The 72,089-nt window shown below is 38.6% G+C and overlaps 1 protein-coding gene across 4 annotated transcripts; it reads left to right on the plus strand.

Annotated features, from left to right (window-relative positions):
* Positions 1 to 7,268: 7,268 nt before the first annotated feature.
* On the plus strand, positions 7,269 to 36,317 carry LOC104236067 (CBL-interacting serine/threonine-protein kinase 24-like). Of its 4 annotated transcripts, XM_009789926.2 has the most exons (18): positions 7,269 to 7,549; positions 7,654 to 7,749; positions 7,897 to 7,967; positions 10,069 to 10,304; positions 10,972 to 11,034; positions 11,181 to 11,252; positions 12,325 to 12,432; positions 12,523 to 12,597; positions 12,715 to 12,768; positions 27,529 to 27,654; positions 29,244 to 29,333; positions 30,740 to 30,862; positions 31,335 to 31,382; positions 31,486 to 31,605; positions 34,602 to 34,718; positions 35,218 to 35,274; positions 35,375 to 35,449; positions 35,563 to 36,317. In XM_009789926.2, the coding sequence occupies exons 4-18, from the start codon at positions 10,140 to 10,142 to the stop codon at positions 35,656 to 35,658; spliced, it is 1,389 nt and encodes a 462-aa protein (XP_009788228.1). In that variant the 5' UTR covers positions 7,269 to 7,549; positions 7,654 to 7,749; positions 7,897 to 7,967; positions 10,069 to 10,139; the 3' UTR covers positions 35,659 to 36,317. The 4 variants fall into 4 exon arrangements, with proteins under 4 accessions (XP_009788228.1, XP_009788237.1, XP_009788220.1 ...); XM_009789935.2 differs by lacking the exon at positions 7,654 to 7,749 and having other exon boundaries at positions 7,884 to 7,967; XM_009789918.2 differs by lacking the exon at positions 7,654 to 7,749.
* Positions 36,318 to 72,089: the final 35,772 nt, after the last annotated feature.

A 72,089-nucleotide genomic window follows, 5' to 3' on the forward strand; every position in this document is an offset into this window, starting at 1 on the left:
CAATCTAGACATGCCCCTAAGTCCAAAATCACCCAACGGAGCTAATGGAATCGACGAAACTCCATTCCGGAGTCATCTTTACACAATTCCGACTGCGGTCAAAATCCTAAGGCTTAAACTTCCGTTTAGGGACTAAGTGTCCCAAACACTCCAAAAACCAAAACGAAACCTTCTGGCAAGTTACATAAGCAGAAAAAGATGCGGAGGAAACAGTAAATAAGGGATCAGAGCTATAACTCTCAAAATGACCGGCTGGGTCATTAGAGTTACGCAGACACTTCGATGAATGAAAAGAATTCTAGGATTAAATTGAGCATATCAGTAAACCCCTTGTGACATTGACATCGATGTTGAATATTCTTAAATGGGAAAAATGTGAAGTTTCCCATCTTTTGAACCTTCATTAGTGCTTAAACGAGTGCCTAAGTTAACCCGAGGCATAGCCGGAACCACACGAAGTAGCAAAGTCGTCAGGCAAAATGAGAAAATCAAGTTGAAATTTTTTAAAGCATGTAGCAGCATCGGCCTTAAAGTGCTGAATAATCCATTTCCTTTTTAGTTTGTGACCTTTTCTAAATTTAAGAAATAATTTTAACTTAAATTTCCTATTTTATTCATAATAAGAAATTTTATAGCCATACAAATTTTATGGCATATTACCATAGGTTTTAAAAGTTATATAGACACAAAAATGCTATAACACTAAAATCTTTAATAGTGTTTCTTAAACTTCGTATCTAGTTAAATAATTTCATATAAATTTAAAAAGAGGAAATACTTTTTTCACTTTATATAAAAAGTTTTTATATCCATACAAATATTATGATATATTACTATAAATTTCAAAAGTTTTATAGACACACAAATACTGTCAGTATTTAATTCATCATATTTATGTTAATACGCTTGTGGTTTTCGATAAAAAAAATTAATAAATCGCTACTGTGCTAGTCTTTCGACTGCGACGATCTCGATCGGATCTACCAAATAACACAAAATTCAGCTTCTTTTGCACTCTGGACGTCTCTCTAAGCTGATGCTGAGCTGTAAACCATCAGCTTATTTCGGATCGACTGAATTTTATCCAATCGCCGAAAAGCAACCGCAAATTCTTCGACAGAAGAAAGCCGTGGAAAGAGATTTTCTCTGTTTTCTACCGGAAAACGCCATTTTGTTTTTCATTTGAAGCTCTTTTTTGTTTATGTACTTTGTATGATTTTTCTTCAGTTAATTTCGGCTGCTAGTTACTTTCGGTGCTAGACCAGTGGTAGCGGTGATAGCCCTTTTTGGTCTTTGGGTCGTGGTATTTTCTGTGTTTTAGGGAATTTCTCAAAGTGGTTGGAGAGAAGTTGGGCGCACGAGCACTAGCAAAGGAGAGCAACCTGGACGAGCGTCAGCAAAGGGCGGTGGGAAGCGGTGCGAGAGCTTGCAAGTATATCGAGGGCTGCAAATCATCACAGGTTTGGTTCTCGAGAATTGGTACCTCCCGTTCTACTGTTTTCCTTTTGGTGTTAGCTAAATTGATGTTACTTTTGTTCACAATAGTTAAATCATTCAATAGGTGTACAGGTAGTCACGTGTTTCCTTATAGTTTGATTCGTTGTCCGTTGTGCACTAGCGAGTCTTTGGTATATCTGTCGTAGGTGTAGTGGCGACAGTCTGGGATGATAGATTAAGGGTATGTCCTCAGGTGGGGCAGAGTGTGGTCCCGGGGTCAGGGGGTGGGTCGGGAGGCAGGGGAGGTAGAGGGGGCAAGGGAGCCTATAGATTGAGAATCAGGTCATGGAACATAGGATCGCTAACGAGTAAGTCTATAGAGTTGGCGAAGATCCTTCAGAAGAGGAAGATTAATATAGCGTGTGTCCAGGAGACTAGGTGGGTCGGATCGAGGGCGAGAAACGCGGATGGGTATAAGTTGTGGTACTCTGGAGTCGTGAGGGGTAAGAATGGAGTGGGTATCCTAGTAGATAGCCATCTTAGGGAGTCGGTAGTAGAGGTCAGGCGTGTGAATGATAGACTAATGACTATTAAATTGGTGATGGATGAGTGTACTTTAAACGTCGTTAGCGCGTACGCACCGCAAGTAGGTTGTGATGAGGAGATTAAAAGGCATTTTTGGGAAGGGTTGGATGACATTGTTCGTAGTATTCCACCTTCCGAGAGGTTATTCATAGGAGGGGATTTTAATGGCCATATTGGGTCGTCTGCAAGTGGTTATACTGAGGTGCATAGCGGCTTTGGTTTCGGGGAACAGAATGGAGGGGGCATCTCTCTGCTGGATTTTGCCAAGGCATTCGATCTAGTGATTGCAAACTCGAGTTTTCCGAAGCGAGAGGAGCATTTGGTTACTTACCAAAGTTCGGTGGCGAAGACTCAAATTGACTATCTCCTCCTCAGGAGATGCGACAGAAGGTTGTGCGAGGATTGCAAAGTTATCCCAGGTGAGACCCTTGCAACGCAACATAGGCTCTTGGTGATGGACGTTAGTATCATGATAAGAAGGAAACAGAGGTCAGTACGAGCCCGCCCGAGGATTAGATGGGGCGCCTTGACTAAGGTTAAAACCCAGGAGTTGGAAGGAAGGTTGTCGGCAATGGGAGCTTGGAGAAGTAGTGGGGACGCAAACACTATGTGGTCGACAATGGCGGACTATATAAGGAAGGCGGCGAGAGAGGTGTTAGGGGTATCTTCAGGCCGCACCGGTGGCCACAAAGGAGACTGGTGGTGGAATGCAGTTGTACAAGGTAAAGTGGAAGCGAAGAAGGTGGCTTACCTGCGGTTAGTGGGGAGCACTGGAGAGGAGGAGAAGAGAGCAAACATTGCAAGATATAAGGTAGCTAGGAAGGAGGCAAAGATGGCAGTGACGGAGGCAAAGACGGCAGCTTTTGCTCGTTTGTATGAGGAACTAGGGAACAAAGGCGGGGAGAAGAAGTTACTCCGACTCGCTAAGGTGAGAGAGAGGACGGCTCGGGATTTGGACCAAGTGAGGTGCATAAAAGATGAGGACGGCAAAGTTTTGTTGGGGGATGACCAGATAAAGAGGAGATGGCAGACCTACTTTCATAAACTTCTAAGTGAGGAAGAGGATCATGATATTGTACTAGATGAATTGAGGAACGCCGAAAGCCCCCATGTACTAAGTGATTGTCGGGACATTAAGGTCGATGAGGTCATGGAGGCAATGCGTAAGATGAGAAGGGGCAGAGCTACCGGACCAGATGAAATTCCGGTTGAGCTTTGGAGGTGTGTGGGTAGAGCAGGCTTGGAATGGCTTACTAAGTTGCTTAATGTTATATCCAAGACTAATAGGATGCCCGAAGAGTGGAGGTGGAGTACAATGGTCCCGTTGTATAAGAACAAAGGCGATATCCAGATCTGTAACAACTATAGGGGTATTAAATTACTAAGTCATACCATGAAAGTCTGGGAGAGAGTGGTAGAAATGAGAGTGCGAAGGACGGTGTCTATTTCAGACAACCAGTTCGGGTTCATGCCGGGGCGATCTACCACAGAAGCTATCCACCTTATTAGGAGGATGGTGGAACAATACAGGGATAAGAAGAAGGATCTCCACATGGTGTTTATCGATCTAGAGAAAGCGTACGACAGGGTTCCTAGGGAGGTCTTATGGAGATGCTTAGAGGCTAAAGGGGTCCCGGTTGCCTACATTAGGGCGATTAAGGACATGTATGATGGAGCTAAGACTCGGGTTAGGACAGCAGGAGGCGATTCAGATTATTTTCCGGTTATTACGGGGTTGCACCAAGGGTCTGCATTCAGCCCTTTCCTATTTGCCCTGGTGATGGATGCTATAATGCATCATATTCAGGGGGAGGTGCCATGGTGCATGCTATTTGCTGATGACATAGTCCTAATCGACGAGACACGACGCGGCGTCAGCGAGAGGTTAGAGGTTTGGAGACATACCCTTGAGTCCAAAGGTTTCAGGTTGAGCAGGACGAAGACGGAATACCTTGAGTGCAAATTTGGGGCAGAGCCGACGGAAGCGGGAGTGGAAGTGAGGCTTGATTCTCAAGTCATCCCTAAGAGGGGTAGTTTCAAGTACCTGGGGTCGTTTATTCAGGGGTCCGGGGAGATCGACGAGGATGTCACACACCGTATAGGGGTGGGGTGGATGAAATGGAGGTTAGCGACGGGAGTCCTGTGTGACAAGAAAGTGCCACTGTTACTGAAAGGTAAATTTTATAGGGCAGTGGTTAGGCCTGCTATGTTGTATGGGACCGAGTGTTGGCCGGTGAAGATCTCACACATCCAGAGGATGAAAGTTGCAGAGATGAGGATGTTGAGGTGGATGTGCGGGCATACAAGGAAGGATAAGATTAGAAATGAAGATATTCGAGAGAAGGTGGGTGTGGCCCCCATGGAGGACAAGATGCGGGAAGCAAGACTCAGATGGTTCGGGCACATTCAGAGGAGGAACACTGATGCACCGGTGAGAAGGTGTGAACGACTTGCGGTGGTGGGTACGAGGAGAGGTAGGGGGAGACCTAAGAAATATTGGGGAGAGGTGATCAGGCAGGATATGGCGCGACTTAGGGTTACTGAGGACATGGCCCTAAACAGGGAATTGTGGAGATCGAGCATTAAGATTGTAGGTTAGGGGAAATTGTGATGTCTTTTTTACAGCGCACTAGAGTGAGACTAGCCAGTTAGAAATTAGTCTTAGAATGCTATTGATCAACTACTGATGATGTGCTTTATCTTCTGTGTATTAATACCTTACATCTTTCTCGTATTTCCTATATCTCTTATATTGCTATTACTTTGTTTTTATGGTATTTATGTTATGTTATGGTTTTTATGGTATTTTATGTTGTTTTATTATGAGTATATTGATAGTACTAATATAGTGTCTCTTGTTGCCTCTTCGAGCCGAGGGTCTCCTGGAAACAGCCTCTCTGCCCCTTGGGGTAGAGGTAAGGTCTGCGTACATATTACCCTCCCCAGACCCCACTTGTGGGATTACACTGGGTTGTTGTTGTTGTTGTTGAGCCGAGGGTCTTCGTTGTTGTTGTTATAGACACACAAATGACATAACATATTTAATGCAACAAGTTTTAGTAATCTTTTTAAAAGTTGTTTCATAATTCATCTATACTATATTAAAAGCACGAAGGCCCTTAGCGAAATGTCGTTAGCCTTTTTTACCATTTAAGAATTAATTTTGCACTAGACAAAATAGTCATTTAACTCATTTTCCTAATATTTAGGACTTGAAAATTAATTACTATATTTTAAGTATTAAATCATTCCTTATTTAAATTGGGTAGAAAATCCTAAAATTTGGGACTTTAAAATTAATTTAATTTTTACCTTATATTAATCACTTAAAAACAAAAACACCAACATTTCCTTTCATTAACAAGAGATATATTACCTATTATATATTTTCTTAATTCTAAAATATCAGTAAAATACTACTACCAATGAATTAATATTTTCCTAGAATAGATTATTGAAACTTAAAACTAACGGGTTTTTTTTGTCTTAATTATAAATAAACAAAAACTGTAGTCCTTGGAGTATGTATCAAGTAGTATAAGAAATTATTTATTGAATAGACAATTAATTATTTCTTAATATTTAACAGTTAAATGAATTAAAATTTTATGCATTAAAATCTTTCTTATTTGAATTATGCAGAAAGTTCTACCATTTACAACTTTAAAACTGTTTAGAGTTTACTTTATACAAATCTATGTTTAGGAGTTTAAAATTAATTAAAATTTTACTTATTAATTTTTTTCTTATTTAAATTATGTAAAAAGTCCAAAACCTTTAAAAATATTAAGAGTTTATTTTATGTAAATCTTACACTTAAAAACTTATACTATATTAAAAGTACAAAGGCCCTTGCGAAATGTGTTCGTCTTTTTTATCCTTTTAAAATTAGAGTTCACCTAGACAAAAAAGTTATTTAATTATCTCCCTAAGATTTAGGACCTTTAAATTAACTAATTTTTTGAAGAATTTAAAATAAACTATATAACCATATTCTATTTACCAACGCCATATCTTTTAGACAAGATAATTACTTTTGCTGTCTTTGAATTTTGATACAAAGTTAGAAAGATTCTAAGTCTATATGAACGAACACTATGTATCTTGATTACAAAAAATAAATATTACCACCATGTAAGAAATAGACATATAGATTTCAAGGGAGAAAAAAGACTCAACCCGAGAAAAAAATCAGAACATATTTTAAATCTTTAAATCTCTTTATTATATAAAAATAATTTATTTTCTACATAAAATATTTATTTTAGAATGTTGACAAATTAAATTAGGTTTTATTTATTATTCTTCATGGAAATGAAAAACTAATTATACTTACTTATAATCTATAGTCGTAATAAATATTGTTTACTAAACCTTCCTCTACATTAGAAAAATCAATTATTTAAATATATAATTCTCTACTATATACCACGTAATTTTTTATATTTAGCAAGTATTTTAAATTTGTAATATCTTTTGTTATAAAAAGTAGCTTACCTTCAATTTTCTACATAAAATATTTGTGTTAGAATCTTGAAGATAAATTAATTGTGAAAAAGTTACCATTTATTTTAAAGCTTCATTATTTTTTGTATTCATTATTTGATAATTAATAAAAAAATATTATTATTTCCTTTTAGGGTGATTTTAGGAATGCACTATATCTCCTTTTAAAAAATTTAAGTTATTATTCAATTTTTCAAGCTTTTAATATTTTTAAGAAAAATAGTAACTATTTAATTAATATTATTGGATGAAGATCTAAGAAAATTTGTTTAAAGAACAACTTCCTGAAGACTGGCCTAATTAGGTGACTGAAATTTTATGAAAAATTACATTATTTAGTAGATATATTTGGGAATGTAGTGACACATCTACTGAATAAACAATAAGGTTAAATATTTATATCCAGTAGTTAACGTTTATAATATTTTGATGAAATAAAAATTTTGACAAATTGTGACGTAATATAATACTATCATTGGTCTAATTGATAGTCGAAATTTGTATTACTTGTATTCCAAAGAGATGTTAGACGAGATACAACAGCATGACATATTTATTTCTTATTTCACAAGATATTATATTATATAACTAATTCAACTATATTCATCATCTTTGTATGTTAAGAAGATATTGTTTCAATGTATACAATAATTTGGCTAGAGCTAGTATAAATTAAAATGGCTAGAGTACTTTTTATTTCACCTTGTTATATTGAGTAACATAGTTATTAAGGTGTCACCTTTAAAAATATCATTTTCTCCCTTCTTTCTTTTCCGTTCTTCTGTTCTTTTTAAACGAAGAAATCCACTTTTCAATTTACTGGTATATCTTCATACAAAGTAGGGAAAACGAACAAGAAGCAAAATATTATTTGACCTGTTAAAATTAACCACTTTTTGATTCATTTCTAGTTGACGAGATTCGCCAGTTCAAACTTCTCCAAAAAGCTCAGAGTTCGGATTTCTCGCTTTCCCGGCGACTGCTCCGTCGCCTGTTCTCCTTTTCTGGCTATTCTCCCGCCGTAAAACTCTTCTCTCATTTACTGCTAAATTCATTATTATGTTTACTCTTTCACCATTCAGTCCAGATATCAGTTCAATATAATGTCTGTGTACGATTTTTTAGATCATCAACAGTTCAGTAAACACTGAAGAAGCTTACGATCAGTTTAATTTCTTTAACCTTTTTCTCAGTAGAAGTTGGAACTGCGACATTTTCTAGGTTGTTGTTTAATTTTAATCCTATTTTTGTTTATTTATGGTTTATAATGAGCTAATGTACCAGTTGGTTCAGTTAATATTGTTGATCAATTAATTTTTCTTTTTTTTTTTTGTATTTTGCTGTTGAAATTACAGTTTTTTTTTACAGACGGTGGTGTCGGACTAGCTTGCGCGGATTTGGACTATTCCACCGGATATCTTCTCCTCCCACCACCACAGGTACCGGATAACCCTATCCACCAAAGCTGGGAAGAAATTACATAGTATTTTTCGTTTCCAGTTGGATTTGAACCTGATACCTCGTGGTTCTTCTGTCTCTTCATTGATCACTAGGCAACTGCAGCTTTTTTGTAACAATTTATGAGTAGCTACACAACTCATTCCATCTGTCCATCATGTAACATTAAGCAAACTCAACAAAACTCAAATAGAAATACCTGCCATAACCGCCACAATCACATAGTCAGCTGCTACTCTACAAACCCGATGGTAGAAAGTATCCCATATAACTATAACTCTTCCAGGTGACACACCCGTATGATGCCTTGTTTTGTATAAGCAAATCTGACCCGCCGTAGAATACACATCATTTACGGTTCTACCAGTAGACACCTAAACTGATTCCACATTCTTCTGAAGTAGTAATAAGCCTTCCACAAGCCAACAAAGACCTATTCTAACTCTCACTTATAAACACACAACTGCGGACATATATATGCAAATCCGTTTCAACCCAGTCACCAACTACACCACTTGTGATCAGCTAGATAAGCTAAAACCCCGGGTAACCTAATGCATTGAATATACGAATCCTTAAATCTCTATAGTCTTTAGTTAACTTGTCCATTATCCCGATACACAAAAATAATGCCAACAACCTCTTAAACCATACTGCTCAAATCAAGATCCCCGAGAAGGATATATTACTACACCTAAGCAGATCACAACATACCAAATACTATAATCCACAAGCTTGAATAAGCACAAATCTTCTCGAGTCGCCCACCGAAGATGCCTACAACCAACTTTCTGACTATTGACCATTACCAAAGTGATAGTGTCACCTCTAGAAATCCAATCTCTAAACTCCAAAAGTTCAAGATTCCTCATCCTAATGAACATGCCTTCTCAAACACAACTCTGAAGTAACACCTGCCAGCATCTCCAAAACCCCCATATCCACAGATCCTTCTATGTCAGGCAGCTAAAATCTGAACCTCAATGACTGACCATCACATAATTGCCGTAACGCTTAGTCGAATTATCCATAGATCCCATGTGTAAGCATCCTCTACAACACATTCCCTTTCTTGGTGATACTTGATGGTGTGCCACATGGGTACTTTCCAGCTTCTCGAGGGCTGCGACAAGGGTTCCAAATCAAGCCTGTTGATTTTAGCTGGTCACTACGAGCTGGACTCGTCGTGAAACTCACTTGTTCTTAGAGAAATGATGTGTGCTAGCCTTCCCTACCATCTGCCTATCCGCTTCCAGAGCTTATTCTTTATCAACTACATATAGTACAAAGGAAAAGACAAGGCTGCTCCCAGATCGACAGGGGGTTCATTGCTTTGATTCATTTTCTTTTCTTTTTCCGCTCCCCTGGAAAAGACTTATCGAAAATCGCCGGTGTTGGCCCGGAAAGAAATGGGACTTTTTGGGCGTAAAAGTGCTTCTCTTACGATATTTCGATTTAGATGAAAAGAGTAAAGTTACAATATCATATATGTTGTTCGAAACTCTGTACTACTATGCCCCTTAAGCAACTCAAATTATCTGCGCTAACTCAAAGCTGTTTAATTTTAATCCCTTTTTTTTTGGTATCATGTTTATGGTTTTTAATGAGCTAATGCAGCAGCTGGTTCAGTTAATTTTAATTTTTTTTTTTTTTTGCGGTTGGAACTACATTTTTTTTCTTGCGCGGACCACGACTATTCCACCAGATATCTGCTCCTCCCACCACCATAGGTATGGATACCGTTGCCCATTAAGACTTAGGATGAGAAGAAATCACCTAGTATTTTTTGTTTGCGCTTGGATTTGAACATGAGACCTCGTGATTCTTCTCTCTCTTCATTGATCACTAAGCCACACCCTTGGGTGCGAAACTGCAGCTTTTTTTGTCAGCGATTGTGTCGTAAGCTACAATTTCATATTCTTCCATTTTATATGTACGCATAAAAGCTGATAAGGTAGTCCTTATGTGTGAGTTCGAGCCTGTTTTGAAGACTCTCTAGATAATTTAATTTAAATACAGTAAAATGTTCTACAATTTTTTTAATTGTTTATTTATTCATTTTGCCTATGACTACATTGATAGGTCTTCACAAGCTAGTGGTATAGTTGGTTCAGTTACAGAAGTGACTCCGTCTGTCGGGTGAGAAGTGAGAGATGAAGAAAGTCAAGAGAAAGCTTGGGAAGTATGAGCTTGGCAGAACTATCGGCGAAGGTGCTTTTTCCAAAGTTAAGTTCGCGCAGAACACTGAGACTGGCGAGAATGTTGCCATCAAAGTCTTGGCGAAAAGCACCATTCTCAAGAACAAAATGGTTGAGCAGGTATTACAATATACTTTCTTTCCTTATATTAGGTCTAAGTTTGAGTTTATTGCCTTTAAAGATCAGAATTTGAGAAAGCAAAGTTTTTTCAGAATTGACAAATCAATCTTTTCAAAGCCAAGTTTAGATTCATGAATCTACTTTGTCAATCTTGAGTTAACTGCTTGATGATGTGATATATATATATATATATATATATATATATATATATATATATATATGCTCCCTACTTGTGTGATAATGTGGAGCAGTAGTGATGATTTAGTCCACAGCTGTACTACTAAGTTGACACTTAACATCATAGAAGTAGTACAAGCTTCATTGCCGTGATGTGGGAATGTGCTTACCATCCTTACTAACTCCACTTGCTGAGCTTTATTTATGTTTGTGGGTAGTATCCATCTATCTTGAATAATAGTGGTCAAACGGCAGTAACCCGTCTCCCAGGAAGCGGATGGATCCTAAGTCTGTGCGTTAGTTGTTTGACTAACTTGAGGTACTTAAGAAGTAAAGCATTTGCTGTATCATTTTCTTTTTGACTATCTATGTTTCGTTAAAGATGATTATCTGGCTATGATGACTTAAGATCTTGGAGTTTTCTCCTCGTTCTTCATATTTTGCCTCTTTTTCAGGTCAATCTCTTGACTTCTTTGGTCTGGTTTTGCAGATCAAAAGAGAGATATCTATAATGAAAATTGTCAGACATCCTTGCATAGTTCGGCTTCACGAGGTAAAATAATCCGAGAAGCTTAGTATGAGTACAACTCTTTCTCTATCTCTCCCTTTCCCCATCTGTCTGTAGTATGTTAAATTAGTAGTTTCATTTTCTTAATTTTTCTATTGAGATGTTTATTGCTTTTGCATATTCATTTATAGGTTTTAGCTAGTCGGACAAAAATATATATCATTATGGAGTTTGTCACTGGAGGAGAGCTTTTTGACAAAATTGTAAGATATTTCCAGCATTTTTAATATATATCGACTGAATATCTACTCCTGGCTTGGTATTAGTTATTCTTACTGTTTAACAATATTATAACTTGGTACATTTTTGTTGGATAATGCTTCATGATCTATGAGTAAATGCTATTTTCGAATCTAGATTGATGTAGATTTTGGGAGTTAATCAATCAACAGAGTGAATCCTAATCTGTAGTTACAAAGTAAAGATTCCGGGATTCATCTTCCTAAGAGAAAATAATAGAGGCACGAATCCATTATCATGATCTTCATAAAAGCTATTTGACAAGCTACCCATAGATAGATCTTTCTTCTGTGTTAGCATGCACACATGCGCTTCTGTTGTTTCAATAAAAAGGTTCCGGGATCCCTACTCTAACAACTAAAAGTTTTTGAGATTGTGATACGTTTTCTATAGTTAAGGCAAAGGTCCATCTTCAAGAGTTTATACTAGCTTCATCTTACCACTCTAGTTTTTGCCTTGGGTTAATGAGTGGAAATGATCAATTTGTTATCAATAGTTTAGCTTTATTTCCATCTTTCAGAGAGTTCAAGGATGTCGTCTAGCTAGTCAAAGTCCAACAATTGACTTTTTTTTCATCAGATCCGGATACAACAACAACAACAACAAACCCAGTATAATCCCACAGGTAGGGTTTGGGGAGGGTAGTGTATACACAAACCTTACCCCTTCCTGGATAGGTAGAGAGGCTGTTTCCGATAGACCCTCGGCTCAGGAAAAGGTGGCAAGGAAGAATGATGGATGGCAAGATCCGGATAGTTGATATGTAATACCTCAGACATGCTAGTTCTAAACATTAGTATACAAAGATGGATGCAAGGAGTACCAAATAGATCTATACTGTTGGGTACATGCTGATTCTTAGAGTAGCTAGTCGGTCTTCCTTTAGGTGTTTCCATTTTCACTAACTCTGGTACTGCTCATGGACCTTTGAACCTTTTCTTTCTTATCAGCCTTCTTCCAATGTTGATTATTAAGAAGTGATTTTTCATCTTTATCATGCCTCTGCCTTTCATGATAGTTTTGCTGGATTTGTAGGTTCATCAAGTTAGGCTCCCTGAAAAAGAGGCTAGACGATACTTCCAGCAACTCATAGATGCAGTTGCTCACTGTCATAGTAAGGGTGTATATCATCGGGATCTGAAGGTCGGCAATTGCTATGTGGGGAATTTGTTGTGGGGATATCCAGTTTTAGCATTAACCATTAACATTTGTTGTTTTTTCCTTGTTCTGTAGCCCGAAAATCTTCTTCTTGATTGCCAAGATAACCTGAAAGTTTCCGATTTTGGACTTAGTGCATTCCCTCAACAAGTAAGTAGAATCTCATTTTTTAGTTGCATTATATTGGCAAAGCATATTATTGTTTTCTTTATTTTCTTTTCGAAAATGAAAGCTTCTAAAAGGGAACTTTATCAAAATTTCAATCAGGGAGTTGACCTCCTTCATACCACTTGTGGGACTCCAAACTACATTGCACCCGAGGTTCGATGTTTATCTATTTTGAATTCTTTAAATCCTTTGTGACAATATGATGATTGTTGCTTCCTATTTGGGATACCCAAAAGATGATTCCTCGTTTAATTGGCCTGCTAGCCTCAATAATACTCTTCTCATCTCAAATTATTTAAATTTTAAATTGATTGGTTTATCTCATGCTAAATTTACTACTGCGTAGAGATATGATGTCATTCCAGCTTTAATGATGCCATGCGATAATGCTGTCATTATGTATTGCTTTAACCTTAAGTTTGAGAATAGTATGCTTGCTGAACAAACATTTTCAGCTTCCTTATGAGAAACTGACGGGATTTGTTAGCATAATTTCCTATGTACTTGTTGCTTTTCACATTCTTTTAGTCCTTTACTGAAACCTAGTCAGTCTGTCAATGCTTACTGTTGAATGATAGAGAATTTCCAAGAAGATATTCTCCATATCAAGATTTGATCCTCTAAGATTTGTCCATATCAAGTTTTGATTCTCTAAGATCTTTCCATATCAAATTTTGATTCTTTGTTTTATTTTATTTTGTATAATCCCAGATTTTATGGGATTTTGTTTCTAACCTCTTCTTGTATATAAAGCCATGTATATGACATTCAAAAATATGAATGAAATTATTCAAGTTTCTTACTCTTTCCACATGGTATCAGAGCCTTAGGCTTATTACTGACATATTTTTTTCATTCATCCATCTTTTCATCACATTTGTCCTCTTTATTCCGCCCAAGAGTTGAAACCATTTGAAAACCATGTCCGAAGAGAGTACTATTGCGAATACTACTGGAGATTTACAAAATATTCAAGCCTCTTATCGGTTGAATGAGAAAAATTATCTAAAATGGTCTCAGCTTGTTCGTACCTTTCTAAAAGGTAAAGGGAAATTAGGACATCTCCTCGGTACAGGACCATCCAAAGAAGACCCCAAGTTTGATGCATGGGATGAACATGATTCAATGGTGATGTCATGGTTATGGAACTCCATGCTTCCAGAAATTAGTGATACTGTTATGTTTCTGAATACTGCTAAGGAAATTTGGGATGCAGTAAAGGAGACATACTCTAAAGTTCATGATGCTGCCAGGATCTATGAAATAAAAACAAAATTATCTGCAACAAAACAGGTTAACAGGGAGCTCGATCTGTCACTGAATATTCTAACCTTTTACAGGGGTTATGGCAAGAGATGGATCACTATCAATGCATTCAAATGCGTTGCACAGACGATGCTGTAATTTTAAAAAGATTTATTGAAAAAGAAAGGATTTATGATTTTCTTGCAGGGCTAAATGCAGAGTTTGATGCTGTACGAGTACAAATTTTAGGGAAAGAAGATCTGCCATCATTGAATAAGACAATGGTCATTATACGGACAGAGGAAGGACGGAGGAGTGTTATGCTTGAAACTCAAATAAATGAAGGATCAACTCTTATGACAAAAGGGACAAATAAAAAGGAATCTGGAGTTTCACAATTGGAGAGCACCATCAAGCCCGCAAGTTCATTCAAACCGATTGTCAACAGGGACAATCTTTACTGCACTTACTGCAAAAAGTACCGGCACACGAGAGAGAGATGTTGGAAACTCAATGGTAAACCTCCAACCAAAAATAATTTTGATGGAACACAGGCACACATTGCTAGCAGCCCTCAGGTTGATAAAAAAAGTCTATTAGTTCCAGAATTCAACAAAGAAGATATGTGAGAAATTGAAAACATTGCTGGAATCTCTGGAGATATCATCTTCGGCAGGTAGTTGTTCAATGGCCTTTGCAGGTATTTCTTCCACTTTTGTTGCTAATGTTAGAGACAAATTTTCTCCAATGTGGGTGGTTGATTCCGGGGCAACTGATCATATGACTTGTTCCTCCCATCCCTTTATATCATATTCACCTTGCCCTAGCTATAAAAAAATAACTATAGCCGATGGTTCAGTTATTACTGTAGCTGGCCAAAGAGACATACAACTGGGAAAATCTTTGATACTTAAGAATGTTCTTCATGTCCCAAAGTTATTTGCAAATCTCATTTCTGTCCACAAAGTCACCAAAGATTCCAAATGCAAAGTAACCTTTTTCTCTTCATATTGTGCATTTCAGAAACAGGACACGAAGGAGATGATTGGGCGTGCTAGTGAGAAATGTGGTCTTTATTTTCTGGATTTTCACAATGGTGGTGATACAATTAAGAATTCCTTATCTAGTTCATTCTTGTCTGAATCTGTTATGTCCAATAAAGAGAGAGTTTGGCTCTATCATCGTCGCTTAGGTCATCCTTCTTTTTATGTAATCAAGCTAATGTTTCCATCGTTATTCAAAAATTTGGTTGTTGAGTTTTTTCATTGTGAAGATTGTGAAATTGCAAAACATAAACGTGTTTCCTTTCCAATAAGCAACAAAAGATGTCAAGACTCCATTTTCTCTTATTCATAGTGATGTATGGGGACCCTCTTCCATTCCTAATATTTCCGGTGCTAGATGGTTTGTGTCATTCATTGATGATTGTACAAGAGTAACATGGATCTATTTGTTAAAGCAAAAATCAGATGTCAGCCACGTTCTTCCTACCTTTTTTAATCTGGTTAAAGCCCAATTTGATGTGACAATTAAAAGATTCCTTTCTGATAATGCCAAGGACTACTTCAATCAAAACCTCTCTGTTTTCTTCAAAAATGAGGGAATTATTCACGAATCTTCATGTGTCAATACTCCTCAACAAAATGGGATAGCGGAGAGAAGAAACGGTTTGTTACTTGACATTACTAGATCACTATTGTTTCACAAAAGGGTTCCGAATCAGTATTGGGGGGAAGCTGTCCTAATTGCTGCATATCTTAGTAACAAAATACCATCAAGAATTCTGAATTTTAAGAGCCCACTTGATACTCTTAGGAGTTTCTTCCCGAATTTCGAAAATTCCAGTAAATTGATTCCTAGAATCTTTGGGAGTATTGCCTATGTTCGCATTCATTCTCAGAATAGAGGCAAATTAGATCCACATGCTCTTAAGTGTGTTTTCATTGGATATTCTCCTATTCAAAAAGGATATAAGTGTTACCAACCATCAACCAAGAAGTTTTTTGTTTCAGCTGATGTCACATTTGATGAAAGTGAGTCATTTTTTAAAAATTCTTACATTCAGGGGAGTCATTGGATGGAAAAGGATCTCTAGACTTATCACTACTTGATTTGTCTATTCCTAGCCATGACAAATCCTTATCTATGTCCTTGCCTGAGTCACCATCTCTTAACTCATCTGAGTCTCTAAATCCTAATGAACCTATTGAGTCTTCTAATCTTGATATAGATAAAGGAATTCAAGAAAGTAATCCACCATTGCAGGTTTATTCCAGAAGAAAGAGGCTAATTGATCAAACTACTCAACCACAATTATCTCCTCATGTTCTTGCTCCTAATACCTATCCTGAACCTGTTGAACCATCAGAAACACCAAACCAAACTGATCATGAAGATCATAACCAACCAAATGATCTTGATCTTCCCATTGCACTTAGAAAAGGAACCAGAACCTGCACACAACACCCTTTGTGCCTTTCCTTGACATATCAAAACCTATCCCCAAGCCATAAAGCTTTTCTCAGTAACCTCCACACAATTCCTGTTCCAAAATATTTGTCTGAAGCATTAGGCAACAAAGAGTGGGAAGAAGCTATGAAGGTGGAAATGGAAGCATTGCAGAAGAATAAAACTTGGGAAATGATGGAATTACCAAAAGGGAAAAAGCCGGTAGGGTGTAGATGGGTGTTTACCGTGAAATACAAGTCTGATGGGTCTATAGAAAGATTTAAAGCACGTTTGGTAGCAAAGGGTTACACACAGACCTATGGAATTGATTATTTGGAGACTTTTGCCCGGCAAAAATGAATACAGTGAGGATCTTATTGTCATTGGCTGCGATTTTTAATTGGAACCTACAACAATTGATGTTAAAAATGCTTTTCTACATGGAGATTTAGATGAGGAGATCTATATGGAGGTACCACCTGGTTTTGAAAGCAAGAAGGGAATGGTATGTGAACTGAAGAAGACACTCTATGGACTAAAGCAATCACCCCGTGCATGGTTTGGAAGATTTACAAAGTTTATGATCAAGCTAGGCTATCGGCAGAGTCAAGGAGACCACACCTTGTTCATAAGGCACTCAAAAACAGGAATGGTAACTGCTCTACTAGTCTATGTAGATGATATCATAGTAGCAGGTGATGATTCAGAGGAGATACACAATTTGAAGAATTGTTTACTCAAGGTATTTGATATCAAAGATCTTGGAAAATTAAAGTATTTTTTGGGAATTGAAGTAACACATTCTAAACAAGGAATCTTTAGTTCCCAACAAAATATGTGCTTGATTTGTTGAAAGAAACAGGAAAATTAGGGTGTAAACCAGTGGCCACACCAATTGAATATAATCATAGGTTGTGTAATTCTCCGGAAGATTCTGTGGTAGATAAAGGCTCGTATCAAAAGCTTGTAGGGAAATTGATCTACTTGTCCCATACGAGGCCAGACATTGCTTTTGCTATAAGTGTCGTTAGCTAATTTATGCATGACCCTAGAGAAATGCATCTCCAAGCGGCGAACAGGATTCTACAATATCTTAAAGGAAGCCCCGGAAAAGGAATACTATTCAGAAGAGGAGGAGACATGGTTTTAGAAGCTTATACTGATGCGGATTATGCTGGTTCATTAGTGGATTGAAGGTCAACTTCTGGATACTGTACCTTTTTAGGAGAAAATTTTGTGACTTGGAGAAGTAAAAAACAGAATGTGGTAGCTAGATCAAGTGCAGAATCCGAGTTCAGATCTATGGCGATGGGAGTTTGTGAGTTGTTATGGTTAAAGATAATCCTTGATGATTTGAAGATAAGATGGGAAGGACCTATGAGACTATATTGTGACAATAAATCAGCAATAAGTATAGCTCATAATCCCGTACAGCATGATCGCACTAAGCATATTGAGGTAGATAGACACTTCATTACGGAGAATTAGATAGTGGACTCATCTGTACACCATTTGTATCTACAAAAGATTAGTTGGCCGATGTTTTAACAAAAGGACTGCCAAGCAATGTGTTTCAAGACCTGATAAGCAAGCTAGGAATGGAAGATATCCATTCACCAGCTTGAGGGGGAGTGTTGAATGATAGAGGATTTCCAAGAAGATATTCTCCATATCAAGATTTGATCCTCTAATGTTTATATCAAGTTTTGATTCTCTAAGATCTTTCCATATTAAATTTTGATTCTTTGTTTTATTTTATTTTGTATAATCCCAGATTTTATGGGATTTTGTTAGAGTTTATGGGATTTTGTTTCTAACCTCTTCTTGTATATAAAGCCATGTATATGACATTCAAAAATATGAATGAAAATTTTCAAGTTTCTTACTCTTTCCACATACGACAACCTTGCTCGTGTTTGCCAACTGGGAATCCATATCAACTTTCCTTCTCAATATCATAGGGGTCATCTGTGGGTGTATATTTCTTTGTAGGAATACTTAGTTTCCCTGCTGTCTATCTCTAGGAATGCATAATTTCTCTTCTTTGTAGAAATTAAGTCTTAATTACTCCTCTCAACTCTATATATACTATGGATGTGTGTGTATATAAATATATATAAAACTTCAATCAACTCTAAAGAGTACTATTGACATGTGTTCTGTCTACAAGGAGCTTGAATTACAGTGAAGCCAAGAAGAGCGTTTATATCATTCATTTTACTTTGTCCCAGCACTTATTTACCTCTCATGGCTAATCAACTTTCATTTGTTTGTAGATTTTGAGAAGAAGAAAAGGTTTCTTATATGTTTATATATGTTTACATCTCATGAACAAAAGAATTTATACAAAGCTCCTAATGCTAATTAAGGAAGTAAAATAAATCTATACAATCAATCCAGCTATCAAATCAAATAAAATCAGATCTCCTAAATATAATCAAATCTCCTGAAATCATGTTAATCAACAATCTCATAAATCAAATCTCCTTGAATCATGTTAATCAACACTCCCCCTCAAATTGGTGCAAAGATGTCGTACATGCCCAGCTTGCAACTCAAAGTATGGAAAGTTAGCTTGTTGAGACCTTTGGTAAAACATCAGCTAGCTGTTTTTCTGATGGTACATAAACAAACTTAAGACACCAGTTGTAACTTCTTTTTGATGAAGTTTCGACCAATTTCCACATGCTTTATTCGGTCATGTTGGACTGGATTATGAGCTATACTGATGGCAGCCTTATTGTCACAGTACAAGGAAAGTTTTCCTTTTTCTGACAGTCTCAATTCCTAGAGTAGCTTTTGTAGCCAAAGCAATTCGCAAACACCCTAGGCTATAGCTCTATATTCTGTCTCTGCTCTTGATCTAGCAGCTACACTTTGCTTCTTGCTTCTCAAAGTAACCAAGTTTCCTCCTACGAGCGTATAATAACCGGATGTAATTCTTCTGTCATCTAGAGATCCAGCTCAATCCGCGTCTGTAAAGGCTTCTATTTGGATGTGATCATGTTTGGAGAAAAGTAGACCTTTCCCTAGAGTAGACTTCAGATACCGCAAAATGTGAAAGACAACTTGCATATGAGTATCTTGGGGATCATGCATGAACTGACTGCCAGACTAACTGAATAAGCTATATCTGATCTAGTGTGAGAGAGATAAATTAGTCTTCCAACCAACCTCTGATATCTCTCCTTATCAACTCACTCTCCAACTCCGCTTTGTAACTTGTGATTGCTTTCAATGGACGATTTTGCGGGTCTGCAACCTGTCATACTAGTTTTTTTCAAGAGATCTAGAATATATTTCCTTTGAGAAATAAAGATTCCTCTTTTTGATGTAGCAACCTCAATTCCTAAGAAGTACTGCAATTTTTCTAGATCCTTGATCTCAAGTTCATGTGGCAACAACTTCTTCAATCGAGCTATCTACTCTTTGTCATCTCGTGTCATTACTATGTCATCAACATAAACTATGAGAAGAGTGAGTTTACCCATTTGATGTCTTATGAAGAGAGTATGATCAATATTGCTTTATTGGTAACTATGGCTGTCCAACGGGACGGGTTGGCCCGTCCTATCCCGATCCGGTCCCGGCCCACTAAATATTAAACGAGACTGGGTCTATATTAAACAGGACATGGGATGGGACAGGCTGCCCATTTTGTCCCGGTGGGCCGCCCCTTAAGGTCCCGTCCCGTCTCGCTAGCCCGCGTGTTTTTTTTCTTCTTTTTTTTTAGAAAGAGTTGTTGGCCAACGACTTTTTTTTCAAAATTAGCCGTTGGCAACGGTTGTAAATGGCCATTTTTGACCCCCCCCCCCCAAATATTTTTTTTAATTTAACCCCTAAGTTTATTAAATTACACTTTGGCCTTATTTTAACTATAAATACCCCTGTCGTTCTTCATTTTTTTCCACAAAAATCAATCATTCTTTCTCAAATATTAATTTTCTTATAATTAACTACGTTTCAAGTATTTGGGCAAATTTTTGGAGCAACTTAAAAGCTTCAAATTAATTCGTCAAGTATTTGGAGTAATTATTTTGGGCAATTTCTTCAAGTTTCAATATTTAATCACGGTGCACTCGTTCCATCTTCGAATTTTAATATTTAATTTTTGTATATCATTGTAGTGCTTATTTTTGTGTTTACTTTACGTGTTTTATTTTCGTGTTTCATTTGTGTGTTTAATTTTTGTGTTAACTTGTCTAATTTATTTTCGTATTATGGTGCCTAAAAAAGTATTTGGCATAACCAAACAACAATAACAAAACCCAATTTAATCCCATAAATGGGGTCTGGGGAGGGTAGTATGTACGCAGACTTTACCCCTACTTCATAGAGATAGAGAGGTTGTTTCCGATACACCCTCGCTCAAGAAACAGTGAAAATAAAGCACCAAGTAGCAAAGAATGTTAGCAACAATGTAACATAGTAACGAGTGCGAATGCCGCAACATGCATAATAAAGAACTATAAACAGGAAACTACAAAAATACTCCTAGTTCTATTGAATGTCCTAGGAGGAACACACTACTATATGTCAACCTACAACCCTAATCCTCGACCTCCACACCTTCCTATTGTGGGTCATGTCCTCGGTAAGCTGAAGCAATGACATATCCTACCTAATTACCTCTCCCCAATACTTCTCGGGCCTACCCCTTCCCTTCTTCAGACCCGCCATGGACAACCTCTCACACCTCCTCACCGGAGCATCCATGCCTCTCCTCCTCACATGCCCGAACCACCTTAGCCTCGATTCCCGCAACTTGTCCTCCACAGATGCTACACCTACCTTCTCCCTATTAACTTCATTCTTATTCCTGTCTTTCCCAGTATGCCCGCACATCCATCTCAACATTCTCATTTTAGCTACTTTCATCTTTTGGACATGGGACTTTTTGACGGGCCAACACTCAGCTCCATACAACATAGTCGGTCTAACCACCACTCTATAGAACTTGCCCTTAAGTCTAGGTGGCACATTTTTATCATACAAAAACCCCGATGTGAGCCTCCATCTCATCCACCCCGCTCTAATACGATGAGTAACATCCTCATCAATCTCCCCGTTGCCTTGAATAATAGACCCAAGATACTTGAAACTGTCTCTTCTAGGGATGACCTGAATACCAATCCTCACTTCTTCTTCATGCATCCCCTCACTGAACTTGCACTCCAAGTATTGAGTTTTCGACCTACTCAACTTGAAACCTTTAGACTCCAGCGTTTGTCTCCAAACTTCCAATTTAGCATTAACTCCGCCTCGCATCTCGTCAATCAGGACTATGTCATCAGCAAATAGCATACACCATGGCACCTCTCCTAGTATGTTACGTGTTAGCTCATCTAACGCTAAGGCAAACAAAAAGGGGCTAAGAGCCGATCCTTGATGTAATTCCATCTTCACTGGGAAATGGTCCGAGTCTCCTCCCGCAGTCCTCACCCGAGTCTTCGCTCCCTCGTACATGTCCTTAATCGTCCTAATGTATGCCACCAGGACACCCCTAGCCTCCAAACATCTCCATAGGACCTTTCGCGGGACTTTATCATAGGCCTTCTCTAGGTCGATGAATACCAAATGCAAGTCTTTCTTCCTCTCCCTGTACTGCTCCACCAATCTTCTCACAAGGTGAATGGTTTCTGTCGTAGACCGTTCTGGCATAAATCCAAACTGGTTCTCGGAAATAGTAACACCACGTCGCACCCTCATCTCCACCACCCTCTCCCATATTGTCATATATGACTCAACAGCTTGATACCCCTATAGTTGTTACAATCCTGGATATCACCTTTGTTTTTATACAACGGGATAATCAAACTCCGCCGCCAATCTTCGGGATCTTCTTCGTCCTGAAAATGACATTAAACAAACCAGTAAGCTACTCCAAACCTGCCCGACACACTACCTTCCAAAATTCCACTAGGATCTCATCTGGCCTAGTAGCCTTACCCTTGCACATCTTCCGCATCGCCCCCTCCACTTCTATGCTCCTAATACGCCTACAAAACCCAAAATCCCTCTGACTCCCTGAATTCTCCAACTCATCTAGCATGATGTTCCTGTTCCCTCCCTCGTTCAAGAGCCTATGGAAGTACTCCTGCCATCTATGCCTGATACATCCCTCTTCCACCAGAACCTTACCATTTTCGTCCTTGATGCACCGTACTTGGTCCAGATCCCGAGCCTTCCTCTCCCTAATCTTGGCTAACCTAAACAACTTCTTGTCGCCTCTTTTGCCCCCAAGAATTTGGCATAACCAACCCATTTAAAAAAATAGTAAAGGTGTTAGTTGTAGTAATCCTAATCCTAATCCTTCTCCTAGAATTAGAAAACATATAGATGGAATGACTCATGTTGATGCAATTTCATTTACTCAACCCCATGTATTTTATAATATTAATTCGAGAGTACAACTAGATCATGAAATTTTACAAAGACAATTTGGCAAAGATATTTTTAACGAGGAAGAAGAATTAGATGCAACACCCACTAGTCCAGCAACACAAGCTCAAACTCAGAGTCAATCTCGGTTTGGAGCTTTACCCTCGTACCTCCTGTAAGGGATAAGGCTAAGGCTAGACGTACGAAAACATCACTTGTATGGAATTTTTTTGAACATGATAAAGTCAATTTAGTTGCTATCTATGTAAAATGTAAAGCACGATTTGCACATGAAAAATCAGGTGGGACGGGGGGTTTAACCATGCACTTACTTAAAACACACAATCCTTTATGGATACAAGCTCAAATAGATGCCAGAAAAATATCGGATCCTAGCAGCAGTTCTAGCGCTCCTACTGGATTTGGCGGGAGTTCTAATTTTGTCCAACAACAGTTTCACCCTACTTTTGGTACTATATTACGTCCCTATAACAAAGATAGAGATCGTAAAAATTTAGCAAAAATGGTCGCTGTTTGTGGCTTACCTTTTACTTTTCCTTCTCACCTTGCTTTTGTGCATTATATACAAGAAACTTATAGTCCCTCTTTTCAATGTTTTCCTAAGACCACAGATATAAATGATGTTTTTAAATTTTAAACTGAATATCTTCAGTATATTCGTTGTGTATTTTTTCACTTAGTCTGTAAAGTGTGTATCACATCTGATATAGGTCGTAGTCCTAATGGTAATGATTATTTAACCGTTGCATATCATTGGGTTGATCATCACTGGAACATGTAAAAACGTATTATTGGTTATAAATTTGTTGATTCAAAACACACTGGAGCATATATTGCAACTATTGTTCTAGAAATACTTGAATTTATGGGCCCAATGATAAAGTTTTAACTATCACATTAGATAATGCTTCTACTAACACCACCATAGCAAATAGCTTAAAAGCTAGAATTTGCCCAATTAATCCAGAAATTTTTCATGTTAGATGTGCATGCCATATTTTTAACTTGGTTGTAAAAGATGGTATTAATTTATTTTTTGATTCTTGTGGTAAAGTACAACATACTTGCGGCTATATTTTTCGTGCTAATAAAGCGAGTAGAATTCGTGAGTTTAAAGAATGATGTGCATATGCTACTAAGAGGTCTAGTTCAAACAGAACCCTTCCTAGAAGGTGGATGCTTAGATTAGGTGTTATTCAAAAGACTTGTATTTGTATGTGAAATTTGAAACTTTTATTAATAAAATAAAAGGCTTTAGCCTTAAATTTTTTTTATGAATTGTCTTACTTAGTTACTTTATAGCTTGAGATTATATTAAATTAATTACAAGTCTATTATAATTACTAAACTATTTTGTTACAAGTCTTTTGTTTTAATATTTATAATTCTTTACTTAGTTTCTTTATAATTTATTAAGTTTTAAGTTTATTAAAAAAGTCAAAAACACTAGCTGTTGCAAACTTTAAAAACTTAGTCATTGTCAACTTTAAAAAAATAACCGTTACTATCTATAAAAAAAATAACCGCTGCCAAATTTAATGCTTAAATATTTAAATGAATTTTTTTTAAAAAGGCCCACTTAGGGCCTACGTCTCGTCCCATCCTGTTTGTTAGTGGGATGGGATGGGCCTACCGAGTTGTTCCGTTTAAAGCCCGTCCCGGTCAAAGTCCGTCTCGTCCCGTCCCGTTGGACAGCTATCTTGGTAACAGAAGGAGATCATTGCTTTGCTGAATCTATCAAACCAAGTTATTGATTCAGTCCATACAAGGCTTTCTTCAATCTGCATACCTTTCCTTAACTTTGTGCAGTATCAAATTCCAGAGGAATCTCCATATACACCTCTTCTTCTAAGTTTCCATGAAGAAATGCATTCTTCACATCAAATTGTTGCAAGTCCCAAGCAAGATTGGCTGCACAAGACAAAAGAATTCTAATAGTGTTCATTTTAGCAACAAAGACAAATATTTCTTGATAATCCACTCCATAAGTCTGACTGAATCCCTTAGCCACCAATCTTACTTTGTATCTTTCAATTGAACCATCAACTTTGTGCTTCAAAGTGAAGACCCATTTGCAGCCAACCAACTTCTTGTCCGGTGGTGAAGTGACAAGTTCCTAAGTCTCATTTTTTGACATGGCCTTCATTTTTTTAGTCATAGCTTGCTACCATTTAGGATCTGCAAAAGCTTCCCTCAAATTCTAGGAATAGACATAGAAGAAATAGACAAGGCAAAGGCTGTATAGGAGGGAGACAGAAAATTATTGGAGATAAAATTAGATAAAGGGTGTTTGGTTGTGCAAAATATGACTCCTTTTCTGTGAGCAATAGGCACATCTAACTCATTAGGAAGTGTGGATAACTCACCAGTAGAAGAAGGTTCAGCCTTGGTAGATTGCATGATGGTTTTTTCTGCTCTATTTCTCCTTTGAGTAAGTTTTCAAATCAGGCCTATCCAAAAACCCAATCGTCTCCCCTGAATTCTTTCTCCAATTTTACTTTTCCCTGTGACAATGTCATCAAGAGGTCCAGTAATAGAACTAGGTAGAATCACCTCTTCCTCCTTACTGCTCTCCCCTGAAGAGGTGATGAGGTAATACTGTAATAGGGCTCAGATTCTCGAAAGGTACCATCCATGCTATCAAAAGATCTCCTAGAGGGAAGATGATTACATCTGTAACCTTTCTATGTCGGAGAATACCCAATGAAAACACACTTTATAGCTCTAGGATCAAGTTTCCTAGAATTTTTAGTGTGGACAAAGCAAACACACCCAAACACCTTTGGAGGAACAATATATTTATTCATACCCTTTAAAGCTTCCAAAGGATTTTGAAAATTGAGAGGTTTAAGTGGCATTCTGTTGATAAGATAGGCAGCCTTTAGAAAAGCATCCCCGGTAAGATTTTGGTAGATGCATGGTGAACATAAGAGATCTTGCTACTTCTAACAAATGCCTATTTTTTCTTTCAACGACCCCATTTTGTGCACTAGTGTAAGGACAACTAGTGTGATGGACTATTCTATTGGACTCCAAATAAGCACCAAATCTTTTTTCCATGTATTTGCTGCCATTGTCCGTTCTCAAGATTTTTATTTTTGGCATCAAACTGAGTACAAATCATCTTATAAAATGACTGAAAACAAGAGAAAACTCCACTTTTGGCTTTTAAGAAATATACCTAAGTCATCCTAGTGCAACAATCAATGAAAGTAACAAACCATCGAGGCATCGACTACCGGACAAAGAAACAGTTTGGTAGGACCCCATACATCAGAATGAATAGTAATAAACAGAGTTGTCCTTCTATTATCACTCGTATAATAAGAGTTTCTAGTATGCTTGGCATATTCACACGCATCACAGAACAAAGATTTAAATCGAGTCCTTAAAAACAAATCGGGATATAACTTCTTCAAAACAAAGAATGATAGGTCTCCTAACCGTTTATGCCATTGTATTATTTCTTGGTTGACATCCTTACTTTACCCAGAAAAGGCTTGACCAGAGTTTTGAATTCCATCTAATATATACAAGTCATCACGTAATCTACCACTGCCAATCTTTTTTCCTGTTTGAAGATCCTGAAAAATACAATGATCGGGAAAGAATTTGATTTTACAGTTTAGAGCTTTGGTAATAGCACTAACAAATAAAAAATTGACAGGGAACTCAGGGACATGGAGCACAGATGATAGTTTAATATTAGGAGTACAAACAACAGAACTTGTTCTAGAGATAGGTGTTAAAGAACCAGTGGCTATTTTAACATTATCTCCTTTGAGACACAGAGAATAGTTTTGAATGTCTTTAGAAAAGCCTATCATGTGTCTCTTTGCACCAGAATCAACAATCCAAGAATTAAGGTGAGCAGGAAAGGCAGTACCTGATTGCACGTGATTGGATGTGGCACCATTAGCGGAGTCAAGTTTGGCTATGAGGCGACGAAGAAGCTAAATTTCATCCGAATACAAGATTTCTCTAGAAACCGTCTCCTTGAATGTCTCCATATTTTTGCCCAATTAGAAGGAAATCTTAAGAAAATTGCTCAAAAATAATTTGCGTTGCTGGAAACCAAATCTGTCTCGATGGAACCTTAACTCCGATGAACGAAAAAATCAAAACTGGTAGGGATAGGCTCGGAATGTTCTAGTGACCCTAATAGAAAAGAAAATACCAAAAATAAACTTGTCCAGAAGGAGTTTGTGTTGCGGGCAGCCACCAAGAGAGAGAAACACTACCTCTTTGATAAAAACGGAACCCTAGTGTTGTGAGGGAGATAACTCACCTCAAAAAGGCAGCAATGACTCTGATAACATGTAGATTTTGAGGAGAAGAAAATGCTTTTTATATTTATGTATGTGTTTACATCCCATGAGCAAGGGAATCTATACAAAGCTCCTAATGCTAACTAAGGAAATAAAATAAATCTATATAATCAATCTAGCTATCAAATCAAATCAAATCAAATCTCCTAAATATAATCAAATCTCCTCAAATCATGCTAATCAACAATCTCCTAAATCAAATCTTCTTGAATCATACTAATCAACAATCTCCTAAATCAAATCTCCTTGAATCATGCTAATCAACAGTTTCTAAGTTGAGGGTGAATCTGAGTTTATAGTTCCTTTCAGAGTCCTGTTGTAATATACTGTAATGTGTGTCAATCTCCATCTTTTCATGTAGTATCATAATCTCTGTTGCTTGTTTAATATACAATCCACTGGGAAGATTGCTTGAAACCTCTTTCTGCAACAAAATGCAATTAAGCTCATTCTGCTGTATCTGACTTATTAATTTTACTTAATGCTTCAGGTGTTAAGTAACCGAGGTTATGACGGTGCTGCTGTTGATGTATGGTCCTGTGGTGTCATCCTTTTTGTCTTAATGTCGGGATATCTTCCATTTGATGAAGTAGACCTTCCTACCTTGTTTTCAAAGGTAGATGTCGTCTTGCATATGTAATGAGATAAATGGTTCATAAATGTATTATGTGAAGTTATTTTGCTTTATGCTTTATACAGCGGGAAGATTCTAACGGGTTTTAAGGAATTATATTAGGGGCAATTGTTGCTCTGTTTCATATGGATAAGTCTGAGGATTCTAGGTTCTTCCTCTAGAGAACTCCTATTTGTTTTGATAGACAAATTATAGAGTATAGTTACATATAACTGAACTCAACTAGTTTTGATATAAGGCATAATTGTTGTACTGAGGGCTATAGGTTGTAACATATATAAAGTCTTCTTGTCATTTTCTTATTCATTTCTTTGACCTCTATCAAGCATCAACTGCTAAGAGTAGTTGAGAATTGTGAAGGGTAAGCGCTATGTGATTAAGTGAGTCTCGAGGACTGGCTTTGCCAACTGATTATGGTTTAATGATTTTTCAGTTTGTGTCTACATGAGTCACTTACTTCTTTGTTTATTACTTGCTATTTATCTGTTACCCCCTCCGTCCGATTTATGTGACGGTGTTGACTAGACATGGAGTTTAAGGAACAAAAGAGACTTTGACACTTAAGCTAAATATCTGTAAATTATCAAAACTTCCCTTGCTACCAACAATTAAATGAGAGATGATAAGGGCTCAACATGTCCTTTTATCTTTCTTTCTCCTAATGGAAAATCAGTTTTTATTCAGGTAGGTCCTAACATTTCATGTCAATAAGGGTGAGTTAGGAGTATTATCATTTAGGGGTTGTTTGGTTTGAGGAATAAGGATTTTTTAATCCTGGTATAAACTTCGGTATTGCTTATACCGCGTTTGGTTTCCAATATAAAACTTTGCATTAGTAATATAATATCTGTATAGCTATTACACTTTTGGTTTCTGGTATTAAGCTCCGAATAAGTTATGGGAAGGTTAATATTGGAAACCAAATGCCATCTTACTAGCATTAGTGTAACTTATATGTGAATCCATATTATTTTATATGGGATAGAAGGAATACATGTAATAGCAATATATAAGAATATCTAAAGGCATACAACAACAACCCAGTATAATCCCACATGTGGGGTCTGGGGAGGGTAGTGTGTACGCAGACCTTACCCCTACATTGGGGGGTAGAGAGACTGTTTCCGAAAAACCCTCGGAATATCTGAAGGCGTAAGGCCTTTAAATTGGCAATCCTTACATAACAATCCCTGCATTATTATTATTCACCATATAACAATCCATGCATTATTATTCACCACTAACAATCTCTACATTACTATTTACTGGAGAAACAACTTTTGTATTATAATCTCTGCACAATTAAATGCAAAACCAAATGACCCCTCATAGTCTCCAAATATGGAAAAGCGCCAATTTCTTGGGAGAAGCTAAAATGTAAATACTGTTACATAAAATGGGATAGAGGAAATATAATTTATTCATTTGTGTTCTTCTTTTAGTTATTTTCATTTCAATTATTTTAAAATTTTATGTAGTTGCGGATCTGACAATTTTCGCTGCTTCCTCATTATTCTGAGCATTGCTTTTGAGCTCCGTGAAATTTCTAATTGGTTTTTCTATTGATGCAGATCAATGCAGCTGATTTCTCCTGTCCTTTTTGGTTTTCTCCTGGTGCAGTGTCATTGATAAGAAAAATTCTTGACCCAAATCCTGATACCGTGAGTCTAGAGATCACCATTCCATCTTATAGTTATGGTATCACATTGCTTCTTTGTCGCTCAGAAGAGACTTGAAGATGGTAGGCCACCTAGAATGGAGATCTCCCCCTGCACTACAGACATGCTGTTTACATAGCATAATAAAAGATTCTCGAAATTTCGTCCTGAATAGTGCGTCCTTATTGTTTTTTGATGAACCATTCGCTACACTTCATCTTTTGTCCAATAAAAAAAAAGAGTTAAAAATAACCCACAATTTATGGACGCCTTAAATACTAAATCCAGCATGAAACTTTAGCTAGATGGAGATGGTTTGATTGTTACAGATGCATTTCATGTCTATCATAATTCATCCTTCGTGCACTTCTTTCAATTCTTTGTCCTCCTTATCTTTTCAGCTTGTTATCAAACGTGCTAAAGCTTGACTCTATATTGTTCTTTCTGATCTCTTTAGGGAAATAAAATTAAATTATTACTGTGACTTGTGAAGGATATATCTCTGAAGAAGTTTACCATGGTTCGAATGTCATGTTAATGCTCAAATATGTCTTTCTTGATCCAGTAACCTATTTCCAGACCACTCTACTATCGATCACTCACAAATCTGAATTGCTGAGGACAAAGCGGAAGTTCCCTTTCTTCCCCAAGCAAACTTGTGGTGGTCACCCCTTTCTGCTGCTTCCCTTCTGCTCTTTTTTTCCCACCTAAACCTTTGTTCATTTTTCACCAAAGTTATATCACATGCTTTAAATGATGCACATTGTTATGCTTATTAAAATTTGCAAACTAAGTACAGAGAACCCTCACTTGAAGTGAAGCAGAATGTTTGTCATATCGAAGTTATTTTTATCAAGAGGAGAAGATATGCAGTTAATGGACATGATTGATTGAATGAAACAATTAGGATGTTTTGATACAGAAAAATGAAATGCTGTCGAAAGATGCTGCAAATTTGGTCAGCTGTTTTCTGCCTGGATAATCTAGGAAAATGTACTACATCTGGAGGGTGAAGTTTCTTCTTAAATCGTTAATCACTTACTGCAGCACTTTTGACGGGCCAAAGCTCTTTTTCCTAGTGTTATACACATGAATTGTTTGAGTTTAGTTGCTCGTCTTTACTTTAAGCCTACCAATATGTTACCTTCTCAAACCAAAAAAAAAAAAAAAAGGAAATCTTTCATGAGTTCTCTGCTTGCAGATCCTTTTGATAATTGCATATGTAAGCCATACTTTATGCATGCCTGCTGAGAGTTTCTTGTTTCTGTTCAATAGAGTAACTCTATTACCTTTCTCATCAGTCTTTTCTCGGTAAATTTGAGAAGTTAAAAGTATGATTTTTGCAAACTAGAGCAGTTTTGATGTTTCCATAGCCACCATCTATGTTAATCAAAACCATATAAATGCAGCGAATCAAGATTAAAGGGATAAAAAGAGACTCTTGGTTCCGAAAAGACTACTTGCCCTTCAGGGTTAAAGATGACGAAGAAGTCAATCTTGATGATGTCCGCGCTGTGTTTGACGATATTGAGGTGGAATTCCTTTTTATTATTATAGCATATTTATCAATTTTCATTGTATATTTTGGAAGATAAGTATAATACTCCCTTTCAATTTATGTGTCCTACTTTCCTTTATAGCCATTTCAAAAAGAATCTCTGTCTATCTTTAATAAGTTTTTAATTCCAACATTTCCATTTTACCCTTAGATACTCTCTTATAGAAATGACATGATATGTTTAAGACCTCAAGGTTCAAAGGGGTTTTTGATAATGTTATACACACCTTTAGTTTAAGACTACAAGATTCAAAAGTCTTTTTACATTCTTAAATTTCGTGCCTAGTCAAACTAAGACACAAGATGGAACGGAGGGAGTATTAAATTTAAGAAAATTCTTGACGTATCAAGATGGATCCAATGATAACTGATGACTCCGTAGTGCAATATCCTCATATATTCTGTGTGGCTAAATTTAATATGCTGTTGCATCTTAAATTTTGCAGGGGGAACTTGTAAGCGAGAAATCTGTTAATACTGATAGTAGCCCCTTGGTAAGGAATGCATTTGAGATAACGACACTTGGGGAGAAATTAGCAATTATCCTCATCTATTCTGTGCTTAAATCTGATATCTCTTGCATCTTCAATTTTGCAGGAGGAACTTGTAAGTAAGAAATCTGAATATAGTGAGGGTGGCCCCTTGATAATGAATGCATTCGAGATGATCACACTATCTCAGGGGTTGAATTTAGCAGCCTTATTTGACAGGCGTCAGGTACAGTGATTATTTCGGTGAAAAAAAAGGTCGAGCAAACCTTAGTTTCGTGTCATGCAATCTTTCTGTTTCTTCCTACTGCATATATCTGTTGTTCTTTCCTTCTCTTTTCTTTTTCCTGGTTTTTGCTTTAAACTTTTCATTTGTGCAATAAGAGAGGGGGTTGAAGGAAGCTGCAAAGGTTTCTTCTATAATTTTTTTAGCGTAGTGTTTTGCTTTAAGAAGCAAGCTAGTTAGCCTCTCTCTGTGCTTATGTTCTTTTCTACTTTTTCTTCTTCTTTTCTCCCTTTTTTCTGGTGATTGGATACATGCGACATGAAAACATGCTTCGTAGTGACCAACCATTTGTTTATACGTCGTCTTACATGATATACAACAACAACATACCCAGTATTATCTCACACCGTGAGGTTTGGGGAAGGTAGTGTGTACACAGATCTTACCCCTACCTTGTGAGGATAGAGAGGCTGTTTCCAATAGACCCTCGGCTCAGGAAAGCATAAGCACCACATTAATGAAAATATAGACAAGAAGGGACAGCACCAAAAAGCCAAATAAAAGCAGAATAAAAACAACAAGATAGTAAGATGATCAATAATGAAAGAAAACAACGGTTAGTTATAAAAACCTACTACCAACAAAAGGCGAGACTGCGTGCCAATAATACTGTTATGATTACTCTAGACTGACTACTCTACTACCCTAATCCTCGACCTTCATATCTTCCTATCAAGGGTCATGTCCTCGGTCAGCTGAAGTTACGCCATGTCTTGCTCAATCACCTCTCCCCGCCTCTTCTTTGGCCTACCTCTACCTCTCCGTAGGCCCTCCAATTCAACCTCTCACACCTCCTCACCGGGGCGTCTGTCCTCCTCCTCCTCACATGACCAAACCACCTAAGCCGCGCTTCCCACATCTTGTCCTCAATAGGGGCCACACCCACCTTGTCGCGAATAACCTCATTTCTAATCCTATCTAACCTGGTGTGCCCGCACATCCATCTCAACATCCTCATCTTTGCTACTTTCATCTTCTGGACATGAGCGCTCTTGACTGGCCAACACTCAGCCCCATACAACATCGTCGGTCTAACCACCACTCTATAGAACTTACTTTTAAGTTTCGGTGGCACCTTCTTGTCACACAGAACATCGGAAGCGAGTTTCCATTTCATCCATCCCGCCCCAATACCATGTGTGACATCTTCATCAATCTCCCCATCCCCATGAATAATAAACCCAAGGTACTTAAAACTTCCTCTCATAGGGATGACCTGCGAGTCCAGCCTCACCTCCCCTTCCCCCCTCTTCTTTGTTCTAAATATGACATTAAATAACCTAGTGGGCCACTCCAAGCCTGCCTTGCCCGTACTCTTTCAAAACTTCACCGGGATTTCATCCGGCCTGGTCGCTTTGCCCCTGCTCATCTTACGCATAGCCCCCTCCACTTCATCAACTCTAATCCGCCCACAACACCCAAAGTCACAGCGACTCCCAGGGAGTTCCAAATCACCCAGTTCAATGCTCCTGTCCCCCTCCTCGTTCAAGAGACTATGGAAGTAGGTCTGCCATCTCCGACGGATAAGCCCCTCATCCAACAAAGCTCTACCTTCTTCGTCCTTGATGCACTTCACTTGGTCCAAGTTACGAGCCTTCCTTTCTCGCGCCTTGGCTAACCTGAACAACCTCTTATCCCCACCTCGGCCCTCGAGTTCCTCATACAAACGACTAAAAGTTGCTCTTGGCCGCCGTAACTGCTAGCTTTGCCTCTTTCTTAGCCAACTTATATTGCTCCCTATTCGCCCTCTTCTCCTCCTCGTCTACACTTTCCACTAGCTTCAGATACGTCGCTTTCTTGGTATTCACTTTTCTTGCACCTTTCCGTTCCACCACCAGTCTCCCTTGTGACTACCAGAGTAACCCTTTGAGACCCCTAATACCTCTCTTGCGGCTTCCCTAATGCACTGCGCAGTCGTGGTCCACATAGCGCTTGCGTCCCCACTCCTCCTCCAAGCCCCCATAGTCAGCAGCTTGACCCCCCAACTCCTGCGATTTAGCTTCGTCAAGGCTCCCCACTTGATCCTATGTTGGCCATACATCGCCCTCTTCCTCTTCCTCGTGATCTCAAGGTCCATGACCAGGAGCCTATGAAAGGTCGAGAGGTTCTCACTCTGGATGACCTTGCAATCCGTGCAAAGACCTCTATCGGACTTCCTCCAGAGTAAATAATCAATCTGAGTCTCGGCCACCGAACTCCGGAAGGTGACCAAGTGTTCCGTCTTCTTCGGAAAACTCGAGTTTGCTATCACCAAAATCAAATGCTCTAGCAAAGTCCAGCATGAAATATGACATTTATTTGTTAGGAAATAATCTGTCTTTGATAATCTGGAATAGCTCATAATCCTGGGAAGTCCAGTTAGTTTTTGAGTTTCTCCCCACTTAAAAATGCTGGTTCACCTAGTGCTTCATCTTTCTAGACAAGGTTTTGCAACTTCTTATGCTAACTGAGAGCAATTGACTTGCTTCATTTTTTTGAAATTGGTAACAATATATTAATCAGCAGCACAAAGATAGTTCAGGAAACCATATTTACAAGTTACAAAAGACAGAAAAAAACAACTATATCCTGCTCGGCTTACAGGGATGCTATGACTTCTATGAGTGTTTCAGCTTGTCAACATACTTTCTTTACGTCAAAATTGAAATAACAAAATACAAATCATCTTATTCTTCTGTAATGAGCAGCATCTATCTTTGAAATACCTTGCTTTCCATACTGTCCACCAAATGCATGCTGGGATCATTTTCTGCCATTTCTTCTGTCTCACACAGCCACTTGCATTGTCCCAGCAACTCAACAGCCCCTTTGTAGTCCTAGGCATACACCATTTGAGTCCAATCATGCTTAGGAACAGCTGCCATAGTTGTTCAGAAGCCCCACAGTGTAAAAATAGAAGACTGGTACTCTCTGTTAAATGGCTTGCTTCATTCTTACAGGATTATGTCAAGCGTCAAACTCGATTTGTTTCCCGCCAACCAGCTAATATCATAATATCAACTATCGAAGCAGCAGCATGGTCGATGGATCTCAAGGTCACCACACATAATTACAAGGTAAATATTCTTCACCTCCATATGATACAGTCGGATTCATTCTTTGTTCTAACTACTAACAGAATCGAAGAAATGCTATAATAATAGAAAAAATCCAAGTGAGCTTGCTGAAATTGCTGTTTCCAAATCTAGATAAAGAAAAAGGGTTGTAATAAGTTAATTAGATGACTAAAACATTGAAGTTTGATTCTTTACAGTGTAGCGCCACCTATACGTTTGACTTTTTAAAGATCTCGTATCTTTTGACAGTTAATTGTATACCAAATGTGAGCTTACTCAGACATGCTTTAAGATAACAAACTTTCCCCGAGTAGCACATTTCATCTTTCTGCAAATTAAAACCAAGTCATTACACAAATAGGTTTCTGTCATTGATTGATGATCTTGTGGGCTTTTGGGTTTTTAGATCACTTTTTCATTTAATCTCAAAGGTTGCATGATGTAAGTTTCTATTTCCTTGAAGCTGGTTTAATTTTTGTACTGTTATATTCTTTTGCAGATTAGACTTCAAGGCGTAAGGGCAAATAAGGCTGGTCCATTTGCTGTTGTACTGGAGGTAACTTGTGAACTAAACTACTCATGCAGCTGCTCTTTAGTGACGTTTTTTTACCCGATTCTTCTTTCATTTTTGACTGTTTTTTCCTTTAATTTGAAAGGTTTTCCTAGTTGCGCCATCCCTTTATATGGTCGATGTTCGGAAGGCTGCTGGGGAAACCCTTGAATACCATAAGGTCTGCTTCTATCCTTGTAACTTTTGCTAAAGCTTTGCATCACAATCATTACATTTTGATTCTCTAATGAATTGCACAAAGCTCAGAACAAACCATAAATAATCTTTTTGCAGTTTTACAAGGAATTCTGCCAAAAAATTGATAATATCATTTTGAAACCAAAGGAGGGCACGGGAAACTCTAGTCTGGCCAGAACAATGACTTGCTGATCCAAATAACTGCGAAATGAAGGGGGAAATGAATTGATACATGAGTTACCTCACTAAAGTAATCCAAGAGAGAGGTTCAGGGGGGAGAAATGAGACAAAACCCCCAACTCAGTGTACCTGTAAGCAGTATTATATGTTAACAAAATACTTGAAGCCTGCAATCCCCTTTTCTCGTATACCAGATTGTTGTGTTGGTATAGTATGTCTGTTGTTGTAGGTGTTTTTCTTGAAGTGTTATCCAGATGTTACCCCCCCCCCCCTTTTCCACCCTGGGTCCTCTTGGTCCGTGCAAAATCTTTGTAACTGTTGTTAGTGTTTTGACTTTGTCTGTATAGAAGGGTGTGTGGATTCCAAGAATCTTTTAGTACGACGCAACTAAACTTTGGTGAAGTGCAATTTGTACAAATAAGGTTGAGGGCCAATTATTCAGAAATCTGCTATCGAGTACGACATTCATTTCCTTGAATTTTCAACCGAGACATGAGACACCTCAAAGACTTCAACCAAATAGGAGGGTCCTTGAAGAGGCAATCTTGAGTTTTAACACAATGGGTATGATTGTATATCTAATGATCTTGTGTGAAAACATGTATGGCTGATGTATAAATATATATTCATTTAAATAGTTAGTTCAAGTGAATATAAATGACTTTAGCTGACGACAGTAGATGGAGATGGATCCACTGCATTGGCCACTGGTTCCTCCATTGTTCATGGTGTTTGTGGACAATAATTTTTGGGATTGGTCACTTGTTGAATCTTGGCGTAACTGGTAAAGTTACTGTCATGTTACCATGAGGATACGGGTTCTAGCCGTGGAAATAGCCTCTTGCAGAATGTAGGATAAGGCTACGTACCATAGACCTTTGCGATCTGGACCTTCCTTGACCACCGCACAGCGGGAGCTTACTGCCGATTTTAGTCACTTGTTGAATCTGTTGAAAATGTCAAAAGTCCCACATCGGTGGGTGACATATTTGGTAGGGATTTTTTTCCTATAAAAAGAGGCCTAATGTTTAGGATTAAAACACACTTCTCATTTGCCTTCTTATCTTCTCAAGGCATTTGTATATTCTCTCTTTAGTATTATTTCACTTGTATTTTGGAGTGAAATAAAATATTGGCTGTGTCCGAGGAAGTAGGCAAAATTGGTCGAACCTCGTAAATTCTGGTGTTCCTTTTATTGTTGTATTATTGTCTTATTTATTATTTAGTGGCTGCCATAATTATTGGTATAGTAGTTGTGATTCATTCACACTATATACATTTGGCTTCCGCAACAATTGGTATCAAAACCAATGTACTGTCTAAGTATGCTCTGTGGTTGCAGCATCTTCCACATCAGAAAAGATTTATCTTGGTAACTGAGTCAAAGTTCTGAGTATGCTCTGTGGTTGCAGCTTAGTCTGATCTTCCACACCAGAAAGGAAATAATCTTGATTTGTGTCGTCAGCTATTAAATAATATTTGTGTCAAAAATGTAATACAATAAACAAGAAGAATTTACATCAAGTGTCAACAATACTTCATCATTGGCATCTTCGCTTATGACAAGAATTGTGTCAAATGCGAAATTTGCGGTAGAAATTTTTGACGGGTCAGGACATTTTGGGATGTGGCAAGGCGAGGTTCTAGATGTTCTTTTTCAACAAGGGCTAGATCTTGCTATTGAAGAAAAGAGACCAAATGTTATTGGAGAAGAAGATTGGAGAATTATCAACCGTGTTGCTTGCGGTACCATCCGATCCTATCTTACTAGAGAGCAGAAATATCCATACACAAAGGAAACTTCTGCAAGTAAATTATGGAAAGTACCGGAGGATAAATTTTTGAAGAAAAACAGTCAAAATAAATTGTACATGAAGAAGAGACTGTTTCGCTTCACCTATGTTCCTGGTACCACGATGAATGAACTTATCACTAGTTTCAATAAGTTGGTCACAGATTTGCAAAATATGGATGCAACTTTTGATGATGGTGACTTTGCCTTGATGTTGTTAGGGTCACTTCCTGATGAATACGAGCACCTTGAAACTACTCCACTTCATGTGAATGACGAAATTTCTCTCAGAGAAGTTTGTTTGGCTTTGTACAACTATGAACAAAGAAAGGGAGAAAAACAGAAGAGCGGAGAAGGAAAAGCACTGGTTGTGAGGGATCGTCCTCAAAATCAAACGAGGACAAAGAAGGGAAGATTCAAGTCAAGATCTAGACCTAGCAAAGATGAATGTGCCTTTTGTCGAGAAAAGGGGCACTGGAAGAAAGACTGTCCGAAGTTGAATAATAAGGCCAAACATAACAATAGAAAGACCATTATGGATTCAAATGTAGCTGATGGTGATGATTCAGACTTCTCATTAGTTACACCAGAGCCATTAATATCATCACACATATGGTTGATGGACTCGGTTTGTAGCTATCATATGTGTCCCAACCGGGACTGGTTCGTGGATTTTCAAGAAGGAGAATATGGAGTCGTCCACACAGCGGATAACAGCCCTCTTACCTCATATGGCATTGGTTCAATACGATTAAGGAACCATTATGGAATGATCAGAACATTAACAGATGTTCGATATGTACTGGGTTTGAAGAAAAATCTCATCTCTGTGGGAGCCCTAGAATCAAAAGGGTTTAAAATCATTGCAGAAAGTGGAGTGATGAGAGTATGTTCCGGTGCACTAGTGGTAATGAAGGTCAATCGGAAGAACAATAATATGTACCGTTATCGCGGTAGTACAGTTATTGAGACAACGACAGTAACATCCAGTGACGAAAAAGAAGCAGAAACAACCAGGTTATGTCACATGCGCTTGGGACATGCTGGAGGAAAATCCTTGAAAACTTTATCAGATCATGGATTGTTAAAAGGAGTTAAGGCTTGCAACTTGGAGTTTTGCGAGTATTGTATCAAAGGAAAACATACAAGGGTTAAATTTGGTACAGCGATCCATAATACTAAAGGCATTTTGGATTATGTACACTCTGATGTTTGGGGTCCTTCCAAAATACCTTCATTGGATGGGAAGCACTATTTTGTAACCTTTGTTGATGATCTTTCCCGAAGAGTGTGGGTGTATACAATGAAGAGCAAAGATGAAGTGTTGAGAATTTTTCTCAAATGGAAAATGATGGTGGAGAACAAACAGGAAAGAGGATCAAGTGTATTCGCACAGACAATGAAGGTGAATACAAAAATGATCATTTCAATAAGGTCTGTGAAAATGATGGCATCGTCCGACACTTCACTGTCAGACATGCACCACAACAGAATGGAGTGGCAGAACGTATGAACCGGACCTTGCTGGAGAAGGTACGACGTATGTTGTCCAATGCTGGCTTGGACAAAGAATTTTGGGTTGAGGCAATTACATATGCATGTCACCTCATTAATCACTTACCATCTGTTGCTATTGATGGCAAGACACCATTTGAAAAATGGCATGGAAAGCCTGTTGTAGATTATGACTCTTTACACGTGTTTGGCGCAAATGCATATTATCATGTGACGGCGTCAAAATTGGATCCAAGGACAAAGAAGACTATTTTTATGGGGATTACTTCTAGAGTCAAAGGATATCGCTTATGGTGTCCTATGACAAAGAAAGTAATATTCAGCAGGGATGTTACCTTTGATGAATCTGCTATAGTAAATAAGGTAACAGAAGATACCAAACAAAATGAGGGTGCTTCTAAGCAGGTGGAGTTTGGGGGAAAATTTATTTTTCCTACACAAGAAGTAGATGAGGAAACAAATGAAGATTATCCTCTGGAAGAAGAGCCAGTAGAGAGGGAGATTCCAACTCAGGAACCTCCACAACAACTTGAATCAATTGCAACCAGCAGGCCAAAAAGGACAATAACAAAACCTTCTTATAGAGACGGTTGCTTGTGCCGCCTCAATTGTAGCCGATGATGTTCCTACCACTTATAAAGACGCAGTCCAAAGTTCAGAAGAAGATAAGTGGAGTATTGACATAAATGATGAAATACAGTCCCTTCATCAGAATCATACATGGAGATTGACCAATCTCCCGAAGGGAAAGAAAGCAATTGGGTGCAAATGGGTATTTGCAAAGAAAGAAGGATTTCCTAACCAAGAAGATGTTCGCTACAAAGCAAGATTGGTGGCCAAAAGATATGCTCAAAAGGAGGGAATTGGTTACTATGAAGTGTTTTCTCCAGTTGTAAAACATTCCTCCATTAGAATTATGTTGGTTTTGGTAGCACAATTGGATTTGGAACTAGTTCAGATGGATGTAAAAACTGCGTTTTTACATGGAAACTTGGAGGAGGAAATCTACATGACTCAGCCAGAAGGATTCAAAGTTGCTGGAAAAGAAAATATGGTGTGCAAACTTGAAAAATCGTTGTACGGATTGAAACAATCTTCTAGACAATGGTACAAGCGATTTGACGAGTTTATGTTGCGGCAAGGGTACAAGAGAAGCAAATACGATCATTGTGTGTATTTGCACAAGCTTAAAGATGGTTCCTTTGTATATCTTCTCCTATATGTTGATGATATGTTGATAGCTTCCAAGAATTTGGAAGAAATTGATAAGTTGAAGATTCAACTGAAGAAGGAGTTCGAGATGAAGGATTTGGGTGAGGCAAAGAAAATTCTTGGCATGGAGATAATTAGAGATAGACGTTCAAAGAAACTCTGTTTATCTCAAAAGGAATATTTGAAGAGAGTACTTCAACGTTTTGGCATAGATGACAAGACTAAGCCAGTTAGTACTCCACTTGCTTCCCATTTTAAGCTAAGTACTACTATGTCGCCAATGGATGAAGCTGAACGAGAGTATATGTCAAAGGTACCATACGCAAATGTTGTTGGTAGCTTGATGTATGCAATGGTTTGCACAAGGCCTGACATTTCACAAGCTGTTGGAGTTATTAGCAGATATATGCACAATCCAGGGAAGGAGCATTGGCAAGCTGTGAAGTGGATTCTACGGTATATTCATAATACTGTAGATGTCGGGTTAGTTTTTGAGCAGGAAGACAATCAGTCTGTAGTTGGATATTGTGACTCAGATTTTGCGGGTGATCTGGACAAACGAAGATCAACTACTGGTTATGTGTTTACTTTTGCAAAGGCACCAGTTAGTTGGAAGTCTACTTTGCAGTCAACAGTTGCTTTGTCTACAACAGAGGCAGAGTACATGGCTATTACAGAGGCTGTGAAGGAGGCAATTTGGCTTCAAGGATTGCTAAAGGAGCTTGGTGTTGAACAAAAAGGTATCACAATTTTTTGTGATAGTCAAAGTGCTATTCAATTAGCGAAGAACCAAGTTTATCATGCAAGGACGAAGCACATTGATGTTCGGTATCATTTCGTACGAGAAATCATAGAAGAAGGTGGAGTCACGGTGAAGAAAATTCATACTACGGAGAATCCTGCTGATATGCTGACAAAGGTGGTGACTGCGGTCAAGTTTCAACATTGTTTGGATTTGATCAACATTGTTGAACACTGAAGATTGAAGATGAAGACACAACCAAAATTTGTTATTGAGAGAAAATTGAAGATGTGGAATTTTGCCAAGGTGGAGATTTGTTGAAATTGGCAAAAGTCCCACATCAGTGGGTGACATATTTGGTTGAGATTTTTTTCCTATAAAAGGAGGCCTAATGTTTAGGATTTAAACACACCTCTCATTTGCCTTCTTATCTTCTTAAGACATTTGTATCTTCTCTCTTTAGTATTATTTCACTTGTATTTTGGAGTGGAATAAAATATTGGTTGTGTCCGAGGAAATAGGTAAAATTGGTCGAACCTCGTAAATTCTGGTGTTCCTTTTGTTGTTGTATTATTGTCTTATTTATTTTTTAGTGGCTACCATAATTTTTTGTGGCTTATTCACACTATATACATTTGGCTTCCACAACAGAATCAGTGTGATATTCTAGGGTTTTATATTGATTCTTCTTGTAATTGATTAACATCTTTAGAACTAGTTATACCTTTTTGTGAATGCTATTCATGGCCGTAATGTAACATAGTAGATGGTCTTTTTCCCGTAAATAAGAGGTTTAATAATAAGTATTTTCATCTTTACCCTATAGTTTTGGGTTCGAGTCATACTGAGTAGGAATAATGGCCAGTGAGGAAGCATTTTACTGTGTAATTTCCCCATCTTAAAATTCTATCTTCTCTCAAAGAGCAACTTTTACACAAATATCTTAAAATTCTATCTTTTCCCGGGTTGTTTGGTTGGGAAACAAGTTATCCCATGATTAATTATCTCGGAATTAGTTATCGCGCCTTCCCATGGGGAGAAAAAAATACTACAATCCCGAGATAATTAATTTCGAGATTAGTTATGCCACAATTTTATCCCAACTAAACGTAGTTAGGATAAACTCATCTCAAATTTAATTTCATGACTAATTATCCCTAATCCCTCAATTGAGCAACTTTTCCCCCAATTGAAGAAATGTTAGACGGAGGGGAGTAATTGGTAGATAACACTATTTCACGGATTAGACGTTCTTCACATGCTTTATCTATGTTTTCTGATCATCTATCACAAGTCAAATAAAGTGAAAAAAATACACACACACACAGCAAGTTAGACAATTTAACACTAGAAAATACTTTACCAGTGTACCCTCTTCTCTAAATTAAAAAAGAGAGTAAAAGAACAATAAAAGAAATATACATGTCAAGTTATTGACCGAAAGCTGAAAGGCTCGCGTAAAAGTATAAAGTTGTTGTCACATGGCCATGAGGTCACAGGTTCGAACTGTGGAAACAACCTCTTATAGAAATGCAGGGAACGGCTGCGTACCATAAATCCTTATGGTCGGATCCCGTGCATAGCGGGAACTTAGTATACTGGGCTGCCGTCTTCAGTTACTAACCGAAAGTCGTGCATAAAATGAATGCATTAACACAAAGAAATTGATTACAACTTTACCTTCTACTCTAAGTTAGAAGAGGGCAAAAAAGAATTATTATTAAATGACATATCAAGGTTGAAAATACTTTGTTCCACATTTGCATTTCCAGGAGAGGAGATAATAGCCTTCATCTTCTCTAGTGTATAATGTCTTTAACGATTTGCTAACTTTCCCAGAAGTAGAAGTATGTGGAGGAATGACAAGTACAGCCATGCATGGTCTGCAGCCTTTGCACCTATTTACACACTTTGGTGGACTTGATCCCAACATTATCATTCTCATTTGCTTCCTTTCTTCACTTCTCCCTGTAAACAACAATTTCAATTTTTTCAGATAAGCTCACTGCTAAAAAAACAAGAATTAGCGATAGACAAATTATGTAGCTAAACAAAAATATTTGTTGCTAATCTGATTTAGTGACGACAAATTAAAAAAAATATATCAAAAGAATTTGTTAGCTGCGAGCGATTTAGCGATAGATTAGCAACGAAATTCATAACTAATTTTAATTTTTTTTAGTGGCTCAACTGAAAGAAAAAAAACAATCATTTTCAACTCAATATCGAACCAAATGATTTTACGTCCATGCGAAGTAATGGATACTATCGTTTTTTTTTTTTGGAGGGAGGGGGAGGTGTTGGGTGTTTGAGATTCTCTTTGATAATCAATCAGCTCCAAACAGAGTCGGATTTAGAATTTTAGAATTTTAAGTTAGTGAATATAGAGTCACTACATCCACTATCATTTTGTTGCATTGGGATTCATTTTGTATAAATATATACTTTATTCTAAAAGATTTATATATAGTTCAAGTAGAAAACAGTATACGAACGATCGTTGCCCAAATCATACTATAAGAAAATATTACTCAATTAATAAGTAATATGTAGCTTTCTAAGTGCCTTATCCCGAGACTAGTAGATAAAGAAGATTAAGGGATAAGTACCCTTTACAAATGCAATGAATGAAAGAAAAAGAAAAATTCTTTGAAAAAGATGTGGGAAACAATTGAAAGAGAGAGAGAGACAAGAAGATAATGATGGGTTTTTCCTTTGGTTCATGTTTTTTTTTTTCATTCTCTCTATTGTTTTACCTGATATAGAAGGAAGGAATGTGAGTGAATAGATGAGCATCACAATGACAGCAAATTTTATTCCTTTTGAGTAGGATATATTAATGGTTGAAGCCATATCACCAATCTTGTCCCAAGCTTTCACAACATGAAAAATCAACTCCCTTTCAGACCAAGTGTGTTTTGAGTGTTGGGGAGAATTTAGTAGTGTCTTACTCTGTATATCAATATAGTTCTAGTTGTGGTTGTTTCTGAAAAGACAAAAATAGAGCTTTATGAACAAGAAAGGGGGCCCAACACGTGCATAAGGTGTCAATAAAATGGGTGAAAATCAAGATTCAAATTCTCAAAAGGAAAAGAAATACTCCTACTGTATTTGCTAATATTTGCTTATATGTGCTGGTGAAATTTACTAGATATTTAGTAAAATAGTCGAGGCAAGATTGGTCGGGTTCTAAGAGGGAGCCCTAATATGCAGAGACGGATCCGAAATGTAAATTCTATGAGTTCAGCCTTTAAGATTCTTAATATTGAACCCGTAATATTTTTAAAGTTATGGGTTTATACCTACTTATTGCTTAATTTTAACAAACTTTTATATATAAATTTATGCATCGTATCAAAAGTTATTGGTTCAATTTAACCCAATAGAATTATGCTACATCTGCCCCTGCCAACATGTACCGATTGTTATTTAGCTGTCAATAATGTGGATAAAATAATGAAAAATCAGGATTTAAATTTCAATAGCGGCAAAAAAAAAAAAACTTAGTGGTTTCTTGTCATCTGTCGAATATTTGGCTGACGGAGTTATTTAATACTTGTGTTGATGGGATACAATAGGCATCAGATAATAGTCGAAGTATGTTCCAAAATTATTATAAAATAAAAATAAAAAGAAGGGGGCCATTAAAAAAACAACATTGATTTCCGAATTGGGAAAACAGTAGTGCTGACTCCATTAATTTTCAGAGTGAATGACAGGAGTGACAATTTGAAGCAACAGGTTCTCAAAAATAATTGAAGTACTAACACCACTTTTTTCACATAGAATTGTCCAATCCTCACTTGGATTCTTCTTTCTTTCCTTTGATTGATGTCTTCTTTTTCTCTTTGCTATTTCTTTACCATACAAGGACATGACATTTGACTAAAGATAGCAAAATTAAACTATTTTTACAACTGGCTATATATTGGAGTATGATGTAAGATTACAATATAACTGTACAGTTGTTTTTTTTTTTCTAGCTTTTATAAAAGCATACAGTTTTAAACAGTAGTTTTGAATGTTGTCTCTATTTTTGTAGTTCATTTTATGATTACTAAAATATTGCAGGCTTTCAAAAGATGTCTGCTCATTTTACCCAATGCTAGAAATATTCCAACATTGCTTAGTAGTTACTATTTGGCTTCAATGTTGGAGACAAGGGATTTTAGATACCGTTACACATTTTTTTTTTTAACCATTCAATATTTTGGGTTAATTTCAGTCATTGAACTTTACTCATTATAAAATTAAGGGAAAATACATAAGTTTGCCCTCTAAACTTGTCCAAAAAAACCAGTATATACTTTACCTATACGGGTACATGTTCAGAGTGAATGAATGGAATATCAAATTTCTGACTGCATGTTATGACGTGTCACTTGTTACATATCACGTTTGCTAAATTATATATCTCAAAATATGTTTATTCTCTTTTTTAATCAAGGCGTGAATAAAAAATTTCAACATAACTGATTGATCTTCTTTTTAAAATTTTGTAAAAATAAATACATAAAAAATATTCGTTTATAGATTTTATTTTTTAATAATTACTATCAGGGGCGGATTTAGAGGGGCGGAAGGGGGTTCACTCGAACCTCCTTCGCCGAAAAAGTACACTGTATATAAGGCAAAATCTATTTTACCTCTCTATATTATGTTTTGAATCCCTTGACACAGCCCAAAAGTGTAGCTTAATAGTCAAGGGGGTTCAAAACTTTTATAAGGTCATAGGTTCAATTATCACTGGCTACAATCTTTTTTTAATTGTTTTCTTTTTGAACTCCCTTCGCGGAGATCTTGCCCCCACCACTGGTTACTATATTTTAACGAACTTAGTTACATATATATCTCATCGAGGTGTAACTGTAGGATTTTCATAGTATAGAGGGTGTAAGTATTTTGATTTTAAAATACATAGAATCAGAGGCGTATCAAGGATTTTAAGAGCATGGGTGCACCTCTATCTTTAGATAAATATATGATTTGACAATATAAAAATTTTTACGAGACCAAAGTTGACGAGAAAACTCTAGTTAATATTATTAGCATTATGTATTTCTTCGACAAGTTTTCATACTTTGAAAACTATCAATTAATTATATCATTATTTACCGTTTTAAATATCTTACGTTATATATAGCGAGCTAAAAAACATTAAAATATTCTTCATCCATCCTATTATGTAGATCTTTTTATATATTTCTATTTCTCTATAGATATGAGATTCACATTATTAGTTTTTGTCACGACCCCGGTTCGCCCTTCGTGAACCATCGTGACGGCACCTAGTCTTTACGAGTATGTAAGCTTAAAACGCGGAAGATAGACCAAATTTGCGGAAGAGAACAATTTAAAACAGAAATAGAGTAATAAAACAACATTTAAAAGTGCCGCTCGGCATACACAATATTAACTCTTAAAACCCATACACTTTTTCAAAACCCGAAAATCCATGAATCACAAGCTACGAATATAATAAAAATGCTCTAACTCCGGAATGTCCACATCTACAGAAGAAAATAGAAGGGCTATCACTACAAGATAGAATGGAAAGGGACTCCTTGGTCCGCGGACGCGACAGATATACCTCGAAATCTCTGGAACAGCCACCTCGCCTCAAGGGTGATAGAACTGACTCAAAGTACCTATATCTGCACATGAAAAACATGCGCAGAAAGGGCATGAGTACACCACAGCGGTACTCAGTAAGTGCCAAGCTTAACCTCGATCGGGTAGTGACGAGGAAGGTCAGGGCCCTACTGAGGTTAAATAAAATATAAAGTTCGACAGTGTAGAACATAGCAATATAAAAAAGTACAACAGTAAAAGTAACACAAGATATAAAAGGGCAACAACAACTATTACAAAGGCAAGGTAAACACGGAAAGAAATACGGCTCAGCACCAAAATAACAATCGGGGATCTCCTAGGATACCGTCCTGTAGTCCCAAATATACATATCCAATGGATCTCCCGGGATCCCGTCCCGTAGTCCAACTCATAGTGCGCAGGGATCTACCGAAATCCCGTTCCGTAGTCCCAAATGTAAATACTCAATACTGGGGGAATCTACCGGGTGTAATCCCGTAGTTCCATATAACTGTGCAGGGGGATCTACCGAAATCCCACATCCGTAGTCCAAAATAAACAGATAAGGGGTGCTACCGGAATCCCACATTTGTAGTCCCAAATAAACAGACAAGGGGGAGCTACAGGAATTCCACATCCGTAGTCCCAAATGTAATTACACAGCAACATCAGGAAAATATTCAGAAATGTCAATTTCATATCAAGGCAAAAAAGTAATTCTAGCCTAGCATGCTGCACGAAATTTAGGTAAAGCAATTTGAGCAAATAAGGCAATTAAAACACTTAGACATGCTTTCCTAAGCTAACAACATGTTTTAAATGCAGGTAATATAAATAGGAAAAGAAACATAATAGTAATTACTTAATGAAAACCGGATTTTCAACAATTAGCACAAGTACGCACTCGTCACCTCACGGACAAGGCATTTTAATTAACAGTAATACAAAATCCTAAGGGGAAGGTCCCCCCCCCCCACAAGGTTAGGCAAGCTACTTACCTCGAACCAGCTCAAATCAATCTGAAACCATGCTCTTGCCACGAGTACTCGACTCCAAATGGCCCAAATATATTCAATTCAATTGCATAATATAAATAACACTTCAAGTAATTGATTCTGCAAAGAAATTCTAAGCTAATACACAAAAATAGGTAAAATGACCAAAATGCCCCTCGGGCCCACGTCTCAGAATCAGGTAAAATTTATATTTCCAGAATCCTCACACTCTCATGAGTTCAATCATACCAAAAGTACCAAAATCGGACCTCAAATGGTCCTTCATCATCACTCAAAGGTCTCTAATTAGTCAAGCCCTAACCCCCAAATTACCACTGATTTTTCTTAATTTTTCATGCTTATAATGATAAAAATCACTCCAAAAACAAGTTTAGGGACCAAAGACCTTACCCCAATGAACTCCTCTGAAAATCCCTCTTGAAAAATGCTCCCCAAGCTTCTTCACATTTGTAAAGAGGTGAAAAATAGGTAAATTTCGCGAAGACAAATATTTATATGTTTCTGCCCAGTTAATCCGCTTCTACGGCCCTGGGACCGCATCTGCGGTCCCGCTTCTGCAAGGACATGGTCGTATCGCTACCTTTCACTTTAGACCAGCTTCCGCACCTATAATTACCCATTCGTAGATGCGGTATCGCTTCTGCGGTAAGTCTCCCGCATCTGCGGACCCTGCTGATCCTCCCCAATTCCGCTTCTGCGATTGTTCCGCTGCTTCTGCGGCTCCGCATTTGCGGGACCCAACTGCAGGTGCGGTTATGACAGATATTAGCAGCTTCAACTGCTTCAAACCACTTCCAATTCTTCCGATAACCATTCGAAATCATCACGAGGCCCCCCGGACCTCAACCAAAAGCACAAGCAAGTCTAATACCACTGTCCAAATTTATACCAATCCTTAAAACACCTAAAACAACATCGAAACGGTGAATCAACCACGGATTCAAGCCTAAGAACTCCAAAACTCTAAAAATACGCTTTCGATCAAAAAGTCTATCAAACCTTGTTCGAATGACCTGAAATTTTGCACACACGTCATATTCAACATTACGGAGCTACTCCAACTTCTGGAATTCCATTCTGACCCTCAGATCAAAATCTCAGTATCGAACAGGAAATTTCAAAATTCGACTTTCGGCATTTTAAGCCTAAATTAACTACGGACCTCCAAAACACCATCCGAACACGCTCTTAAACCCGAAATTACCCAACGGAGCTAACAGAACCATCAAAATTCCATTCTGAGGCCGTCTTCACAGTATTCCGACTACGGTCAAATTTCCAACACTTAAGCTCTCATATAGGTACTAAGTGTCCCAAAACTCTCTGAAACTCAAAACCGAACATTCCGGCAAATCAAAATAGTAGAAATAAATATGGGGAAAGTAGTTAATAGGGGATTGGGGCATTAATTCTTAAAACGACCGGCCGGGACTACACTTAAACATTCGTTCATCCTCAAACGAGCTTAAGTGTCGCCAACTGTTAATTTGAGTTGTACATTGTTGCTCCTGACCTCTTTTCTCTGAAACTCAATTCCCTAACCGCTATTTTTTTTTTTTTCAGTTTCAAAATATTATTCCTGATATTCACAAGTCAGTCAACACACAAGTCCGAATCAAATAAATGCGCAAGTTGTAGCAAGTAAGATGCATCAGGATGGTCATTTTCATTTTTTGGTGCACCTGTCCTAGACAGACCCAACCCCTGTGTTGAGCCTCCAAAGTCAAATGCACGTGATGCAAACAAACGTTCCTACTAGGGATCCGGCATGAAGCTGAGTTATTCTAGGTTCATAACCTGGGTATTTGTTCTAGACTGTGTACCCGAGCGGACAACTCGAGTCGAGGAGGGGGCTACGTACCGGGGACCCGCGGGGTCGTCCGGCTTTGTAACTTATCCGGCCTCTTTCTTATTTTAGGTACTGACACTAACAGAATAGGGAGTCTCGACCAGCGAGCTTCTCCCCGGAGGTAAGAAGAGAAGGGTTTCGGCACAGTTTATATGTACAGTTCAAATAATATCAAAGCGGTAAAAGCAGCATTTATCACATTAGGCTCAAACATGTAAATATCAGATAAAACCAAATATAACAATTTATCTAAGCTCGAATTTCTAACCCTGAACCAGTGGTTCTGGGTTGAATCCCCAGCGGAGTCGCCAGAGCTGTCACACCTCCTTTTTCCGCACCCGCGAGGGTGCAAGGGAGTTTTTCCAATTAAAGGACAATCGAGACGGGATTGGTTTATTTATTTCAGAGTCGCCACTTGGGAGATTTAGGGTGTCCCAAGTCACCAATTTTAATCCCGAATCGAGGAAAAGAATGACTCCATATTACAGTCTGCGTACCAGAAATCTGGATAAGGAATTCTGTTAACCCGGGAGAAGGTGTTAGGCATTCCCGAGTTCCGTGGTTCTAGCACGGTCGCTCAACTGTTATATTCGGCTTGATTATCTGATTTTATACAAATATGAACTTATGTGCAAATTTTAAGTTTGTCGAGGCTCGTCTCATTCATTATTAAAAAGAATTTGCAATGTCATGGAAATACATCTCAGACCACGTCACAATCAATGTACCCGTGATTAGAGACACATTTCGATTTCGTTGAGATTTGGATTTGGGTCACATAAATGTGCACCCGAGTTTAAGGAGATAACATTATTAAATACGCGCCTAAAGCGACTAGCGTATTATTATTTTGGGTAGGGCCGTGAAATTTGCTAAACGGCCCTTCCCGACTAAAAAAATTCTTAAACCTTTACTGAGGGTCCTGCAAATTTTTTATTATTATTTTTTATTTGACGAAGCTCGTCTCACTTATTTATTTATTTAATAAAGAAAAATCCTAGTTAATTACATGCTAAAAAAACCGTAATTTATTTAATTAATAGATTACAACAGATGCTAACGAAAATTATACTTGAACTTGTAAAAATGAAAAATTGTTTCGCGCCTTATTCCATAAGCTAATATTACTAAAAATGGAATTATGTATATAAAAAAACGTACAATATTGACTAACGTTACTACAATTAGCCATTTTTAACTGTGGTGAGGTTAACTAAATGATCAAAGCTATAGACTAATTCATTAACCCTAATGGATTCGCAATTTAACTATACTTTATTGAAACTACTCTACATTAGTGTAAGTATACTTAATTATTAATACATAAAATTATCGACTACGACCTTTATTTATTTATTTATTTATTTACTTTTATTATTATTATTGGAGCTATAATGTTGACACTACCCAACCACCTTATTTTTACATTTTTATCAAGTCCACAATCTATCTATGTGAGATTATTTGTAACATGAATTAATGCCAATACTGATGAGAGTATAATCACTTAAGAGGACTAATGGAAATTAGTTTTAACCATCTAAACGAAATACTAATTGGGTTTTGACTAAGTACTCTATCTCATTTATGGACTACTTGAATATATGCATGGAAACAAACAACTAACTAGAGATATGCTACTTATCATGATTTACCCCATTAATCTAATAAAATTGAAAGGTTCATGTTATATCAGCGCATGACCATTTATACGATTCCTTCTCTTTTCAATCCAATTATACAAAAAAATAAAAAAATAAAAAATAAAACAGTTCATAAAAAAACTAAATAGACCAGATTGTCTACTATCTGCTTTATTGAAGCGGTTCGATTTTATTGCTGCATTTCAACTTCAAAGCTTTATCACTACAAGATTCGAATGTGTACCTGGAATTCGAACTACAAATAGAGAAAAGAGGTCAGGAGCAACAATGTACAGCAGTAGCACAGCAACAGAATCCCACAGCAAATAACAGCAACAAAACAGCAATAACCAATGTAACAATGGTCAGAACCAAACTGAAAACCCCAGAAAGCTTGACTGAAAATCAGTAGTACTAAACGCAATCCAACAGATGGCAGTAACAAAGTTCTGATTTCAGCAGTAAAGAAAAGAACCTCACTTTCAGTTTTTAGCTCTCAAAGACTGATTTTTAGTTCTGAAAAATTAGCCTATCTCTCACTTTTAAGTTCTGAAAATTTCTGTTCTCTCAACTTCCAGTCTCAATCCTTTTTTTTCCAGTCCTCTTCTCTATATCAACTCCCCTTATTTATAGGCTAGAACTAAACATTATTTATTCAAAGTTTTTCACTTTCAGCCTGTATATTCCCTCCCATGTGCATCTATACACTTTTATCATTAATCTCATGCTTATTTTCGGATTTTCCATCCTTAAAGATACCAGACAGGGTGTATTCTGCACTACTAATCCCTTTTCATTAAATAATTTATTAATTATACACTGAATATTAACTGGCAGGCTACTAACACTACTCATTTTAAATCTTTTAACACCCAAAAATACCCCTGAAAATCCCCTATTATTATTGTCTTGCCCTCACTCTTAGCAATATGTATTTAAACCTCTCTGATTTACAACTACACCAAATCACTACACAGCTACAACCAATCCTTAAGTCAAATTCACACAAAATGATTCAAGCATCAAAACATACCAACGAAGTGATTCATGTTGTATTCGTCCAAACAAAGCAGTCATAAACTAACTATTCGACGAAGTTGTTCAAATCGAATGTAGCTTATAACGCACACTCAAACAAACAGAAGAAAAATCTTGACCAAATAAAAAGGTCTTGAAGAAGAAGGAGAACTAATGAACAAAACAAGATTACAAAATAACACTTTAAACAAAGAATCAATAATCCGAAAAATAGAATAATAAAAAAAACAAGATTAGGAACAACATTTAAAACCAAAGCCATAACAGAAAATAAATAAAAATGAACTAAATAATCTTGAAAGAAAATCCTAAAACTTGAACGAACCCAAGTCGAGCTCGGAGTTGAACTATTGGAGGTTGAACGGACTGTTTTGTGGACGTTGAAAAAGGACGAAGCAGCAGTTGGACGTTTGGACTATGGCGGATTAGTATGGAGGGACGAGGGTGTCGTGGCGTCGAGGAGTAGCAGCGGCAGGTGGGTGTTGGGCAGTGGAGGTGGTCGACGACGCAACTGGAGGTGGCAGTTTCGAAGGGGTGGCAATGGGGAAGGTGACGGACTGGTGTCGCTGGAAGGTGGTCGCAGGTTTCAGGCGGCCATAGTCGTCGTTTTGGGTGGTGTTGACGACGGGCAACGACGACGAGCTGGGCAGCAGGTAGCGACAGTGGGGTCGAGGGTTATGGAGGTGCTCGCCGGAAGGGTCGTTTGGTGGTGGTGTTTGGTGGTTTTGGACGTGAGGGAAGGTGACGCAGCAGCAGGTTGGTTTGGGTGGAGCTGGAGCTCGTAGCGGGCAGCAATGGTGATTTCACGGAGGGAGCTGGTGGCGGGCTTTGTTGATGGTGGTCGTGAGACGGAGAGGGAGTCGGACGCAGGTGGTCGACAATGGTTATGGCGTTTGGACAGTAGGGTCGTTAGGGTTTTCTCTTGTTCCTTCTTCTTTTGGAAGAAGATGAACAGTGCTCAGTCTTTTCAAAAATCCAATCCCCCTCCTCCTGTGTTTTCCCCGTGCATTTGTAGCTCTTGCCAAGAAAAATGGACCCCCATGCGTGGTGGGGTTCAAGACTTGTGTCCCCCACGCGTGGTGGGGTTCCCCGTGTGTCGTGTTCCGTCCGTGTTCCCCACGCGTGGTGGACTCGGATTATTATGGCTAGGCCCGAAAATTAGGCCTAAAAACGGGTAGTTTGAACCCGAATATTATTCTTTTGCCCGGACCCGAGAAATAAGAACACGACGTTGCTCAACTAATTATGTAAGCAAAATAACTACCAAAAGACTAATATTTAAGACAAAACTATATCTTTTTTAAATATTTTTTCAAGATTAAAATAGCTACAAAATATTAATAAAACTATTTTTGTAATTTTCGTTTTTATATAAAGATAAAATATAAAATAATATTTTTGTATTTTTTCAAAATTAAAAGGACTACAAAAAATTAATAGAACTATATTTTTTTTTTGGTAATTTTCGAAATTATATAAAGTACAAAAGTAAGGTACAATTTTTGTATTTTTTCAAGTTTATGAGAAATACACAAACTAAAATTTTTATATATATATATATTTTTGTAGTCTTCTTTTGCGGCAAAATAAGATAAAATAGTCAAAATAGCTATATTAGACTCAATTCAAATATTAACGTCTTGTAGCCCTCTTTTCTTTCTTTTTTTATTTTATTTTTATTTTTTTATTTTTGATAAAACTAAAATTCTAAATTGAGCTACAAACTAAATTGACTCCAAAAATACTAATTAAACTCCTAACAAAAATTATTATACACAATTAAATACCAATTAAAACAAAATTGCATAATTTGACATTAAATGCTAACAATGCAAAAATATTCCTATTTTTGTGACTTTCATTTTTTTGTAAAACAAACTTAATTAAATACTAAATGAAAATGTGATATATTTTTTATTTTTATTAATTAAAACAAATAAACATGCACTCATAAAAAATACAAATAATTATACAAAAATACCACAAAAATAACAAAAATTGCACACAAAGAAAAATTATTTTATTTTGAATTTTTTTTTGGGAGTAATTCTTTCATAGGGCAAAAATCACGTGCTTACAGCTGCCCCTCTTTGCCCGAAAACACGAAGGGTTTTCGTGCAAAGATAAAGTGAGCGATTTTTGCCCATCCGAGTACTCCACGTGAAGCATTTTTGAAAGATTTGACCGAACCTTTGCTCTAGAGGTTTCCTACATATCCTGGGCTAAACAGAAATCAAGTCAATGTAGTTCGGGAAGTCTTGGTAACTGGGACTACCGGGGAACTGTGGTTCTGATGTTACTGCTGTTGTATATTGTTACCACTTCCTTACTGATCTCCTTATTACACCGTATCCAAAAAGAAAACAAGAAAATCAAAAGCTAGGCTAGCCTATGGATCACAAGATCTTATCTATTTTCAACTTGTCTTTGCTTCCTTGCTTTCTTGTCGGATTGTATTTCTTCCGGTGCCTTTCTTCCGTGAATTTCTGGCCCTTTGCTTTTCTGAATACCAATTTTCATCATTTTGCTCGGTCCGCTGGGGATATGGCTTCCTTCATTAAGCTTTTCGACGGTTCCTCTGGGGATACGGCTCTCTTCATCAGATCTGTTATGCTGGGCATAATTTTAATGTTCACAGGACGCTTCTTTCAAGACGCGTCTTTTCTTCCTTTTGACTCATGCGCTTGAACTTGTGCTGGGACCTCTTGTTGCAACCTTCCGCTTTCTGGTGCTGGGGATTTTTATTGTTTCCTGCTGGGGATTCCTGTTGTAACCTTCTACCTTCCGGCGGGTTGCTGATTTCAAGATCTGCAGTATAAGACTCAAAAGTATTCCTCTCGTTATACAGGTGGGTGCCTGAATGCAAAAATATGAAATGTATGCCCGCATTAGACTGGTGGGCGACCTAGAACAGAAATGAAAAGACAGAAATGTATCCCCGCATTATACTGGTGGGCGACCTAGAACAGAAATGAAAAGACAGAAAATGTATTCCCGCATTATACTGGTGGGCGACCTAGAACAAAAATGTATTCCCGCATTATACTGGTGGGCGACCTAGAACATGAAAATGAAAAGACAGAAATGTATTCCCGCATTATACTGGTGGGCGACCTAGAACAGTAATGTATTCCCGCATTATACTGGTGGACGACCTAGAATAGAAATGAAAAGACAGAAAATGTATTCCCGCATTATACTGGTGGGCGACCTAGAATAAAAATGTAATCCCGCATTATACTGGTGGGTGACCTAGAATAGAAATGAAAAGACAGACATGTATTCGCGCATTATATTGGTGGGCGACCTAGAACAGAAATGTATTCCCGCATTATACTGGTAGGCAACCTAGAACAGAAATGTATTCCCGCATTATACTGGTGGGCGACCTAGAACATGAAATGTATTCCCGCATTATACTGGTAGGCGACCTAGAACAGAAATGTATTCCCGCATTATACTGGTGGGCGACCTAGAATAGAAATGAAAAAACAGAAATATATTCCCGCATTATACTGGTGGGCGACCTAGAACAGAAATGTATTCCCGCATTATACTGGTGGGCGACCTAGAACAGAAATGTATTCCCGCATTATACTGGTGGGCGACCTAGAACAGAAATGTATTTCCGCATAATACTGGTGGGCGACCTAGAACAGAAATGTAATCCCGCATTATACTGGTGGGTGACCTAGAATAGAAATGAAAAGATAGACATGTATTCCCGCATTATACTGGTGGGCGACCTAGAACAGAAATGTATTCCCGCATTATACTGGTGGACGACATAGAACAGAAATGTATTCCCGCATTATACTGGTGGGCGACCTAGAATATGAAATGTATTCCCACATTATACTGGTGGGCGACCTAGAACAGAAATGTATTTGTTTCCTCGTTCCTCCGAGAAATTTTTTTGACAACGACAGAAAATTTTCTGCCCCGGTTTTGGTGACCTTTCTGGCATCGCGTCCTTCTGCCATCATCAACCTTTATTTTCCTGCAGCAGACAAAAGGACTTTGTTAGTTTTAATCCTAGTGTTAATTTTCCGGTTTTCTTTTCTTGCTCTGTGCCCCCACCACTGGTTGGGGGACAAAGTTGCTTGCTGGGGGTGACCTATCTGATGGGGGTGGTTTTCCCCCTTTTCTGCTTTTCTCTTTACAGAATCAAACTGTGGGAGTCCGCTTCCCTCCCGAAACCACTCCTTTAGGAGTTTTATTTCCTCCCGGAATAGCAAGGCATAGAATTGCATTGCCTGGGGATATCTTGCACCGGATTGATTTCCCTTTCTTGTAGCGTCTGACCACTTCGGATTTGGGTCCGAGATTTATCAACATTCTGCGGGGAAACCTTCTCGGAACTTGGTCCACAAGTTCTTCACCCGTCATTTTCCGCTCTCTTTACGTTACCCTTCTTTCTACACAATTCGTCCTTTGGTTTTGCAGCCGATGCCTTTTGTCTTATTGCCTTGGCTCTTGGCCTATCCTTTCGTATTTTGCTTTTGTACCCCTTCGACCTCTGGTAGTAAACTTTGAAAAATCTTTTCCAAAACGAATTCTTAGCCAGAAAAATGAAAAAGGTAGAAGAGGAGGAAAATCTCTCTGAACCAATACTTGATGGAAAAAGGAAAAGAGAAGAACTTTTCTGGAAGACATGACTGGTCCTTGTGATCATGACATGCATCGTAGATTCCTGACCCAGTCTATTTGTATCAATCAACTTGCCTGATGACCTTACTTGCTGGGGATAAATGGGTGTCCATTTCTTTGCGAACGCGGACCCTTTTGTTGATCTGTCTTGTCGCCTCATAGTGCCCTTCGAGGGGTTTTCACTAATGAGACTCTCTCTTTTCTCTCAGCTTCCGGCGCCTTATGGTGCCTGTGAAGGTTTTCACCGATAAGACTCTCTCTCATCTTTCGTTGCCTTGTGGTGCCTGCAAAGGTTTTCACCGCCAAGACTCTCTCATTTTATTTCTTCAACGGAGAATTGGAGTGCTGTCAATATGACCCTCTCTTTTGGAGATTCCTTTGGACTATCAATTCATTTCCAGTTTTATGATCCTCTTCTTCGCCGGGGATCAGTGTATTATTCTCGGCTTTATTTGCCTGACTTGGCACCTCTTGGATATTGATCGGGAGGTCTTTTGGACGTCGATGTTGGTTTTGGTGTGGGGCTAAAAGAAAGGCTATCAAAAAATGAAATAACTTTGATGGGTGATCCGCTACAACTTTTGGAATCAAACCTTTGTTGGAACTTTAAAACATAACCTCTGCCCCAGTTTTCTTGCTTGGGGGATTTTATTTTTTACACTATGTTGAGCTACGTGCGTTACGCACATTGTGCCTATTATGCACACTATGTACACTATGCACACTATGACCGAGCCGTGAGGCGCCTACGTATCCTCTTTGAGGAATCAGGTCAAACGTAGTTCCCACGGTTTTGTTTTTCTTGTGATTTTATCTTCTTCTTTTTCATTTTCTTTTACAATTTTCTTTTCCCTTCTCTTTTTTTTTCCTTTTATATTTATTATTTTTTTTTCATTAGTGATTCCAAAAGAGGGATATGAAAGAATAACTTAAGGCTCAAAAGGGGGAAACAAGGGTAAAAAGTGTTTGGATAGAAGAAAGAATTGTCTCTGTCATTTCATTATCCAATAAGTACCAAGTACAAACAAACGAACCAATAATTGCCATAATCAAAGAAATTACGCATAATATCTCTTGATTGCATCCGAATTGATAGCCATGTCAACACATCTTCCCTCGATATCCGTCAAACACAAAGCACCGTTGGACAATATTCTGGTCACGATATAAGGCCCTTGCCAATTTGGGGCGAACTTGCCTTTTGCTTCGACTTGATGCGGGAGGATCCGCTTCAATACTTGCTGCCCTACTTCAAACTTCCTGGGGCGTACTTTCTTATTGTATGCTCTTGCCATTCTCTTCTGATACAGCTGACCAAGGCACACTGCTGCCAATCTTTTCTCGTCTATCAAGCTCAACTGTTCTAGTCGAGCTTTGACCCATTCATCATCATCAATTTCGGCTTCAGCAACAATCCGGAGGGTCGAAATTTCGACCTCCGCCGGTATTACGGCCTCGGTTCCGTACACCAACAAATATGGAGTTGCACCTATGGAGGTCCGGACGGTAGTGCGATAACCCAACAAAGCAAAGGGTAATCTATCGTGCCATTGTCTGGACCCTTCCACCATCTTCCGCAGTATCTTTTTGATGTTCTTATTGGCTGCTTCGACCGCTCCATTCGCCTTGGGACGATATGGGGTGGAATTGCGGTGTGTAATCTTGAATTGTTGGCATACCTCTCTCATCAGGCTGCTGTTAAGATTTGCACCGTTATCCGTGATGATTACTTTTGGGATCCCAAATCTGCAGATGATATGGGAGTGCACAAAATCCACCACTGCCTTTTTAGTTACCGACTTGAAGGTTTTAGCCTCAACCCATTTGGTGAAGTAGTCAATGGTTACTAGAATGAACCTATGACCGTTGGATGCTGCCGGCTCGATAGGTCCAATGACATCCATGCCCCATGCCACAAACGGCCAGGGTGCTGACATCGTATGTAACTCTGTTGGCGGAGAATGAATCAGATCTCCATGTATCTGACACTGATGGCATTTTCTCACGAAAGAGATACAGTCATGCTCCATGGTAAGCCAATAATACCCTACTCGAAGGATCTTCCTTGCCAATACATATCCGCTCATATGCGGCCCGCAAACTCCAGCATGTACCTCTGCCATGACCGTCGTGGCTTGACCGGTGTCTATACATCTTAACAATTCCAAATCCGGGGTTCTTTTGTACAAAACTCCTCCGCTGAGGAAGAAACCATTCGATAAACGCCGAAGGGCTCTTTTTTGGTCTCTAGTGGCCTGTTCCGGATATATCCCCATTCTGAGGTACTCCTTGATATCATGAAACCAGGGCTCGTCATCTGCTTCCTCTTCTACCGCGTTGCAATAAGCGTGCTGATCACGAACCTGAATATGCAGAGGGTCAACATACATTTTGTCAGGGTGGTGCAACATTGATGCTAAGGTGGCCAATGTATCCGCAACCTCGTTATGAACTCTCGGGATATGCTTGAATTTCACCGATTGAAATCGCTTGCTCAGATCGTGCAAACATTGTCGATATGGTATAAGTTTCAAATCCCGTGTTTCCCATTCACCCTGAATCTGATGTACCAAGAGGTCCGAGTCTCCCAAGACCAAAACATCTTGGACATCTATGTCCGCAGCTAATCGCAGACCCAAAATGCAAGCTTCATACTCGGCCATATTATTGGTGCAATAGAAGCGTAGTTGAGCCGTAACAGGATAATGGCGTCCTGTTTCAGAAATGAGTACTGCTCCTATTCCAACCCCTTTTGCGTTCGCGGCTCCATCGAAGAAAAGCTTCCAACCCGGTTCCTCGGGTAACTCCAGCTCACTTGTATGCATCACTTCTTCGTCGGGAAAATACGTTCTTAAAGGCTCGTATTTTTCATCAACGGGATTCTCTGCCAAATGGTCGGCCAGCGCTTGGGCTTTCATGGCTGTCCTCGTCACATAGACGATATCGAACTCTGTGAGCAGAATTTGCCATTTTGCCAACCTCCCTGTGGGCATAGGTTTCTGAAAGATATACTTCAATGGGTCCAAACGGGATATGAGATAAGTAGTATACGAGGACAGGTAGTGTTTCAACTTCTGAGCTACCCAAGTTAGGGCGCAGCATGTTTTCTCGAGTTGAGTGTACTTGACCTCATATACTGTGAATTTCTTGCTAAGATAGTAAATGGCCTGCTCCTTCCTTCCTGTGTCATCGTGTTGCCCCAGTACACAACCAAATGAATTTTCCAGGACCGTCAGATAAAGAATTAAGGGCTTCCCTGGCTTAGGCGGGACCAACACGGGTGGATTAGACAGATACCCTTTGATTTGGTTGAAAGCCTCTTGACACTCTGTCGTCCAACTTACCGCAGCATCCTTTTTCAGCAGCCGAAATATGGGCTCACAAGTTGCTGTGAGTTGAGCAATGAACCTGCTGATGTAATTGAGTCTACCCAATAGACTCATTACCTCTGTTTTGTTCTTTGGCGGTGGCAAATCTCGGATGGATTCGATCTTAGATGGGTCCAGCTCAATACCCCGTTGACTGACGATGAATCCTAACAGCTTTCCTGATGGAACCCCGAATGCGCATTTGGCTGGGTTAAGCTTGATATCATACCTTCGGAGTCTTTGGAAGAATCTCCTTAGGTCTGCTACATGGTCTTCCTGACGCCAAGACTTTATGATCACATCATCTACGTAGACCTCAATTTCTTTGTGTACCATGTCGTGAAAAACAGCAGTCATTGCTCGCATGTACGTTGCCCCGGCATTCTTCAGTCCGAACGGCATTACCCAATAGCAGTAAGTTCCCCATGGCGTGATAAATGATGTCTTTTCCGCATCTTCCTCGTCCATTAGGATCTGATGATAACCCGCATAGCAATCCACAAAGGATCCGATCTCGCGCCCAGCGCAATTATCGATCAAGATATGGATGTTGGGCAATGGAAAATTGTCCTTGGGACTTGCTTTGTTGAGGTTGCGGTAGTCGACGCACACCCTGATTTTCCCATCCTTCTTTGGAACTGGTACCACATTGGCCAACCACTCGGGATATCGAGTGACCCGAATGACCTTCGCCTGCAACTGCTTAATCACCTCTTCTTTGATCTTTACACTCATTTCTGTTTTAAATTTCCTTAGCTTTTGCTTGACCGGAGGGTATGCCGGGTCAGTGGGCAATTTGTGAACCACTAAATTGGTGCTTAATCCCGGCATATCATCATATGACCATGCAAAAACATCTTTGAATTCCACGAGGGTTTTGATCAATTCTTCCCTGACATTCGGCTCAATATGGATGCTGATCTTGGTTTCTCGGACATTATCAGCGTCTCCTAGATTCACAGCCTCAGTGTCATTTAGGTTAGGTTTGGTTTTTTCTTCAAATTGGCACAGTTCTCGGTTTATCTCTTCGAAGGCTTTATCTTCGTCATATTCAGATTCATTGTCACAAACGACCTCTTGTATCATTAAGTTGGATGTAGATTGATTTATTAGACTAGGTCGAAGATCCGTTGTGCATGCCATGTCATTAGAACCAGTAAAAAGAGAACTGTTCAGAAAGAAAAAGAACAAGACAAAATTAAAATGAGACAAAAGAAGAGAACTTTATTAAACTTGCGGGATAAAAGGGTTCACACTTTTACAAAACAAAAGTAAAATTTGGATTACACCCTGGAATAATCCGAACAAAACAAAACAAACAAAAAACATAAATCAAAGCCTACTACCAAGACTCCCCTCGGACAGGAAGAGGAGTAACCGTCCAATTGTTGGTCTTGGCCTCAGGCCCCACAAATTGTATCTCCGCTCTGCTGGAACTCTCTCCAGCTTCTACCATACTGACATCAGCGAATAGCCTCTCGAAACTCTGATTCAGGTCCCCATCCATACCAATCAATGGTCCTAGAATATTTGGGACTGGCGGCCCCTTGGCGCTTGCTCTGACAAAAGACCTTGAGAGACGTGGCACCGGCTTGGGCAGAAACTAAACTCTCTTCTTCATTTTTTGCGCTTGCTTCCTATCTGCCGTGGTTGGTTTGAACCCCAAACCGAAGTTTTCCAAGTTTTTGGGCAGGGATACAGGTTGGACAATCCCCTAAAGCTCAACTCCCAGGCCTTTTCCCGGCACGAACCCGTTGCCCAGCATTTCCGAGACCATCATGATTGTTGCGGAATCTACCCTAGGGTACTGAAGGATCTCACCCTCAGAAATCTTATTTGCCGACATTGTATCGAAAATCTGGTAGACCCAAGGACCTTTGTCATCATCGGTCTCTATGAATGGCACAATGGCGCCACCCATGGTGCATGACGTGTCCTCGCCGTGTAGTACGACCTCTTGTCTATCCCACTCGAACTTGACCATCTGATGTAGGGTGGAAGGCACTGCTTTGGCTGCGTGGATCCATGGTCATCCTAGCAGCATGTTATAAGATACTGTGGCTTCTAATACCTGGAATTCCATGGTAAACTGGAACAGACCGATGGTCAATTCAAGCACAACATCCCCCACAGTGGCTGTTCCATTTCCGTCAAATCCCCGAACACAGATGCTATTCTTGTGGATTCTTCCGTGGTCGATCTTTAACTGGTTCAGAGTGGATAATGGACAAATATTGGCACTCGAACCGTTATCCACCAATACCCGAGCAACTACCGAGTTTTCGCATTTGACAGTTAGGTAGAGAGCTTTATTGTGCTCCGTACCTTCCACTGGCAGATCATCATCTGAGAATGTTACCCTGTTCACCTCGAAAATCTTGTTGGCAATGGTTTCCAGGTGGTTTACAGAAATCTCGTTGGGTACATGAGCTTCGTTTAATATTTTCATCAGGGCCCGACGATGCTCCTCAGAATGGATTAGTAATGACAGCAGCGAGATCTGGGCCAGTGTTTTCCTCAGCTGTTCAACCACGGAGTAGTCCTGTACTTTCATCTTCCTCAAGAACTCCTCAGCCTCTTCTTCGGACACAGGTTTCTTGGTTGTAGCGGGGTTGGTTCTTCTCAGCTCCACCGGAGCAAAACACCGACCTGATCGAGTCAGCCCTTGCGCTTCACAACTAACTTCCTCCACTTGTTTTCCTTTGTACATCACCACTGCCTTCTCGTATTTCCAAGGCACAGCCTTGCTATCAATCATCGGCAACTGAACTACAGGCTTTATGGTGACCAGTTCCCTGTATACCCCTTTCAACACAACCGCAGGTGTGGGCGGAGCCCCTGATATTACCAACTTGTTTGGCTCGGGTTTGCTTGTTATGGCGGACGGGCTCTTTCCCAATATCACTACCGGCTTGATGCCTTCTCCCTGGGACTGTACCCCCATTCCTCCACTGGTCGGTCCTTCTTTCGGAGTGGCCTGGATCATCATCACTGTTTGTGAAGGTTTTCTCAACTCTCCTCCCTCATACACCAACTCAATCATGTGAGTCTCGTGGTGCGCTGGCAGTGGCTTCTGGTTGATGTTAGGAGTCTCCGGTGTCTGGACCTCGATCTTATTGGTATCAATAAGATCCTGTATGGAATGCCTCAACTTCCAACACTTTTCGGTATCATGCCCCAGCATCCCTGAGCAGTACTCATAGCTTACTGATCGGTCCAAATTCTGGGGTGGGTGATTTGGTTCTCGAGTCTGGACAGGACTAACCAAACCCAATTGCCTCAATTTGCGGAACAAAGCGGTGTAGGTTTCTCCCAACTCGGTGAAAGTTCTGTGTTTCCGCAACCTGTCATTCCTAGCATCCGGATTTCCCCGAAAGCTTGCCCCTGGAGAGTTTCTATATGCCCTCGGTGGAGGATAGGTGTTTTGTGGTGGTGCATATGTGTTCTGGGGAGCTGGCGCGCGCCATTGCGGGCGAACCGGAGGCTGAGTGTATGTCTGGGCTTGGTGTATGGAGAAATGTGGTTCTCGAGGTGGGTAGTAGTGCTGTGTTGGGCTGTATGGGTAGTTTGGCCTGTGGGGCCTGGGTTGGTTGTAGTGGGGTTTGCCAGACCTGGGACAACTGCTTGCCTCAATCGTGGCAATTTCTTCTTTCTTCCTTCTTCCCAGCGCACCTCCCGTGCCGCTCTGAATAGCCTGGTTCGTGGCCTTGAGTGCCGAGTAATTCAGGATTTTATCAGACCTCAGACCCTCTTCTATCATGACCCCTATCTTCACTACCTCGTTGAAGGATTTTCCAATCGTCGTCACCAAGTGACCAAAGTAGGTTGGATCCAGTGTTTGCAAGAAGTAGTCCACCATCTCTCCCTCTCTCATGGGAGGATCGACTCTGGCCGCTTGCTCTCTCCAGCGGAACTCGTACTCGCGAAAACTTTCTCCGAGCTTCTTCCCGGTCCTTAACAATGTGAGACGGTCAGGGACTATCTCGAGATTGTATTGGAAATGACCTGCGAAAGCCTGCGCCAGATCATCCCAAGTGTACCATCTGCTGGAATCCTGCCTGGTATACCATTCTAGTGTCGATCCGCTCAGACTTTGGCCGAAATAAGCTATCAGCAGCTCATCCTTGCCGCCTGCCCCTCTCATTTTGCTACAGAATCCCCGCAAATGCGCCATGGGATCACCGTGCCCTTCATATAGATCAAACTTAGGCATCTTGAAACCAGTCGGGAGTTGGACATCCGGGAAAGGGCATAGATCTTTGTAGGCCACGCTGACCTGGTTGCCCAATCCGTGCAGGTTCCTGAAGGACTGCTCCAGGCATTTGAATTTCCTCAATACCTCATCTTGTTCTGGGGCTTTAGCCGGCTTTTCAATTTCTACCGGTACCTCCAAATGCGGATTGTAGGCATGTGGTTCGGGGGCATGGAATGTAGGCTCAGAGGGTTAGTATTGCGTATCGGGAGCCTGAAACAATGGCTCGCTGGCCGTTATTTGCAGGGTGGCTGATGTGGGTCCCACAAAAGTGGGAACATTTGGTGTTGGGAGAGGTTGATGCGGTGGTGGAGCTTGGGAATCGTGGGGGCTTCTTTCTTGATGATAACAGGGATTCGTGAGGCTTGTTGAAGGGCCGGAGTGATGGTATTCCGACATGTGCCCCAGTGGCTCAGGGTTCTTTTGTGCTTTGGCTAAAGCTAGCTGCATTGCATTCATCTCTAGTCCCATCCTTTCAATCTTTTCCATCGCTTCTTTTAACAACTGTCTCATCGGCCTTTCTCCCTCGGTACTATTCTCTGAAGTAGTCATGCTTGTTGCTACTGGTCCTTTGGATCTGGTTTGGTAAGGGTGTGTTGCCAAAATTCTTTAACAACTAACTGTCTGGATGCAGACAACAACAAACTTTGTTAGCGTTAGAGCTTAACAGATTTGATAACAACACATCGAGGATGCAATGCTCCTAGGCAGTTAACCGTTTCTAACATGCTTTGCTTCAAACAACATGCGTCATCCCGGCTTGCTCATTTGTCCTTTTAAAGCACTTTGGGAAACCCTGTATTTTATTTTATTCTTGTATTTATTATTTTTCTTTTTCTTTCTTTATTAAAGGCGGTCGAATCTTATGGGGATTGCCTACGTATCACGTCCCCGCGCGAATCAGACCAGGCGTAGTTCTGCCATAAAGTAAAGAAACACAAAATTCTTTTGGAATCATTAAATTCATTCTCAAAATTTTGCTATTACAAATTACTTCAAACAAGGAACAACAATGGTACAGACTCCACAGTTCTTAACCCGATTTGACTAAAAGAAAAGAAAACAACATATGGGAAAGCAACAAAGTCAAATAAACAGGACTCGACCAAAGATTAATTTTCCAACTTAGGGGCCCGCGAGGCATCATTCGGCCTTTCTGCGGCCCTTGGTGTGAGGTCTCTCTGCAAGCTTTTCAACTCGTTCATAATCCGGTGGACGCAGCCCATGACGGAAATAAGGAGGGTCTTCCGAGGTATTTGCTCACATGATAGGCATTTCATGTAGATGTAATGCCCAATTTCGTCAATCTTTCCTCGAATGTTGTCCCTTTCAACGAATAATTGCTTGATTCGTCGGTTCTTCAATCCCAGTGCCTGAGCATTGTCGGCAAGTCGATCCTGGAACAACTCCATTTGTCTTTCCATGCAGGCCATTGCATCGTAACAATGTCTTCTATCGGCCTGGGCATCTCGTGCTTGTTTGATGATCCGATCATGAAGAGTGGAGTTCGTTTTCCTTAATATCCCGATGCTCATTTCATAATCCCTTATGACCTGTTGTAGACGCTGCCTCCGGGCCATTGTGCATTTTGCCCATCTGACCTTCATCCTTGCTACGCAAGCTTCTGATTGTTCTAATTTTCCTTGGCTTTGGATGACCTGATTTCTCAAACTTGCTATCAATCTTTCGTCGGAGCGACGCTTCTGTCGGTCGATGTTACTCTTACTGGCTTGGCGAATGCGGGCCTTTAGTGTCTGGTTTTCTTGGGCTAACTTGTTCTTCTCAACCCGCTCGGAGGCGATTTGCACGTTGTTCTCAAATACAAGCTTTTCAACTTGTTGTTTTAGCTTCCCGATTTCAGCCCGGTAGCCTTCCTCTCTTTTTAACCAGCCCCATTGTGCATGTGATGATTCCTCAAAGTCTTGGATGTGAGCTCTCTTAGTTGGTCTCTGGTGCTCAAGCTCTCTTCGGTACCACGTGAGGTATTTTGGCGACACTTCGCCCTTGGCCCTGTCTCGTACACAAGTATCTACCTTCAGGGTTTGACATTCATTCCAGATTCGCCGAACAACCGCCTCAGGGAACTGCCCACCAGGCCCGATTTCGATCACCTGACTACTGAGATCCTCTTCTTTTGGGATTATTTGGTATCGTCCCAACTGTCTCAATATTCTGCATGGTGCGTAGGGCTGGATACTTTGGAGACCCATCAACAGTAAATAAGATTTGGTGGCTGACATGTGTATGACTTCCTCTATGGGTAGCCATTCGAATGCCCACTCTATTTGGTTTGCTGAAATAGAGCGCAGTAGCGTGACCCATTCGGCAACCCCTTCCGGCAATCTGAAACCGTCGATCCTGGTGGGAAACTCTTCTATACAAGTCTTTTATGATGACCTATATTTTAGCAATTGAGGGCGATGACATAGATGCTCTATCATCCACATTTACAGTAGTATGTTACATCCTTCAAAGAAAACCCCTCCGATTTTGCAAATAGTGAGTGCGCGGAAAATATCTGCTATTATCATTGGTGCTAGAGTGCTGTTTTCTTGCTTGAGCAAAGTACTGACGACCCCAGTGATTTGTATGTTAATTTTCCCATCCTTTCTAGGGAACACCAGAAAACCTAGAAAGGCTATCATGAAAGCAATACATCTATGCCATTCCCATTTCAAACGGCTTTCCCCACTGCAAATCTTATTCTCGGGATTGTTGAACCCTCCCAGATGACCGTACCTGTCGTACAGAAATGCAAAACTACAAAACCCTTTTGATAACTCTGGGTTATGTACCGTTCTGCGGATCTTTACGATGTCCAGGAATTTGTGTATGGTTACGGTCCTTGGTGCAATGAGATACTGCTCTTTCATAGGGATGTTAGGACATCCATTGTACCCTGCCAACTCCTCCAGTGTCGGGGTGAGTTCGAAATCTGAGAAGTGAAATACGTTGTGAGCCGAGTCCCAAAATGAAATTAGAGCCCTGATAACGTCCCCTCGTGGATCGATGTCCAGCAATCCAACCAAATTTCCCAAGTATATTTTGACTGTATCTTGCCCTGATCCTCCCAAGTCGTTCCACCACATGCGTAAGCCCAGAGGAACTTTGTTTATAATGACCTCAGATGAACTCCTACTTGTGCTCATTCTGCACATTTATTAAGGTGATTTTAGACAAGGAAATTTTTTTTTATTTTTTTATTTTGACTCCAAACATTTTTTTTGAAAGAAATAATATGTGTATATACATACATGGGTATATATATATATATAATTATTGGTAAAACAAAATCGAGGAGTTGGACCCGATTAGGGTTGCCTACGTATCCCACATCCGGTGGGAATCAAACCGACGTAGTTCGGGTAGTCATGAATAAAGTAAATAAAAAAAATTTTGTTTTTTTTGAATTTGTGAAAGAACTGCTTTAGCAGAATAAAGGAAGTATTATTTTTTTTTGGATTTTTGATTGATTTTCTTTTTGAAAGAAAGACTTCCAAGAATTCCTTTTCTTTTGATTTGAACTTTGAGAATTTCAAAAGTAAAAGGAAAATATTTTTTTTTTCTGAATTTTCATTTGTTTTTTTCTTATTCTAAAGAAAAAAAAGAAAATATTTTTTTTTTTTGGAATTTTACCTTTAATAAAAGAAATGCTTCTAAAAATATTTTTTTTTTTGAATTTTGAATTTTCTTTTCAATTTTGAAAGAAGAATCAAAATATTTTCGGATTTTTATATTTTTGTAAAAGAAAAATATTTTTATTTTTATTTTTATTTTATTTATTTATTTATTTTAACCAAAAACAATTAAAAAGACTTTCTAAAGAAATCAATAATGGAAAATAAAGATATATATATAAATATTTTTTTTGGAAATAAAGAAAAACTTTTTGAATTTATATATATATATATAGATATATTTGCAACAAATAATAAAACCACTTTCAACGCCCGACTCTTTTTATTTTTTATTTTTTATTGGCATTTTCATAAAAAAAAACTCTTTTAAAAATAAGACTCTTTTTTCATTTTCATTTTCATTTTCATGGCAAGACAAACTATTTTTTCTATTTTTTTTTCTAATAGGACATTTTTTTTTTCTCAAAATTTCGGCAGAGTTTTGACAGTATTTAGGTATTGTTTTTTTTTTCAAAAATAAACAATCAATTCCCTAACCGCTATTTCTTTTTTTTTCAGTTTCAAAATATTATTCCTGATATTCACAAGTCAGTCAACACACAAGTCCGAATCAAATAAATGCGCAAGTAGTAGCAAGTAAGATGCATCAGGATGGTCATTTTCATTTTTTGGTGCACCTGTCCTAGACAGACCCAACCCCTGTGTTGAGCCTCCAAAGTCAAATGCACGTGATGCAAACAAACGTTCCTACTAGGGATCCGGCATGAAGCTGAGTTATTCTAGGTTCATAACCTGGGTATTTGTTCTAGACTGTGTACCCGAGCGGACAACTCGAGTCGAGGAGGGGGCTACGTACCGGGGACCCGCGGGATCGTCCGGCTTTGTAACTTGTCCGGCCTCTTTCTTATTTTAGGTACTGACACTAACAGAATAGGGAGTCTCGACCAGCGAGCTTCTCCCCGGAGGTAAGAAGAGAAGGGTTTCGGCACAGTTTATATGTACAATTCAAATAATATCAAAGCGGTAAAAGCAGCATTTAGCACATTAGGCTCAAACATGTAAAAATCAGATAAAACCAAATATAACAATTTATCTAAGCTCGAATTTCTAACCCTGAACCAGTGGTTCTAGGTTGAATCCCCAGCGGAGTCGCCAGAGCTGTCACACCTCCTTTTTCCGCCCTCGCGAGGGTGCAAGGGAGTTTTTCCAATTAAAGGACAATCGAAACGGGATTTGTTTATTTATTTCAGAGTCGCCACTTGGGAGATTTAGGGTGTCCCAAGTCACCAATTTTAATCCCGAATCGAGAAAAAGAATGACTCCATATTACAGTCTGCGTACCAGAAATCCAGATAAGGAATTCTGTTAACCCGGGAGAAGGTGTTAGGCATTCCCGAGTTCCGTGGTTCTAGCACGGTCGCTCAACTGTTATATTCGTCTTGATTATCTGATTTTATACAAATATGAACTTATGTGCAAATTTTAACTTTTTACCGCTTTCATAATTACTATTATTTTACGAGAATTGCAACGTCGTAGAAACATATCTCGAACCACGTTACAATCAATGTACCCGTGATTAGAGACACATTTCGATTTTGTTGAGATTTGGATTTGGGTCATATAAATGTGCACCCGAGTTTAAGGAGATAACATTATTAAATACGCGCCTAAAGCGACTAGCGTATTATTATTTTGGGTAGGGCCGTGAAATTTGCTAAACGGCCCTTCCCGACTAAAAAAATTCTTAAACCTTTACTGAGGGTCCTGCAAATTTTTTATTATTATTTTTTAAGTAACTACATTTCTATTTTTATTTGTCTCTAAATAAAGAAAAATCCTAGTTAATTACATGCTAAAAAAACCGTAACTTATTTAATTAATAGATTACAACAGATGCTAACGAAAATTATACTTGAACTTGTAAAAATGAAAAATTGTTTCGCGCCTTATTCCATAAGCTAATATTACTAAAAATGGAATTATGTATATAAAAAAACGTACAAGATTGACTAACGTTACTACAATTAGCCATTTTTAACTGTGGTGAGGTTAACTAAATGATCAAAGCTATAGACTAATTCATTAACCCTAATGGATTCGCAATTTAACTATACTTTATTGAAACTACTCTACATTAGTGTAAGTATACTTAATTATTAATACATAAAATTATCGACTACGACCTTTATTTATTTATTTATTTATTTACTTTTATTATTATTATTGGAGCTATAATGTTGACACTACCCAACCACCTTATTTTTACATTTTTATCAAGTCCACAATCTATCTATGTGAGATTATTTGTAACATGAATTAATGCCAATACTGATGAGAGTATAATCACTTAAGAGGACTAATGGAAATTAGTTTTAACCATCTAAACGAAATACTAATTGGGTTTTGACTAAGTACTCTATCTCATTTATGGACTACTTGAATATATGCATGGAAACAAACAACTAACTAGAGATATGCTACTTATCATGATTTACCCCATTAATCTAATAAAATTGAAAGGTTCATGTTATATCAGCGCATGACCATTTATACGATTCCTTCTCTTTTCAATCCAATTATACAAAAAAATAAAAAAATAAAAAATAAAACAGTTCATAAAAAAACTAAATAGACCAGATTGTCTACTATCTGCTTTATTGAAGCGGTTCGATTTTATTGCTGCATTTCAACTTCAAAGCTTTATCACTACAAGATTCGAATGTGTACCTGGAATTCGAACTACAAATAGAGAAAAGAGGTCAGGAGCAACAATGTACAGCAGTAGCACAGCAACAGAATCTCACAGCAAATAACAGCAACAAAACAGCAATAACCAATGTAACAATGGTAAGAACCAAACTGAAAACCCCAGAAAGTTTGACTGAAATCAGTAGTACTAAACGCAATCCAACAGATGGCAGTAACAAAGTTCTGATTTCAGCAGTAAAGAAAAGAACCTCACTTTCAGTTTTTAGCTCTCAAAGACTGATTTTTAGTTCTGAAAAATTAGCCTATCTCTCACTTTTAAGTTCTGAAAATTTCTGTTCTCTCAACTTCCAGTCTCAATCCTTTTTTTTCCAGTCCTCTTCTCTATATCAACTCCCCTTATTTATAGGCTAGAACTAAACATTATTTATTCAAAGTTTTTCACTTTCAGCCTGTATATTCCCTCTCATGTGCATCTATACACTTTTATCATTAATCTCATGCTTATTTTCGGATTTTCCATCCTTAAAGATACCAGACAGGGTGTATTCTGCACTACTAATCCCTTTTCATTAAATAATTTATTAATTATACACTGAATATTAACTGGCAGGCTACTAACACTAATCATTTTAAATCTTTTAACACCCAAAAATACCCCTGAAAATCCCCTATTATTATTGTCTTGCCCTCACTCTTAGCAATATGTATTTAAACCTCTCTGATTTACAACTACACCAAATCACTACACAGCTACAACCAATCCTTAAGTCAAATTCACACAAAATGATTCAAGCATCAAAACATACCAACGAAGTGATTCATGCTGTATTCGTCCAAACAAAGCAGTCATAAACTAACTATTCGACGAAGTTGTTCAAATCGAATGTAGCTTATAACGCACACTCAAACAAACAGAAGAAAAATCTTGACCAAATAAAAAGGTCTTGAAGAAGAAGGAGAACTAATGAACAAAACAAGATTACAAAATAACACTTTAAACAAAGAATCAATAATCCGAAAAATAGAATAATAAAAAAACAAGATTAGGAACAACATTTAAAACCAAAGCCATAACAGAAAATAAATAAAAATGAACTAAATAATCTTGAAAGAAAATCCTAAAACTTGAACGAACCCAAGTCGAGCTCGGAGTTGAACTATTGGAGGTTGAACGGACTGTTTTGTGGACGTTGAAAAAGGACGAAGCAGCAGCTGGACGTTTGGACTATAGCGGATTAGCATGGAGGGACGAGGGTGTCGTGGCGTCGAGGAGTAGCAGCGGCAGGTGGGTGTTGGGCAGTGGAGGTGGTCGACGACGCAGCTGGAGGTGGCAGTTTCGAAGGGGTGGCAATGGGGAAGGTGACGGACTGGCGTCGCTGGAAGGTGGTCGCAGGTTTCAGGCGGCCATAGTCGTCGTTTTGGGT

Source organism: Nicotiana sylvestris, chromosome 11 (assembly GCF_000393655.2).
Source record: "Nicotiana sylvestris chromosome 11, ASM39365v2, whole genome shotgun sequence".
NCBI lineage: Eukaryota > Viridiplantae > Streptophyta > Magnoliopsida > Solanales > Solanaceae > Nicotiana > Nicotiana sylvestris.

Coding starts and splice junctions, on each gene's coding strand:
- LOC104236067 (XM_009789926.2), top strand. CDS start 10,140: ATGAAGAAAGTCAAGAGAAAGCTTGGGAAGTATGAGCTTGGCAGAACT. Junction 12,598..12,714: donor TTAGTGCATTCCCTCAACAA/GTAAGTAGAATC, acceptor AATTTCAATCAG/GGAGTTGACCTCCTTCATAC. Junction 34,719..35,217: donor TCACCACACATAATTACAAG/GTAAATATTCTT, acceptor ATTCTTTTGCAG/ATTAGACTTCAAGGCGTAAG.